The sequence below is a fragment of the Hemicordylus capensis genome, chromosome 1, assembly GCF_027244095.1.
Source record: "Hemicordylus capensis ecotype Gifberg chromosome 1, rHemCap1.1.pri, whole genome shotgun sequence".
In the NCBI taxonomy this organism is placed as follows: domain Eukaryota; kingdom Metazoa; phylum Chordata; class Lepidosauria; order Squamata; family Cordylidae; genus Hemicordylus; species Hemicordylus capensis.
In genome coordinates, this window is record NC_069657.1 from 17,172,980 (window position 1) to 17,237,502 (window position 64,523).

At 46.9% G+C, this 64,523-nt stretch overlaps 1 protein-coding gene across 4 annotated transcripts; it reads left to right on the plus strand.

The window, feature by feature from the left end:
- The first annotated feature begins 24,128 nt into the window (after window positions 1-24,128).
- Window positions 24,129-57,288, plus strand: GPR132 (G protein-coupled receptor 132). 4 transcript variants are annotated; one of them, XM_053283510.1, is made up of 4 exons: window positions 37,818-37,902; window positions 38,529-38,634; window positions 41,048-41,181; window positions 55,824-57,288. In XM_053283510.1, exon 4 carries the CDS (start codon window positions 55,871-55,873, stop codon window positions 56,888-56,890), a length of 1,020 nt encoding a protein of 339 aa, XP_053139485.1. In that variant the 5' UTR covers window positions 37,818-37,902; window positions 38,529-38,634; window positions 41,048-41,181; window positions 55,824-55,870; the 3' UTR covers window positions 56,891-57,288. The 4 variants fall into 4 exon arrangements, with proteins under 4 accessions (XP_053139486.1, XP_053139487.1, XP_053139485.1 ...); XM_053283511.1 differs by lacking the exons at window positions 37,818-37,902; window positions 38,529-38,634 and adding an exon at window positions 24,129-24,235; XM_053283512.1 differs by lacking the exons at window positions 37,818-37,902; window positions 38,529-38,634; window positions 41,048-41,181 and adding an exon at window positions 24,141-24,235.
- The last annotated feature ends 7,235 nt before the right edge of the window (window positions 57,289-64,523 follow it).

Below are 64,523 nucleotides of genomic sequence, written 5' to 3' on the forward strand. Positions count from 1 at the left end.
CAGAGAGATATGGAGTCCACCCATCAGCTTCTCGAGACCAACAGCTGTGGGCAGCGCCTGGCTCAAGGGAGTGGTGTCGCCACACAAGCCCTTCGTGGCAAGCTGGAAGGGCTCGAGTGCCGACACCGCCTCGGACATCTGCTTCCACTCTGCGTTCGAGAAGTCGCAGACATCCAAGGACTCGTCCCTCGCCAGGGCAACAAGGGCTCTCTCCTGCTCCAACAGGCGCTGGAACAGGAGGAAGGTGGAGTTCCACCGCGTCTCCACATCCGTAGGGATGAGATGGCGAGGAAGGCCAAGGTCATCCTGCTTCTGGCGAAGCAGTCTCCTGGACTTCTCGCTGCGGTGGAAGTGGGCGGCCAGCTTGCGGGACTTATCCACAAGCGTGGCCGTGGCAGCAACAGCACCTGCGATGGGGCGGGCCCCCTTCTCCTGGGACGCCCTCAGCTCCTTAAGGCCAAGGGCGTCCCTGACGGTCAGATGGAGCGTGTGTGCCATACACCGTATGTTCACACAGTCCATGACTGTCTCGACAGCGGCGGTAACGTTGGCTCCATTGTCGGTGACAATGAAGCCGCGGGAGAGGTGTGGACACCCGCCAATCCACTCCTCTATCTGGCGGTCGAGTACGGCCGCCACCTCCTCCGCGGTGTGCCTCGTGTCCATCGTCTCCACGTGCAGGACGGCCCACCTGTGCCGTAGTGCATCGGGAGCCGCGCCGGACCCGGAAGCATCGCCCGCGGAGGTCCCCTCACTCTCCGGTCCCCACCAGTGGGCAGTGAGGGCCAGGAAAGAAGCGTGCATCCCACTGACACTGGTCCAGAGGTCAGTCGTGAAATGCACGCTTGTCCCGGCCGGAGCTGCACGCAGCTCGGCCGACACGAGCTCCCTGCACCGGCGGTACAGGGAGGGGACCACGTTCCGGCTGAACGTCGTCCTTGAGGGGATGACGTATTCGGGAGCCAGGTATTGGAGAATACGGCGGAAGCCGTTGTTCTCGACCACCTGAAACGGCTGGTCATCGGTGGAAATCATCTCCACTATGAGGCGGGTGAGGTGATGATGGTCCACGCGAACAATACGCTGGCTGCCCGAGGACTGCGTCCACCGCTGGACGGGCAGTGTAGCCTGCCTGCTGGCTGGCACACTGCCGCTGCCCGCCCTAGTGGCAGATGCACAAGGCGCACTAGCGCTGCCAGCCTGTCCCCTGAGACCTGGGTGGTGACGCTCTAGGTGTCTCCACATAGGCGTCGTACCCAGGTGCGCAGGGTCCCTTCCACGGCTGACAAGCATCCTGCAGTGGACACAGCGGGCGTGGAATGGGGCATCTTGAGGGACCTCAAAATGCACCCATGCACCACTGCCCTTGGCCTCCTGCGCCCTGGGCGCCGTCCTAGGCCGTTTCTCGCAGGGTGGCTGCAGTCCTAGGGGGGGGGCGGCCGCCGCTGCCTGCCCACTGCTGCCACCCAACCCGCCCCTTCCGCCCTCCACAGCGGAGGAAGGGCCCGGCTCAACTGGCATCGGAGAGGCAGGCCTCTCCTCCACCACCTCGCCAGACCGCTCCCCACCAGAGTGTCGGGCTTCACGAGGGGGGGCCCCACTGAGCGGCGAAAGGATAGGGGGAAGGGGCCCCAGAGGGAGGGAGAACCTGGCTGCATCGCTGCCAGCCGCACGGTCCTCACCGCCCTCTACCTGCTCTTCCAACTCCACAGTCTCCTCCACCTCAACAACTGGCGGTAGCTCAGCAGCACCTGGTGCCGCCGGCGAGGAGGGACCCGCCACAGCCCTAACAGTGCCTCTGCCTCTGCCGCGATTGGCGGCAGCAGGCGTGGGGAACTGAATCCTGCGCACCAAAGATGGGGCCGGAGCAAAGAATTCTCCAATGGGGAGAACTGGGGTGTCCTCAGGCTCCCCGCGTCCTCTCCCTCCCCGTGCCGCAGGCGCACCCCGCACCTGGCCTCTCCCACCTCTGCCTGCCAGCCTTGAGCGAGCCCTGCCCGCCACACGGCGCTCAGACATGCTGCTAGGTCAGAAGGAGGGAGACTTTAGGAGGAAGGCCAGACAGGGTCAAAAAAATAATTTGGAGGGGCTTAGGGGCCAAAAAAAAGGCAGCTGATTTGGAGGCGGCGGGGGGGAAGTTTGTTTTCAAAAAAGGAAGCCAATTGGGGGGAAAGGAAGACTTTTTGATATGGGGGGGGGAAGCCAATCGAAGTGAGGGGGAGGGTGTCCTTTTTGAATTTGGGAGTCAACCACCAAGCCAATTGGGGAGATGGGTCTGGGAGGGTTTTTTTTTAGAAAAATAGGGGGTTAAAGGGTGGAACCCCGGTGTGGGAGGGTGGCACGGGCAGTTGGGTGGAGTAGTTGTGGTGTGGGTGGCAAGTTTTTAGCTTTTGGGGGGGGGGAGTGGATGGGGGGAGGGCACAGCACCTACCGGGGGTGGGGGAGGGATGCAGTCAACGCTTGGGAACCTGCAGATCAAAGGAGGAAACCCTTATTTAGTGAACTGGAACACAAAGTGTGGGTTCTGGGGGGTGGTTCTCAAGTAATGCTCCTGTGGGGGGAGCATCAAACTCAATGCAGCCTATTTAGTGACTCTAAATTGCACACAACCAAAACCAGAACCCAGTCACACCAACACAGAGGTTGAACCCACCCACTCTGTGACTCTGCCTGCCCAATGCCATGGCAAGCAAGCAGCAGCAAACACTTGATGGCAGCCTCATGGATTGAACATCATGATCATCATCATACGTGTGTATTGGCCCAGCATGTAGTGGCAGCATCAGAGCCCAGCCAGGACCCCACTCAGACTGCCCAAGAGGCAAGGAAGCACTCTGGCATGGCATGGGCCCAGCATGTAGTGGCAGCATCGCATCAGAACCCTGGACCCCACTCAGACTGCCCCAGAGGCAAGGAAGCACTCTGGAAGGCATCTGTTCAAAAACCACCTGCAAGACGCATGCAATGCAACGCAACACACAGCAGCAATTTCATTATTGGGCATGGGCATGAAGACACAAGTTTTACAACAGTACATCTCCTCTCCAAGGTTCCCTCCCTCCTCCCCACACCCAAATGCATTTCAGAATAGGGGTGTCCCTATTTAAAACCGCCAGCTAGGGAGAGAAAGGGGCAACAAAAGGTGCACAATCGCACACGCACTAACCCCTCTTCTTCCGGTCCTTCTCCTGCCGCTCACTGCTGGTCACGGATTCGCCGCCGCCAGCCAGCCACCCTGGGCTGAGACACAGCAGGGCGGCCGCACGAGGCACACAGGCAACCGGGGTAGTTCAACAACGATGGAGGGGCAGAAGTGAGGAGACAACACTATTTGTGTCGCTCAACTCACCCCCAAGCAGAGACAAAATCAACCAAAAACTATAAAAAGAAAAAAAAAACCGATGGCAGCCGCCAGGTGGGTAGGCTACTGTGTGTGGCTGCAGCTGTGGGAGAGGAGGTGGAAAGTGAAGGGGAGCAGAGAGAGAAAAGACTAAGAGAGAGAGAAAAGAGAGGGGGGGCAGGGACAAAGAGAAAGAGAGGAGAGAGAGAGAAAAGAAAGAGAGAGAGAGGAGAAAGAGAGATGATAGAGAGAAAGAGGAGAGAGGAGAAGCGCAGCGCAGCAGGGAGGGGGGATTCAGGTGTGGGGGGAGGACACAGCAGTAGCAGCGGTCCAAAGAGGTGGGGGGAGCAGAGAGGGTGTGTGTGGTTGGGGGCTAGTGTGTGGCAGGGGGCCTGGGGTAAGTGGAGAGAGTCGGGGGCAAGGAGAAAAAGAGGTGGGGTGGGGGGAGCAGAGAGGGTGTGTGTGGTTGGGGCTAGTGTGTGGCAGGGGGCCTGGGGTAAGTGGAGAGAGTCAGGGGCAAGGAGGAAAAGAGGTGGGGTGGGGGGAGCAGAGAGGGTGTGTGTGGTTGGGGGCTAGTGTGTGGCAGGGGGCCTGGGGTAAGTGGAGAGAGTCGGGGGCAAGGAGGAAAAGAGGTGGGGTGGGGGGAGCAGAGAGGGTGTGTGTGGTTGGGGGCTAGTGTGTGGCAGGGGGCCTGGGGTAAGTGGAGAGAGTCAGGGGCAAGGAGAAAAAGAGGTGGGGTGGGGGGAGCAGAGAGGGTGTGTGTGGTTGGGGGCTAGTGTGTGGCAGGGGGCCTGGGGTAAGTGGAGAGAGTCAGGGGCAAGGAGGAAAAGAGGTGGGGTGGGGGGAGCAGAGAGGGTGTGTGTGGTTGGGGGCTAGTGTGTGGCAGGGGGCCTGGGGTGAGTGGAGAGAGTCAGGGGCAAGGAGGAAAAGAGGTGGGGTGGGGGGAGCAGAGAGGGTGTGTGTGGTTGGGGGCTAGTGTGTGGCAGAGGGGTGTTGGGGGGAAGGGGAGGGGGCAACAACAAACAGCAAAGGAGAAACTGGAACAACTCGGGCAGCAGCAGCGATTAGGCTGGATGGGGTGGTTGGGGGAGGAGCTGGGCCTGGGCTAGGGTAGGGTCTGGGAGGAGGGAGGGGGGGGCAGGCAGGGGGGGAGGAGGAGGAGGAGGGTAGCAAAATATATAAAGCAATATATATCAAGAGAACACAAGCCAGAAGTTTAAAAAAAAAATTAAAAGAAAGACTATAACCAGCAGAAAAAACTTGGGGGTGGGGGTGTGGGGAGGGGGAACCAAACACAGACTCTGAGGGGGGCCACTAAGTGAACAGAGACAATGAAACCACAATTGCTGCAAATTAATAATAGCAAATGAATAAGTGGAACCAAGCAAAGAAAACTGGACTCGGTTTGGCAGCAGCAAACTTGGGAGAAGGCTGGATGGGGTGGGGTTGGGGTGGGGTGTGGTTGGACTTGGAGGGGCAAGTTTGGAGCAGGGAACCAAAACTGATTATATGGGACAACAAGAAACAACAACAGAATCCTCTGGGGGTGGGGGGGGAGGGATTCAGGGAACCAACTCGCAGGGCAGCAGCAGTCAGCAGAAACAAACAAAATGGTACAATTTAAGCAAAACCAGCAAGCAATATATAACTGAAACCAATGGAATGCAATGTGAAAATCAAAAAGTTGGACAACAACAAGGCAGGACAAAGAGCAATAATTAATGGAAGAAGATTTAAAGCAATGAGGATGCAGTGGGTGGGAGTGGGGGAGGGGGAGGGTAGGCCCAAAGGATGAGAAGGGAAAGGGGGGGGAGGGGGGGAGAAAAGCAGACAGACAAGGAACAGGGAAAATTGGGGGAAATTAAGAAGAAAGTAAAGTGAAGTAACACACAGTATACAGACAAGAGACAGACAGAGAGAGGAGACACACAGAGAGTCACAAAGGGCAGGTGGACAAAGGATTAGACAGAGCACACACAGAGAGACACAGGACACAGTCAGGACTCACAGAGACACCAGAGCAGCCAGCAAAGGGCAAGCAGGTCTCAGAGATGATCCCACAACTGCAGCCAAGAGAAGTTTCCAGAGAAGAGGCTTGGGTTTATATAGGTTTGAAATTCCCTCCTTTGGGAGCCCCCACCTTTGCACTCCCCCCACGGCCAACAGGGTGCCAGCTCTCAACAGTGCAACAGCCAAGCAGCCTACCAGACCAAAGGACTCATTCTGGCCAATCAAGGATCAATAGCGCAGCCAATACAATGCCTGGAAATAGCATCACAAAATGGATGCAAGGAGGAGCAAAAGTTTCGGGAAGGAGACACAAAATGGAGGACACACTTGGAACTTTAAAGAGACACTCCAGAGACTCAATTTCATTCCCGAACCGGTTCGGGAAACCCGAGCCGGTTCGGTACCGAACCGGCTCGAATTTTGTCCGGCTCGGTCCCCGGAAGGGCCCGATTCGGTCCGGGATCGAGCCGCCGGATCCGGACCGGTTCGGACGAACCGGTCCGGATCCGAACCGAACCGCACATCCCTACATTACATTAAGCCCAGATCTGGCCTCATGCTTGTTTTCTATTCCCTATACTAAGCTGCAGGGAGTCCAATCCAGATCAGGGCCATGGCATGAGGGGTGGGATCATTACAGTACATGAGCCGGATGCAGTGCTTGGTACCAGCTTGGGCGACAGATGCTCATTGTGCTTTTTTGACAAAGTCTACTACACCCCTAGGGATGGAAAACAGGTGATAGCATTGCAAGATTTTCCGTGTTCAGTGTGTGATTGTGCTTCTATTGTCCTGACCATCAGGCCTGCAGTGGCCAGATCTTCAATACTGTATTAAAAGCTTTTTAAATTTAAAAACAGAAAAACTACTATGAAATCTCATCATTGTTGTCATGGAAATGACCAATGGCAGGGATGTCCTCCAAACATTACTCCATGGAAAGAGTACAACCATTTGTTCATTGTTACCCTGACCAATGACCCTTTCCCTTTTCTCTGTGAGATAATAATTGCAATTTTACCCTAATCATTTGGGAATAAGGATAAAGAAGAGATAATCACACTAAGAAAGCTGTAAGTGCAAGAGGGCTTATCACCTCTAGGGGGGAAGTAAAGGTAAAGTGTGACATCAAGTCAATTTCGACTCCTGGCGCCCACAGACTCACAGAGCCCTGTGGTTTTCTTTGGTAGAAGAAACCTTTCTTTGAAGGGGTTTACCATTGCCTCCTCCCACGCAGTATGAGACACACAACACATAATCAACTTGTGGAATTCTCTGCCATGAAATGTGGTGACAGCCAACAACCTGGATGGCTTTAAGAGGGGTTTGGATCACTTCATGGAGGAGAGGTCTATCAAGGGCTACTAGTCGGAGGGCTAAAGGCCACCTCCAGCCTCAAAGGCAGGATGCCTCTGAGTACCAGTTGCAGGAGAGTAACAGCAGGAGAGAGGGCATGCCCTCAACTCCTGCCTGTGGCTTCCAGTGGCATCTGGTGGGCCACTGTGCAAAACTGGATGCTGGACTAGATGGACCTTGGGCCTGATCCAGCAGGGCTGTTCTTATGTTCTTATGATGCCTTTCAGCATCTTCCTATCTTCTATATCGCTGCTGCCTGATATAGGTGTACCCCATACTCTGGGAAACATACCAGTAGGGATTCGAACCAGGAACCTTCTGCTTGTTAGTCAAGCATTTCCCCGCTGCACCACTTAAGGTGAGTTGTTGCCAAAAATCACAATTAGCATTCATCCCATGAGATGGTACCGAGCGCCAAAATTTGTGGGCCTGCCTCATGAACTATTTACACAAACACAAATACAACAAATATTTATATACCGCTTTTCAACAAAAGATCCCCAAGAGAATTACAAATTAATTAATTACAAAGAGAATTAATTAATTAATTAATTAATTAATTAAGATGGCTCCCTGTCCCCAAAGGGCTCACAGTCTAAAAAGGAACATAAGAGAGACACCAGCAACAGCAACAGGAGGGAGGCTGTGCTGGGGATGGATAGGGCCAGTTGCTCTCCCCATGCTCAATAAAAAGAAACACCACTTTAAAAAAGATGCCTCTTTGCTCAGTTAGCAGGAGATGCTGGCTGACACAGAGCTCCAGGGAACATGGGCAGCTTGAGCACCGCACCTGCCCCTGTGTGCTCGAAAGCACCACAATGGGGCTGCACCCCAGAACAGCCTCACTCCCTCATAAGGGCTTCATGCACATACAGGTGAAACTCGAAAAATTAGAATATCATGCAAAAGTCCATTAATTTCAGTAATGCAAATTAAAAGGTGAAACTGATATATGAGATAGACGCATTACATGCAAAGCGAGATAAGTCAAGCCTTAATTTGTTATAATTGTGATGATCATGGCATACAGCTCATGAAAACCCCAAATCCACAATCCCAGAAAATTAGAATATTACATGAAACCAATAAAACAAGGATTGTAAATAGAACAATATCGGACCTCTGAAAAGTATAAGCATGCATATGTATTCAGTACTTGGTTTGGGCCCCTTTTGCAGCAATTACTGCCTCAATGCGGCGTGGCATGGATGCTATCAGCCTGTGGCACTGCTGAGGTGTTATGGAAGACCAGGATGCTTCAATAGCAGCCTTCAGCTCTTCTGCATTGTTTGGTCTCATGTCTCTCATCCTTCTCTTGGCAATGCCCCATAGATTCTCTATGGGGTTCAGGTCAGGCGAGTTTGCTGGCCAATCAAGCACAGTAATCCCATGGTCATTGAACCAGGTTTTGGTACTTTTGGCAGTATGGGCAGGTGCCAAGTCCTGCTGGAAAATGAAGTCAGCATCCCCATACAGCTCGTCTGCGGAAGGAAGCATGAAGTGCTCCAAAATCTCCTGATAGATGGCTGTACTTAATGAAGAACAGTGGACCAACACCAGCAGATGACATGGCTCCCCAAATCAACACAGACTGTGGAAACTTCACACTGGACTTCAAGCATCTTGCATTGTGTGCCTCTCCGTTCTTCCTCCAGACTCTGGGTCCTTGGTTTCCAAATGAGATGCAAAAGTTGCTCTCATCAGAAAAGAGGACTTTGGACCACTGAGCAACAGACCAGTTCTTTTTTTCTTGAGCCCAGGTAAGACGCTTCTGACGTTGTTTGTTGTTCAGGAGCGGCTTGACAAGAGGAATACAACATTTGAAGCCCATGTCCAGGATCCGTCTGTGTGTGGTGGCTCTTGATGCACTAACTCCAGCCTCAGTCCACTCCTTGTGAAAGTCCCCAAAACTTTTGAATGGCCTTTTCCTGACAATCCTCTCCAGGCTGCGGTCATCCCTGCTGCTTGTGCACCTTTATCTTCCACACTTTTCCCTTCCACATAACTTTCTATTAATATGCTTTGATACAGCACTTTGGGAACATCCAGCTTCTTTTGCAATTACCTTTTGAGGCCTTCCCTCCTTATGGAGGGTGTCAATGATGGTTTTCTGCACAACTGTCAAGTCAGCAGTCTTTCCCATGATTGTGATTCCTAATGAACCAGACTGAGAGACCATTTAAAGGCTCAGGAACCCTTTGCAGGTGTTATGGATTGATTAGCTGATTGGAGTGGGACACCTGGAGCCTAGACTGTCGAACCTTTTCACAATATTCTAATTTTCTGGGATTGTGGATTTGGGGTTCTCATGAGCTGTATGCCATGATAATCACAATTATAACAAATTAAGGCTTGACTTATCTCGCTTTGCATGTAATGCGTCTATCTCATATATCAGTTTCACCTTTTAATTTGCATTACTGAAATTAATGAACTTTTGCACGATATTCTAATTTTTCGAGTTTCACCTGTAGCTGCATGATGCAACACCCATTGGAAATAAAGGATATTGTGTCACACATCAGCTACATGCCAGAGCCCTTATGACAGGACAGTGCTGCTCTCCAGCATAGTCCCATCAGCGGTGATTATGAGTGCCCAGGGGCGTGGGTGGTGCTCAGGTTGCCCGCATTCCTTTATGCTGTGTTTTTAAATATATATATATATTACATTTATATTCCACTCTTCCTCCAAGGAGCTCAGAGCAGTGTACTACATGCTTAGGTTTCTCCTCCCAACAACCCTGTGAAGTAGGTTAGGCTGAGAGAGAAGTGACTGGCCCAGAGTCACCCAGCAAATATCATGGCTGAATGGGGATTTGAACTCGGGTCTCCCCAGTCCTAGTCCAGCACTCTAACCACTACACCACGCTGGTCGCCCGCATTCCTTTGTGCTGTGTGTGAGCCACTATTTGTAACTTTTCTCTAACTCATCTTCAGCCTACTTTGCAAGGGAAGAAAGCACATGGGAGTGCCATGTCTGCACAACTGCCCACCTTGTATCCTTCTATGCCCCTCTAACAACAGTAGCATTGACAGTCTGATACACGGAGTGGGGTCCTAGGGGATTGTGACTGGGGTAATTCTTTGCCAGCCCCATGTTGGTTCAAGAGAGCAGCCCCTGACTCAAAGTAGGGAAGAGAGCGGGTCTTGTGGTAGCAACCATGAATTGCCCCCTCTGCTAAGCAGAGTCTGCCCTGTTTGCATTTGAATGGGTGCCACATGTGAACGCTGAGAGATACTCCCCTTAGGGGATGAGGCCATAGTTCCGTGCTTGAGCAAGAAAGTCTCAGCATCACTCCTTGGAATCTCCAGGTAAGGCCAAGAAAGATTCCTGCCTGAGACCTTGGAGAATCACTGTCATTCAGTGTAGACAATACTGAGTTAGATAAGGACCCATGCTCTGATTCGGTATCATTATACTTAATTCTCTTAGCTAGCCACCAGCCATGCGTAGGGATGTGGCAAGGCTATGCGTGCCGGCGAGGGAGGCACCTGATTGGCTGGTTAGAGAAAAGTTACAAATAGTGGCTCACACACAGCACAAAGGAATGCGGGCGACCAGCGTGGTGTAGTGGTTAGAGTTGGCTGCTGTTGGCAGCTAGGAGAAGCAGGCGAGGCGGCGACGGGCCCGACCGCGTTGGGGAGGTGGCGGCAGCGGCGGGCCCGGCCTCAGGGACGGGGAGATGGCAACTGCGGCGGGGAGATGGCTGTGGCGGCAGCATGCCCGGCCATGGCAGCGGGGGGGGGCCAGCAGTGGCGGCGGGGAGATGGTGGGGGCGGGCCCTGCTGCGGGGGCAGGGAGATGGCGGCGGGGGGGCAGGGGCGGGCCTGGCTGTGGCAGGGAGGCAGCAGCAGTGAGAAGGCAGCAGTGGCCCTGCCACCAGGGTGAGGAGGAGGGGACGGGACGAGGGAGGAACGGGCTGGGCGGGCATCAGAGATGCCCGGGGGAAGAGGGCGCAGACGTTCTGTGCCGGGTCTGCTAGTAAGAACATAAGAACAGTCCTGCTGGATCAGGACCAAAGCCCATCTAGTCCAGCACAGTGGCCCACCAGATGCCACTGGAAGCCACAGGCAGGAGTTGAGGGCATGCTCTCTCTCCTCCTGTTACTCCCCTGCAACTGGTACTCAGAGGCATCCTGCCTTTGAGGCTGGAGGTGGCTTATAGCCCTCCGACTAGCAGCCCTTGGTAGACCTCTCCTCCATGAAGTGATCCAAACCCCTCTTAAAGCCATCCAGGTTGTTGGCTGTCACCACATCTCGTGGCAGAGAATTCCACAAGTTGATTATGCATTGTGTGAAAAAGTATAAGGCAGCTGCCTAGGTTCCTAAAGTATAGGCAACATCTTTTTGTAATCCATGTGCTGATAGTCAGATACAAACCAAATTCAGAGCACATGGGAGGGAAACATCAAGGCTACATTGGTTCTGCTTCAAACAATTTGGTATTATTTATTTTATTTTAGTGGTCAAGATTCAGTCCATATTCCCTCAATATAGAATCAAACGAAGATGTTTTGTTCATAGTATTGTTCACTTTTGTACATTTTTAAATCTCTGTTTTCAAAGGTTTGGTTTGGTTTCTAAACCTAATTCCTATCCATTCTCTTTGGGCTTCCTTTTTATCTCTCTTTGAATTTATGTTGGATTCTGTCTTCTATACTTTTTTAATTCTTTGGGACACATATTTCATGAATTCAGGAGCAGAGTACCGAAGCCATATTTCATGAATTCATATTTCACAATTCTTATTTCATTTTCTCTATCTCATCCTGCTCTTTATCTCATTCTTTATCTCATCCTGCTCTTTTGCACCAGTGGTTTTAGCCTCTTTTCAGCCCTATCACTCCAAAATACTGCAATGTTTTCCCCAGATCTCTGGGGGTTTCTGTGGGGGTTCCCCTATATGGTTATTTGACACAGTCTCAATGGAATAACTTGGGAACAGCTCATATCTATTTTCCTCTGACCTTTATCATCTGCATCAGCAGCCAGGGCTTCATTTTCCACAATGAAAAGAAGTTATGTGGCTCATGCCTAGACGTTGAGCTCTCTGGCCAGGAAACGTCTTGCCCGCCGCTAAACCAATAAAAGATCATTGTGGTTACTTTAGAACTGAGGATGGAACGAATACAGCATGTGGTTTCATGATCATAGTTCCACCTTAAATGGTGCAGCGGGGAGATGCCTGACTATCTAGCAGGTGGTTACTGGTTCAAATCCCCGCTGGTACTATATCAGGCAGCAGCAATACAGGAAGATGCTGAAAGGCATCATCTCACACTGCGTGGGAGGAGGCAATGGTAAACCCCTCCTGTATTCTACCAAAGAAAACCACAGGGCTCTGTGGGAGCCAGGAGTCGAAATCGACTTGACGGCACACTTCACTTTACCTTTCATGATCATGGGGGGAGTTTTTCCTCTTTACAGAATGCAGCCAGTGAAGATGCAGTCTGAAGTGGAATTTGAGGGGCAGAGAGAGAGGGGGGCTAACCTTTCCCCCTTCTCAGGACATTCTTCCACCCACTCAGCCACCTCGGTTTGCTTTTCATGACTCTGGAAAATAAAAGATTCCCAGCAGAACAGCAGCAGAAGGGAGAAGGAGTCAGAAACCGCTCAACCCCACCTCTGTGCTGCTGATCTTCCATTTGTAGCATGTTTCCTCCCCATTCCCCCAAGTGGGGAGAAGTTCCAGCAGTAGCACTACTCAAGTCTGGTGCCTTTTTGCTCAGAAAGCCCTGGAGACTTACAGAATTTTTCTAACGTTGCTCTATTTGCAAGCATTTGAGCAGAGTATGAGTGGAAGGAAACAGGATGCACTCTTACAAGGCAGCAGATCTGCTGCCCATATGAGATACCCAGAAAGGGCGGGTTCTCACAATCCCCACAATGCCAGCAAAACAGGAAGTTGGAGATTGGTGCAGCACACACCCTCTCAATTTTTGGTTGTAAGAACTCAGAAATGTTCATCAATGTCACCTCGGCACAGTGTGCCAACCCCACATTTAACGGGGATCAGCACCTGTAGATCAAATACTAGACTATCTCCTTTAAATGCTGGGCTGGCATGGTTCTAATTCGACATCAATGAAAACTTTCGGGTTCTTACAACCAGAAACCAAGAGCGCACAGACCACATTAATCTCCTATTTCCCATTTCGCCGGCATCACGAGGATAATGAGAACCTGCCCAAAGAGACCATAATTCCAGCTTTCTACTAACCTAGAGGGTATTCACACAACCATTCAGGAAGGAGGGAGGATGGGTGGAGAGAAGGCTGTGAAACCTTACCTTCACACACACACACACACACACACACAGTGGCGGACTGGGTCTAAAAATATTGGTTGCCAGGAGACAAAGGGGCCCCACCCACAACTGTAAGGCTATCATTTACTTTTTATAGGAAATAAATAAAATTTTCAAAAATACATAAGTGGGGAAAAGGTACAATTAAAATTTTTGCAAAATAAATGTATATTTTGTAGTAATTACAGTGTACATATATTGTACATATTAGTGGCAGTATACAGTACAGATTGTTATAATTGAATTTTTCATTTAAATTTTTTTTTTAATAAACGGTGGATATTTTTAAATAGTTTGCTTGTACTGAACATTTTACACATTAACAGGTAGTTCAACAGCATATTTCATGCAGTCCACTATATTAAGAGCAATCGTTTGAGTTCACTAGATGATTGTGCAAATCTGTCAATAATTGCTTCTGCATCCAATTCATCTAACAATGCCTTTTCATATTGTCTAATGTTTAAGGGGGCCCACTTCTTCAGGGGCCCACAGGGCCCACTTGCCATCGGGCAAGCTGACACCCTGGCCAGTCCGCCACTGCACACACACCAGGACAATCCCTCGAACGTTGCTGGGAGCGCGGACCGCAGTCCCAGACGAGCAGCGCTGCACCAGGTATTACAGAGGTCTGGAGGCCAGGACAGCGTACCCTGGCCGCCGAGTATCCCACAATGCACTGTGTGCCGTGTGCAATGCATTAAGGGATTCCCTCAGGGGACAGGTACTCTAGGTGCTCATCTCTGTACCTCCTCAAGCTGTGTGCAGCCCAAGGAGAAGCACAACGATGGAGCCTGGGTTAAGGGAACCCCCCCCTTGCCTTAACCCTGACTAGAAATTGGGCTAAATGGTGGGCTAGTGGCGCTGCCCTGCTGGGATCGGGCCTGATCCCGGCAGTTCTCACATGCAGCCTAACTCAGGCTGGGCTTCCCTATCCTGGGTTAGTCTGCACATGAGAACAGCATCTTAGAGTTCTCTCTCTCTCTCTCTCTCTCTCTCTCTCTCTCTTTTCCCAGCACTGCCATAATGGGGAAGTATCAAGGATCTATTATCTTTTTTTTAAAGCTCATTGCTAGTGAGAAACCCAGATGACTCACCAAATCTTGAAACAGTTGCAAACTGCATGCTCACCAGCATGCAACAATGACCTCAATTTGGTTCGAGGTTTGAGCTGTGAAGTCCCCAATTCATCCCTCACCTCACCACAAGCTCACTGGAGAACCGTAGTCAAGCTTTTGTTCTCTGAGCTCGGCTCTCCCCACACCACCACAGCGCCCTGCTGCAATATGAAGATACGGCTGCCCTACTCTACAGGGTTGTTGTAAAGATTACTAAAATGTTGTATGCAGAGTGCTTTGAACACGTGAACTTGACTAAAAGTTATCCTTAGAATTACCCTGTAAGGTTCACCAGTAGCATTTAAGACTGAGTCAAACATTCTCTGCTGAGAACATTTGGCTTGAAATTTCAGGGGCGGGGGGGGGACATTGCCCTGAAATTGTCCCCCAGCTCACTTTTTCACTACCACCACAAGCTTCAGCTTTCGTTTGTTTGTTTATTTATCTAACATAAGGAGGGCAACTTGAACTCTTTCACTGGAACTCTCTTCAATTCCCCAACTTGCACTAAAACTCTGCTGTAGGCTGCCTCCTTATTCAAGACAACCCCGTTATCTGTGGGGGTTCCATTCCATGGGGAAGGAGCTAGGATAATGAAATTATGGATAACGGGGCATTAGGGAAATGGGAATGGCGGGGTAGGTTCCTGAGGCAGTGGGGCAAAAAGGTGAAACCGGCACATGCAAACGGTGCAGAAGGGCTGGTGAAAATGGCCCGAAAGTGGGGGGAATTGGGAAGGGGGTGCCCTGTTGTTCTGTCTGTCTCCAGCTGTCCAGCAATGCACCCCAAATGCCGCCATTTTCATTTTTTTCTACCAAAAAAAAAATCACTTTTTTTTCTTTCTTAAAAAACAAAACCGAGCCAGAAAAGAGTTCCCTTACACAAAATGGCTGGCAGAAATGACCTGAGAGGTTATTTTTCCCCACCCCAACCCGCAAATACATAAAAATTAATTGGTTTTTTGCTGGGTTTTTCCACATATACTGATGTTGGGTGCCAATTGCCTGACCGCGGATATGCGAAACCACAGGTGTCAGGTCGCAAGATAACGGGATTCCCCTGTATTCTCTTTTGAACATAACATAAGAACAGCCCTGCTGGATCAGGCCCAAGGCCCATCTAGTCCAACATCCTGTTTCACACAGTGGCCCAGCAGATGCCCCTGGAAAGCCTACAGGCAAGAGGTGTGTGCATGGCCCCTCTTGTGCGGTTGATCTCCTGCAGCTGGTATTAAGAGGCATTCTGCCTCTGAAGCTGGAGGTGGCCTATAGCCACCAGACTAGTAGCCATTGATAGACCCACCTGTCCTCCATGAATCTGTCTAAGCCCCTCTTAAAACCATCCAAGCTGGTGGCCATCACTACATCCCATGACAAAGAATCCCACAGACAAATTATGCGCTGTGTGAAAAAGTATTTCCTCATGTCAGGCCTAAATTTCCCAACCTTCAGTTTCATGGGGTGACCTCTGGTTCTAGTGTTGTGTGTGAGAGAGAGAAATTTCTCTCTGTCTACCCTCTCCACTCCATGCATAATTTTATACACCTCGATCATGTCTTCCCTTAGTCGCCTCTTTTCAAAGGTAAAGAGCCCCAAAGGCTGTAGCCTCCCTCGCCTCTTAAGGAAGGCGCTCCAGGCCCTTGATCATTTTGGTTGCCCTACATTATTTTTTTAAAAAACATACCCAATCAAATCAAACCTCTCTTCCCTCCAAAATCAAACCAGTACAATTCTTCTCCCTCCAAAACCAAACTGCAAAACAGGTGCTGTGAACATCTGAGCCCTGCACAGCTTTTTACATAGGGTGTAAGCAAAGCAATTGCAATACAATGGTACATTTGCTGTGGTACAGTGGTACATTTGCTGGTAACCTCCAGACTGGATTACTGCAATGCGCTCTATGTGGGGCTGCCCTTGTATGTCGTCTGGAAACTACAGTTGGTCCAGAATGCGGCAGCCAGTCTCTGGGTCATCTCGGAGAGACCATATCACTCCTGTACTGAAGGAGCTACACTGGCTGCCGATATGTTTACGGGCAAATGACAAGGTTATAACCTATAAAGTTATAAAGTTGGTTATCCTCTATAATAAAGTGCTAAGTGTCTGTCCGTGCCTTTCGAACGCTGGGGTCTGCGTCCATGTCTCCCTGGGCTGTTCTGGGCATGCGCGAAGTGCATGCCCAGAACAGACCAAGGGAGACACGACCACCAGCACCAGGCGGCCATGTTGGCCGGTTCTCCTGCCGCCGCCTCTGCCCGCCCGGAGGAAGAAAGGACTGGGAAAGACGGCGAAAGGGAAAGACAGCGGGAAAGACGGTGGGGACAGGCAGGAAAAGGCGGCCATGTTGGCCGGTTCTCCTGCTGCCGCCTCTGCCCGCCCGGAGGAAGAAAGGACTGGGAAAGACGGCGAAAGGGAAAGACAGCGGGGACAGGAGGGAAAGATGGCGGGGACGGCGAAGGTCAAGCCATTGCTGTGTGACGGGATCGGGAACCCCCAGATAGACGGGACTGTAAACCGCAATCACATTTGGGAGCTGCTTATTCCAATCGCGCCACCGCCATCTTGAGAGCCCTCTGCCTTGGACGTGTGGGGCGGGCAGAGGCAGCCCCGCCTCTGCATTGAGCTCACACGCAGCAGCAGGTTCAGTCCCACGCGATATACTCCCAGCCAGGCGACCGTGTCACTGAGGGCCGGAGATGCCTGCCTTTCCTTTCCTCCCGTTGCTGCAACCCCCCTAGGATGAAGGCAGGTTAATAGGAGGCAGCCCGCCGGTCTTTCTTCTTGCCTCCCTCCAGATCAGCTGCAACGGTGAGGCAGCTCTCCTCTCCTCCATGCCGCCTGGCTCGCCCTTGGAAAACCGGCAGCAGCTGCAGCCCTTGCAGGGTAATGAAGGGCTGAGGGCGCACGGGGGTGGGCTGGCATGAGCATGTCCTCTGAGAGGACACCGGGGCAGCAATCTGGCCGGCGGGGACGGCACTCTGGGAGGCGGGGGGGGGGAAACCTAGCACCCGTTATTATAACGGGCTTAAAAACACTAGTAACCTATAAACCCCTAAACAGCTTGGGCCCTTGGTATTTAAGAGAATGTCTTCTTCGTTATGAACCCCACCACCCATTGAGATCACCTGGAGACGTCTGTCTTTTGCCACCGGCTTGTCTAGTGGCTACTCAGGGACGGGCTTTCTCCACTGCTGCCCGAGGCTTTGGAATGCGCTCCCTAGTAAAATAAGAGCCTCCCCATCTCTGACAGCTTTTAAAAAGTCTTTAAAGATGCATCTGTTCACCCAGGCTTTTAACTGATACTGTTTTAATGGTTTTAATGCTGTTTTAAAATATTCTTTTAAAAATTTTAAATTGTTGGAATGTTTTAAACTTTTTGTTTTTGTTTTAACTAATGCTTTACTTTCTGTTTTTATTTTGTTGTAAACCGCCCAGAGACGTAGGTTTTGGGTGGTATAAAAATATGTTAATAATAAATAAATAAATACAGAAATCTTATATATAAAAAGAGGAGGTTCAGGCCTCACTCCTTCACACAGTGTTCATTCAGAGCAGGATGCCTCTGAGTACCAGCTGCAGGGGAGTAGCAGCAGGAGAGAGGGCCTGCTCTCAGCTCCTGCCTGTGGGCTTCCTAGTGGCATCTGGTGGGCCACTGTGTGAAACAGGATGCTGGACTAGATGAGCCTTCTTGGGCCTGATCCAGCAGGGCTGTTCTTATGTTCTAGTGTTGCCAACAGTCCCATATAATACGGGAAGTCCCGTATCTGAAGCAAAAATCGCTTGTCCCTTTTGGGATGCTGTTTTTCCAGTATTATTGGCAGAGGGCTCTCCCTCATCTCTCAATGCATTTGCTGCACTGAGCCCTTTGAAGTCTAGGTGAAGTCTATACTATAATGTGAAAGAAACTACAAAGTTCACAAAAGAACCCCCAATGGCCATTGACTGGGTTTATTTATTTATTTATTTATCACATTTGTATACCGCCCCAAACTTTTGTCTCTGGGCGGTTTACAATAACATTTACATTTACATCTTGCCAATCATTAACTTGTCAAATGTAAATAGACCCACCTACTCCCGCTAACTGGCTCACCACTTCTGGCAGATAAAGCAGCCTTTCAATGAGGCTTTCAGTTACAGCCACGTCAAGATGGAGGGGGGATGTAGCATATGTGTGTGTATGGAAGCCTGGGGGATTCTCTTAATTTTTCACCTGACACTTGCTCCATGTGTCTAAGTGGGATGGTCTGTAATAAATAAACAAATTAATTAATTAAGTATGTATGTATGTATGCATGTATGTATGTATAAATAAATAAATGGTCTGCATGAACAAGGCACTTTGTGAAATTGTGAGGCTTGTGCTATTTTGTTGTTGTTACAAATGCATTGCTACTCAGGCTTCTGATTACTCATGGGATGACCTCAACCCCTGATGACCCTCCCAAAATCGCCGCCCCCCCCATTGTGTCCCTTATTCAGGCAATGGAATGTTGGCAACCCTACCTTCACAACATATCTTCCAGGTTACCACTATCCACATGCATGCTGGCACTCTCAAAGAACTGTAAAAGTTTAGTTAAACAGGACTTTTGCTCAGAAGCCGTGCTGATTCTCCATCAGCTTGTTTTTCCATATGCTTCATTGTTTTATCTTTAATAACAGTTTTCACCAATTTGCCTGGAACAGACTTGATGCTAACTGATTGTAATTTCCAGGATTCCCCCTTTTAAAAAATGGTATTACATTGTTCATTTTGCAATACTCTGGCACAGAACTTGATTTTAGGGTCACATTACATATTTTTGTTTGAAGAATTCCACATCTGAGTTCTTTAAGAAAACCTGAGTACATTTAGATCCAGTGATTTGTGGTTTGTTTGTTTGTTTTTAATTTGTTAATATGTTCTGGGGCTTCATCTCCTTCACCTTTGTTTGACTCAGTTCTTCGGACTCTTTCTCTGAGAAAATCAGTTCAGGCATGGATATCTGACCTACATCTTCTGTAGTGAAAACAAATGCAAATAAGTCATTCGGGTTTTCTGGAATCTCCATATTCTCCTTAAACATTCCTTTCACTCCTTTGTCATTTTATGGCTCAAATGCCTCCCTGACAGGTTTCCTGCTTGTGATGTATTTAAACAGGTTTTTACTGTTCACCTTAGTGTTTTTATCATACACTCCTCAATTTTTTAAAAAATCCCGAATTATCAATTTACCTTTTTTGTGTTGTTGTTTTTTGCTAGCTAGAATTTGTGTTTCTTCGGTGAGTACCCTTGGATATGTAAAAGGGTGATTGGTTAATCGCTCCTTTGTGGCCTGTGCAGCATGGGGAAAATGATTGCCATGAAACCAGCTTCAGGACTTCTCCAACCTTTGGGCTGCGCGGTCCGGGGTGGACGAATGCCTAGAAGTATCCAGATCCTCTCTTACAGAAGGGGGGGTTGGCTTTGAAGGAATTGAGTGGGGCGTACCTGCCCATTCCCGAGCCAGGGTGTGTCGCCCAGTAGGGTGATGGGTAGGACTTCAGAGTGCTGACCTGCTTCTATAGGCCCGCACTGTTCTCTAAGGGTGATTAATCACCTGGTGTTCCAGTCTGCCATGCCAGTTAATAAAGTTGTGGCCCTTTTCATCCATATTAAGTCTACGTGTCTTCTTGAGCTGGGGTCTGGGGACAATGTTTAATTCTTGTTTTAAAATGTTTTTAAATTGTTAATTGTTGTGTTATTGTTTTTAATTTGTTTTAGCTTTTCATTGTTTTACAAGTTTGTTTTAATTGTAAACCACCCTGAGCCATTTTTGGAAGGGCGGTATATAAATCAAATAAATAAATAAATAAACAATAAATAGATGGACCAGTCGCCCGATTCTATATAAGGCACCTTCATAGGTTCATATGACTCATTTCCCACAAACAGATGCTGAAATTTTGTGCAGCACTCTGAACATTCTGAGCTTCATTACGGGGAAAGTGTTGCAACTTTCCAGAGTCTGCTCATTGCAAATGATGAATCATGTCAAATCAGACAGGGCCTCTGCAGCCAGTCTCAGGGTTCAGGGAAGTTCATACGGGTTAAGATTAAACTGGGATGAAGCCAATGAATTGCGGTCGTCAGCATGAATTGTCCTCTTTGCTAAGCAGGGTTTCCCTTGGTTTGTATTTGGATGGGTGATTAAATAAGAACATAAGAATGACCCTGCTGGATCAGGCCCAAGGCCCATCTAGTCCAGCATCCTGTTTCGCACAGTGGCCCACCAGATGCCACTGGAAGCCACAGGCAGGAGTTGAGGGCATGCCCTCTCTCCTGCTGCTACACCCCTGCAACTGGTACTCAGAGGCATCCTGCCTTTGAGGCTGGAGGTGGCCTGTATAGCACTTCAACTAGTAGCCGATGATAGACCTCTTCTCCATGAAGTGATCCAAACCCCTCTTAAAGCCATCCAGGTTGTTGGCTGTCACCACATCTTGTGGCAGAGAATTCCACAAGTTGACATGTGAACACTGTCTGCTGCAAGATACCCCTCTTAGGGGTTGGGGCTGTAATTCAATGGTAGAACATTTGTTCTGTATGCAGAAGGTTCCTGGTTTTAATTCCTGGCATCTCCAAGTAGGGCTGGGAGAGACTCCTGTCTGAAATCTTGAAGAGCCACTGCCAGTCAGTGGGTCGCAACTCTGGCTGACCCACTGTTGTTGAACTAAACGTCCTTCATCCCCAGCCTGGGGAAGATGGGAGTTATAGTTCAACAACAGTCTGAACAAAACCGGTTTGCACAGTTCGGTTCGAGTCCAAACCGGACTCGAACTGAACCAGGCATGTTCGGTTTTGTGCCCCCCAAACAACACCCTCTGCCAGCCTGGCTTGAATTTGCACCAGTACAGGGGTTCTAAAGTTTTTTTGTTGTTTAATTTACTACGACGACGACGACTACTACTACTACAAATTTAAACACTCACTGCTAATCTAAACATTCACTTAATTTAAACACTCACTGGGTCATGACTTGGCCATGCAAATGACCAGGGTGCATGTCTGGAGGCCTCCAAAATGGCCGCCCTTGACCCAGGCCACGCAAATGGCCACGTGGGGGGGGGAACAGCTGAGACACACACACAGAGAGAGAGAGCACTTCCTGAGGCTGCCAGACCCGGCAGTGAGTGTTTTGTGTTTTTTTTAACTATTTTAAAAAACCTTTAGAATCCCTGATCAAGCTCCAAGCAATAAAACTGCTCAAGGGCAAGCCCCTGAGCCAGACCAGTTCTATGGCAAACCGGCTTGACCTCAAGCCACTCCGGACATTCCTACTAACAATGCAATCCTAAATACATTCACCAGGGAGTAAGCCACCTAATGGTGCAGTGAGGAAATGACTTGACTAGCAAGCCAGAGGATGCCAGTTCGAACCCCCGCTGATATGTTTCCCAGACTATGGGAAACACCTATATCGGGCAGCAGTGATCTAGGAAGATGCTGAAAGGCATCATCTCATACTGTGTGGGAGGAGGCAATGGTAAAGCCCTCCTGTATTCTACCAAAGACAACCACAGGACTCTGTGGATACCAAGAGTCGACACCAACTTGACGGCACAACTTTACCTTTAAACCCCATTGCCTTGCTTATCAGTATACACTCCTGGATGCACTGTAAAGCAGTGACCTTATGCACGCTTATTTCAAAGTAAGCCCTGTTGAACTCAGTGAGACTTACTTCTAAAAGTAAAGATCATAGGATCAGTCTATTTCTGGATTATTTTATTGTATTAATATATTTAGACTCACTCCACTTGCAAATAAAAAAAATTCACAAGTTGGCCTTTAGAAAAACCTTCAAGGCATTAAAAGCAGATATAATCTTAACAAAACAAACAGAACTTTACACAGCAGGTTAACAAGTCTTCTGGAAGGAACACAACATTCTTTGAGTTGTGTAGACAAGAAGACCAGGGCAAGGGATGGCATGATTGCACTCTTCAAATATCTGAAGGGCCCTCACACAGAAGTCATCTGTGAGCAAGGCCCACAAATTTTGACCTTCGGTACGCTCTCAAGAAACCAATGCTCATAGTGACTTTTGGCAATGTCTATCCCCCTAGAGATGGAAAATAGATGATGGATTGCACTTACAGCTTTCTCTGTGTTATCTATCTATCTATTTATTTTTATACTGCCCAAAAATTATGTCTCTGGGCGGTTTACAACAAAAAATAACAGAAAAGTTGAAACATTAGTGAAAACAAATAATGACAACCGAGAGATTAAAACATTGGTTAAAATAAATGACAGCAAAAAGTTAAAACATTACAACAATTGAAAACCTTAAAACAATATTAAAGCTATTAAAGCGGTATTTAATTAACAGTCTGGGTGAACAGATGTGTCTTTGAAGGTTTTTTAGACATTGTCAATGATGGGGAGGCTCTTATTTCAGCAGGGAGCGCATTCCAAAACTTCGGGGCAGCAGCAGAGAAGGCCCGTCCCTGAGTAGCGACCAGACAAGCCGGTGGCAACTGCAGGCAGAACTCTCCTGATGATCTCAATGGGCGGTGGGGTTCATGACAAAGAAGACATTCTCTTAAATACCCAGGGCCCAAGCTGCTATAGTTTATAAGCAGCACCTTGTATTTTGCCCCTTCTTTGTTATCAGTCATTTTTGCACAGAGGAAAGGGTTAGGGTCAGAGTTTAGATTACAACGAACAAATTGTCGCACTCTCTCCATGGAGTAATCTTTGGAGGACATCCCTGCTGATTTTCATTTACATTCCTCTGACAACTTTGATAGGTTTTATAGTAGTTTTTGTGTTTTGAAAACTTTTCAAACTTTTAAAGCGTCATTGCAAATTTGGTCACTGCATGCCCTATGGCCAGGACTATAAAAGCATGATAACTTACTGAAGGTATCGCAATGTGATCACCTATTTTCTGTCTCTAGGGGTGTTGACTTTGCCAGAAACCACAATGAGCATTCGTCCACCCACATGGTACCGAACACCCCAGCTGGCTCAGGGGAGGAGAGCTGGTCTTGTGGTAGCAAGCATGACTTGTCCCCTTAGCTAAGCAGGGTCCACCCTGGTTGCATATGGATGGGAGACTTGATGTGTGAGCACTGTAAGATATTCCCCTCAGGGGATGAAGCCGCTCTGGGAAGAGCAGAAGGTTTCAAGTTCCCTCTCTGGCATCTCCAAGATAGGACTGAAAGAGATTCCTGATTGCAACCTCGGAGCTAGATAGACCAATGTTCTGACTGGGAATAAGGCACTTCCTATGTTCCTAAATTATCACCCCCTCCTTGAACTCAGAGAGTGGTATTTGGGCTGTCAGTTGTAGTGCTTCACCAGGCCCAGGAAGGGGTGTAGCTATAATTGAGCGGATGGGATCAAAGAACCCGGGCCCCTGAGATCCTGAGGGGCCCCCAGCTCCACCCCTCCCTGTTTTCTTTTACAGTCTATCTATTTGCTATATAGATAGCAATGGCAGATAATATATGGCAGCTTCCTATGTTCCTGTGTATTAAAGAGAGCAAGTTTTCTACAGCTCCATGGGGCAAGACTAGACCTAGTAGCCTGAGTCATAAAGGAAGGTAGATTTTGGCTGAATTCTTAATAGTAAGAGCAGTTTGACAATGGAACTAATTGCAGGGAAGGGGGGAGTGAGTGAGCTCTCCCTTGCAAGAGGTCCTGAAGCAGAGGTTGGTGGTCTGTGGGTGATGCTCTTGCTGTGGATTGCCTGCATTGATTACAGGCTGGACGAGATGGCTCGTAGCCCCCTCCAGATCTCTGATTCTTTTTTTTCCCTTAAGTGGTTTTTTAAAAATAAAAAAAACCACCACTCTGCTAAGTGGGTAGTGGTTAAACAGTTGAGCCAGTTGTGCAGAGCGGAGGGTTTCTTTGTGTGTGGTGTTTTTTGTTTTTTGTTTTTGGTTGTTTTTCCCTTTTCTTTGTTTGAAGCGTGAGCCAATGACACAATGGACTGTTACTTCCTGGCTCCAGTTTCAGATGGGCTGAGAGAGACACAGTCAATGCCAGGGGATTCCACTACTCCTTCAACCCCTTCTGGAAAAGACATCTCCGAGGGGCTTTAGAAATCAGAGACTGCTTCCTCCCAAAGGTAGGCTGCTGCTTCTGTTTTAGCGTGTGTATTTTCTCCATTTATTATTGACATGCAAGCACATGCTATTGGCCATGCGGCAGGACATGCAGGTTGGTGACAGGGTCTGCTTATCTTGTCAGAGCTGAAGACGATGAGAGAAGCATCAATCCTGGTGATGATCAATAAATCCCCCTCTGTCGAGCAGGTTCTGCGCATGTTGTAATGCTTTAAAAACTTCAGCGGACGAGCACATGTTTTGTTGGAGAGGAGTTCTTTCATCTAGTTTTTGTTGCTGTTGTTTTAAATTAGGTTTATAAAAGTTGGTTAGTCGCATTGCGGGGAGTCAATACTGATAGAAAAGCAAGGTGTAAATTTGGTTTTGTTTTGTAATGCAAAACAAAAAACAAAAAACCCACCCTCTTCAATCTCTCTGGGCAGAAATGATAGTAGGATTTAAAAACCTGAGGTCTATCTGACAGGAAATGGTGTTTCTATCAGACAACTATGTACGCTCTTAAAAAACAATTGCCTGCCCACAGCCAGTGCTTCTTCACGGCAAGATGTGCTGCACAATCCAGACCCAGACAGTAGGACTGTAGACAGGGGTGGGGGTAGATTCACACATGCTGACATTTTCAAGCTCAAGTTTTACGACCCATCCATATCTCTGTAATAATGTGTAGGTGCTTTATGTGTATAAATTGCTCTTCTATTGACTTGTGAAGTCAGGTGGTCAGATCAAACCAGGGCTTCTCAAGTTTGGGTCCCCAGGTGTTGTTGGACTGCAACTCTCATCCCCAGCCTTTGGTCACTGTGGCTGGGGCTGATGAGCATTGTAGTCCAACAACATCTGAGGACCCAAGTTTGAAAAGCCCTGTGCTTTACAATTGTGTGACAGGTTTCTCCCTGCTTTGGCATGGGATCATTTCCTGAAGGTGGAGAGCATGGCTGGCCCTAGATCCGATAGCACGCCAGGCAAGGAATATCTTTGGCACGCCCTCCATTTGTCCAACAAACAGCTTTCAATTGCCTTTGTAGCCCCTTCTGCAACTCTGATGCGCCATCTGCATGCAGATCTGCGACAGGCATGAATCTGTGCATTTTAATTTATTTGTCTCACAGATCAATAAAAACACATTTGCTCCCTCTAATCTTATAGAAGTGTTCTCATTTTCATGATGCTCAGTGACCGCCCTTGCACCTGATGCCCTAAACAGTTGACTGGGTCACCCATATCAGGCCCTGGTGCGGAAGTTTGGCAAATAGACAATCCTGCCTTGTATCCTTCGATTAGATGAGGTGTCTTCCTGCTCTTTCAGGGTCTATGGTCTTTCATCACCTGCTCTCTATGTCATACCTGAAGGGTCAATCGTTTGATTTTGTCCACTCACTCCTTGTTGTGGTGGGGGAGAAAATCCATTTGCTTTCGTCCACCCTCTTCAGAGGCAAGAGTTGACACACCTTTGTTCACTGCCACTCAGCTAAGGACTCCTGCAGGCAGCACCGCAATGTCAGCATGGTGTTAAGGGTTTCTAGATTTCTCTTCTTTACTATGGAGGGGTCCCACTTCAGCAGCAGAGCACATGCTTTGCATGAACCTTCTTCCTTGTTGACTGATTGCTCATTTCTCTGTTTTGTAAGTTAACGCCCCACTATTCCCTTTCCAAGTCACAGCTGCTTTATATATTTTCTGTGTTGTTTAATTTGGGTGTTAGCTACTTGGCACTTCCTGTCAAGAATTTATTACTATGAAGATTTAGGTCTAGAGACGTCCTACTTCATTTTCTGGGTAGCTTTTCCTACTAGCTTGCTTCCCAGGTTTCTACCCAGGTTGTCCTCTTAACTTGCTTCCACACAACTGAAAATTAGGAGCACACACAGCTCCCAAACCCAGGTAGAACACAGTTTTAGATTGTGTGAATGAGCTCAATTAGTCAGGGAGCTGCAACTTAAGTTTTGATAGGGGGCCACCACTGGGCCACAGGCCTTACAATGAAGAATACTGTCCTACTTGCTATCTTCTGGAGGCACTGAACAACTTTTGCTCCCTGCTGATCTATGATGAGGAAGAATGGCCAGTCTAGCTGGCCAAGTGGGCTCTTTGTTTTTTATAGGCCACAAATAACTGGGGCAGAAGAGCAGATTATTTAGGAATGCTTCCATTTTTCAAATGTAGAAAGTGGAAAGAACTCACCATGTGCTCTGAGGCACTGGAAACCAGCATTTTCTAAGCCAGCAACCTACAGGCACCAGGCAAAGAGAATGAACATGGCTACTTGGGCCATTGCAGTCAGGCCACTGAGGGAAATAAAACAGAAAGTAAAAATGCCAGTAAGCCCAGAAGGAAAAAAATATATAATTTGCTCCATTGGCTCTAGACCTAGTCAATCAGCAGTGGTAGGCAGGCACAGAACTCCCAGAGCTACAGTCATTGGCCTATTGGAGGGCAGGATCTGAGTAGAGACCACTACCTCCCATGAAAACCCTTAGTGCCTCTATAGAGAGACCCTGGCCTCATCACACAGTTGAGAATCTGGCTGTACTGGTCTTAGAGAGCTGCTAAGAATACTCATCCCTTCCACAACCTATCCAGTTGTACTTACTGAAACTGTGCTCACTGAACAGGTACTGTACCTGCTTTTCTTAACATATGTCTGCCAGTTGGGTTGCTTCAACTCTAGGGCCCATAGTACTGCTGAGGTATTGCTTTTCTGCAATCAACAAGCAACAAAATTAACATCATCATCATCATCATTATAATATAATATAATATTCTGCTTTTCGACAAAAATGTTCTCAAAGAAATTTACATTTAACCATCCGAAGTCATCAATTTTTTTACATACCAGTAGAACTTCCTACTCCCAAGTAGTCCCATTGGTTACATTGGATGCCTCCCAACTTTTTCAGGCCATAGAGCCCACAATAATTTAACATTTCACTCCAGGTCAGTACAGCAGTGACCCCATTATCCCAAGGATGGCACCCTGTGCCATGCACAACTCACTGAGAACATGAGTTCTCTGCTAAGAAAAATGAGCACTTCAAATCCACACTAAAGAGGATCCATAGTTCAACAGCTCCATTCTCAGCATTTCAGTAAAAGGGTCATGCTGTGATTGACCTAAAGACAATCTGGGACTTATCAAAAGCATTCTACAAGCCAGTTACCCACAATGATCAGATTTTTGGCTTGGTTTCTTGTCAGCTGTCCTGGACAGCTGACAGGTCTATCAATGGCTAGATGCCGCTAAATACCAGTTGCATGGGAGCAACAGCAGGAGACAGAGCATGCCCTCAGCTCTTGCCTGTGGACTTTCCAGAGGCATCTGGTGGGCCACTGTGTAAAACAGGATACTGGACTACTGTAGACAGGCCTTCAGCCTGATCCAGCAGGGCTGTTCTTAGGACACAAATTTCCTGGGTACACACAATGCGGACATTTTCTGTCCATCCAAGTCAAACACACTTGTCAGGGCTTTCCTTTGTGAATGTAGTTGCATCTCGGACTTCTTGTGTTTCATAGTGCCTACACAGATCAACCCCTTGCTCAGGAGAGCATCTGCCAGCTATATTACTGCTTGGGAAAGTTATCCCACCCCACAATTCTATGAGGGCAGGTTCAGATGAATATTGCCCTGCACACGTGAGAACATCAGGTCTGTAGCAAGAATGCACTTGCCCTGATGTCACTGGTGGATGCGCCAATGTGTTCTTGGCACATCCTTTAACCACATGAGAGGGATGCTCATCTGAATCACCCTGTACATGCATTTCAGCAAGTGGCCCCAAGTGTTGTTCCATGGCTGTACACATTGCTGCATGACTTGCAGGCCTACTTGTCTTTGTTGCAGATGTTTCCCAAGGTAAACATCTCCTATCAGTGGGTAGGATGTTTCTGCATCACAGCACCACCATAATTTCAAACTGTACTTCTTTGGCTTTCTTGGATTGGGTTGCCAGAAGGGACAGCATCTCAGAAACCTAACAGCTTCTCATCAACTGCTGCTCAGACCCAGGAATGTCGCTGTGCTGCTGCTTCTGCACAAAAAAGGGTCCAGATACGTTTAATGGTAGCCAGCTTGGCAATCACTCTTCTCTCCTGTCATGCAGCTTTGTCATTGTACCTTAAATTACTTGTAATGTCCTTCAATCATTTCAGCTGCATCGTGGCACAGAAATAGGAAGGCCCCAAATATACTGCCCACAGTCCCTGCAGTGCTGCCTGATTGGCATGAAACATACCAGCCAGGACTAGCAGGCTAAGATACACTTTCAGTTCTGTTAGGTCAAGGTACTTCCATCAGAACATAGGAAGCTGCTCTTACTGAGCCGGACCATTGGTCCATCTAGAGCAGCATTGACTACTCTGACTGGCAGGACTTCAGGCTGTAGTTGGCGTCCTCCCTCTGGGTTCACAATAGTCTCTCCCTCTTTCTCTCTCTCTCTCTCTCTCTCTCTCTCTCTCTCTCTCTCATTGCAGGGGAGGGAGTTGCTTCATTCACTGCCTCCTCCTGCTGGACTAAACTTCTCTTGTTCTGGCCTCTCCTCGCAGACCCCACCTCAGCACTGTGCAGTGGACGAATAATAGACCACGTCTTGCCATTTCTGCTTCTCATGTAACCCATTTTCTTGGTACCTTCACTGGCAGGTGAGTGAGGTACAGCAGACTGTTCAGTGTCCCACATCCCACCTCTACATCTTCTTGCTCTCCTCACCTGGAACCAAGCTCCAACCCCACCACTTCTGGGCTGTGTCCCAGCAAGATAAATGGGGAAATACCAGAGATGTTCTGCAGATGACCAGAGATGTTCTGCAGAATCACTGATGCCAGGCTTACTGAAGCTGACATGTGGTGGCGGTGGCGGTTGCTGCTGCTGTGATTCTTCTGGCTTAGTTCTGCGGCCTAAAATCCCTGCTTCTGTGAAGTCAGATGTTTCTGAATGCCTTACTTGTTCCAAACACTAGGTCTGACGTTGTGGGAGGGGCTGGTTTCATTTGCCCTAATTTGAGAGCACAGACTAGTTTTGAGAAACTATCATCATCTGGGGAAACCAAACTGAAGTTTCCAAAGCGAAACAGGGTGTCCACTCCCATTCCAAAAAGCTTAAGATGGGCATGGGATAGATACCACACCATCATAGAAAGCCCATTTGTTTCTGGGGCAATTTTTTGAGCCAGGTCTCTCGATCAGTGAGACCCGGTTTTGGAGGGTGCGCGAGGAGAGCGGGCTAAGCTCACTCTCCCCACATACGAGCAGGGAGGGAGCCCTGGGCAGCCGGATCAGCCGCCCACACGATTGCCAGCTCCGTGACGGAGCCGGCAGGGGCTGGGGAGCTCGGGGGTCACACGGCCCCTGAAAGCTCCAGTATGCCCTGCACAAGCGCTTTTCGCCTCCCCTCCTGGGGGTCTACTCGTGAGTAACCACAGCGTGGAGCTGAGCCACGGCTACTCGCGATCTTTAAAACCAGGTTTGCAGAGCGCTCGCACCGCAAACCTGGTTTTAGGGCAGGGGTACTTCGGCGGGTTACCCGCCTAGGAACTACCGGGCTCACAGCCGAGCCTGGTGGTCCACACGATGGGGCGAAATCGGGCTAGCGGACGCGTGTGTGAATAGCCTCATTGATTTATTGATTTATTTAATTTATATACCACCTGACTCCAAAGGCTCTAGGCAGTTTACCTAAACAAAAACAAAAAATCACACCATAGAAAAAGAATAAAACCAACTATTAAATAACAATTAAAATTACAGCAATTAAAAAATTTAAACAGCAATTAAAAATTTAAAACATTCAGAGATTACTAAAACATTCAACTTATAAAGGGAATGGGATGGAAACTTCCCCACAATAGAGCATTTCTAGAGAGTGGGCTTAAAATGTTAGTTTAAAAACGGGAGAGGGGTATCCTAGGGCGAATCTACACAACATACACAAAAAGATGCAAAAAGAGGATTTTTTTTTTTAACCCTAGACACAAATCAGGCTAAGCTCCAATGCACACTGAAAAATCTGAATCATATATAGAGTGCTCCCTGATAACTCACAGCGACTTTGATGTAAATCTGGATGAAATGTGAATGCACACCTGCCCTTCCATGGGGAAGGAAAGTAAAATCGCCATCTGTGAATGCTCATATCAATTCCATTCATTTCTGGGGGGTTTTTTCCCCTCCCAAGTGACTTATGATGGGAATGGGACAAAAACCACCCCACCATAGAAAGCCCATTCATTTTGGAGTATTTTTCTACCCTGGATCATATTTTTATTAATAACATAAATATCAAAACTGGTGAGGGGCCATTCTTGTGGCTATCTCGTGTGCCAGGTAAGAGTTTGACAACAAGGGCCTAGCTGGGGGGTGCCGTAGTTTGCCTGTTAAGGCACCTTTATGCAGCTGGGGGTGGGAATCCACCCCAAAATCAGGATGAGGGTTTTAAAAAGATACGATTATTCCCTGTCTCCAAACAGCTCATAACCTAAAAAGAAACAAGCAACAGCCACTAAAGGGGTGCTGTACTGGAGCTGGATGGGAATAATTGTTCTCCCCCTGCTAAATATAAGAGTAGCGCTACTTTAAAAGGCACCCCTTTGCACAGTCTACACTGAATATAATACTTTACTAGCTGGGCCGGGCACAGAGTATCTGCACCTTTGCCAGCCCACCCGACTTGCTCCTCCCCCCACCCTCCCGGCCTGGCCGTGGTTTCTGACGAGCTTTCAAGCTGTCCCGTCCCCTCCTCCCGGCAGCTGGGCCAGCCCACCGCCACCTCCTCATCCTTCTGGCTGGGCTGCCTCCTCATCCTGGAGGCCAGGCCAGCCTGCCGCCGCCACCACCTCTTCATCCCAGAGGCTGTTTTCTCCCTCTCCCCGTTGCTAGTCCCACAGCTGCTCGTGAACTCTCGCGAGAGCTGCCACACATGGGATTAGCGACAGGTACGCCTAGGAGAAATAAATATATAGATTCTCCAACAATGCCTGTTCCCATGGCCAAGATCTTTCCATACCAGCGTAGGCAATCTTGGTTCTCCAGCTGTTGTTGACCTACAACCACCATCACCCCCAGCCACAACTTATTGTGGCTAGGTATGGTGAGAGTTGTAGTTCAAAATAGCAGGAGAACCAAGGTTGCCTACCCCTGTTCTATACATTCAGCCATGGTCCAGATCCTCCCTAAAATAAGAAAGCAATTGATGCCAATTCTAGACTAAGCTTCTAGTATGGAAGATATCTAGCTTTTATTCAACAAATTTATAACTTAATACTGCTAACAGCTGCCTGTAGCATCCATCTGGCTAACACCAGACTGCCCACCTCAGGTGGGAATGAGGTCTTTCTGTTTTGCTGATTTGGTGGATTGGTTTTGCTGATTTGCTGATTTGGTAGGCAGGCAGAGAACCCCGGGAGCTACAGTGATTAGCCTACTGGAGGGCAGGATCTGAATGGTGACCACCATTTGGGGGGGTTCTAAATGCTGACATTCTGAACATAGCAGCCTTTGGAGAGTTAGACCCTTATGACCATAAGAAAGACATGGAAATGACCTCTAAATGGGGCAAATATGATGAATATGACAAATATTTATATGCCGCTTTTCAACCAAAGTTCCCTAAGTGGTTTACCTATATATTAATAAATTTAAAAATTGGCTCCTTGTGCCAAAGGGCTCACGATCTAAAAAAGAAACATAAGACAGACACCAGAAGCAGCCACTGGAGGGATGCTGTGCTGGGGATAGATAGGGCCAGTTGCTCTCCCCATGATAAAAAAAGAGGATCACCACTTCTAAAAAGCGCCCCTTTTCTCAGTTAGCAGGACCAAATGCACTTTAGGGTTTTCCCCACTAAAAATCACAACTCGTATTTGGAAGGTAATAGGGCAATTCACATGAAGGTTGAAGATGTCTCCTACCCTAATTCTGAAGCTGTGCCCACTCCCGTATGCCGATCATCTGTCAGTTAAAAACAAGGTCTGAGGCTGGGAGCTTGATCGTGAACTAAGCCCCAGCTGGGTCGGATGATTTTTCTTCCTTCCTCGTTTTGAAGCTGGGGACAGAATCTGGGTAGGGTACGCTCATCCTACCCAGATGGGGCTTAGCTCACAAGCATATGAACATAGGAAGCTGCCTTATACCAAGTCAGACCCTTGGTCCATCTAGCTCAGTATTGTCTCTACACTTTAAGTGGCGCAGTGGGGAAATGCTTGACTAACAAGCACAAGGTTGCTGGTTTGAATCCCCACTGGAACTATATCAGGCAGCAGTGATACAGGAAGATGCTGAAAGGCATCATCTCATACTGCGCAGAAGGAGGCAATTGTAAACCCCTCCTGTATTCTACCAAAGAAAACCACAGGGCTCTGAGCCAGAAGTCGAAATCGACTTGACAGTACACTTTACCTTTATTATAAGAGCCAGCGTGGTGTAGTGATTAGAGTGCTGGACTAGGATCGAGGAGACTCGAGTTCAAATCCCCATTCAGCCATGATACTTGCTGTGTGACTCTGGGCCAGTCACTTCTCTCTCAGCCTAACCTACTTCACAGGGTTGTTGTGAGGAGAAACTTAAGTATGTAGTACACCGCTCTGGGCTCCTTGGAGGAAGAGCAGGATATAAAATGTAAAATAAATAAATAAATAAATACACAGACTGGCAGCTGCTTCTCCAAGGCTGCAGGCAGGAGTCTCTCTCAGTCTTATTGGAGATCCCAGGGAGGGAACCTGGAACCTTCTGCATTCAAGCCTGTAGATGCTCTTCCCAGAGCGACCCCATCCCCTAATGGGAATATAGTGCTCACACATGTCTCCCATTCGTATGCAACCAGGGCAGACCCTGCTTAGCAAAGGGGGCAACTCATGCTTGCTACCGCAAGACCAGCTCTCCTCCCAGATCAGGAAGCTCCCAGCCTCCGACCTTGTTTTTAACTCACACATGATCAGCAAATGGGAGCACCCACAGCTCCCAAGTCAGGTTAGGAGGCTTCTCCAGCCCAAATGCCCATCATGTGAACTTCCCCGATACTTCAAGGATTGTTTGGCAACATCTGCTGCTACCTTCTCTCTTTACACACACACACACACACACACACACACCGTTGCTTACTGTGATTCCATGAACCTCCTTTTAAAAAAAAAAAAGTATTTATTTTCCTTGTCAAATAACGGTAGGAGATGCATTTCTAGGCTTATAAAAAGCCACCCATCTGGTGTTGTAATTTGTGATTGCTTAGCAAAGCAGCAAGAGGAAGCTGCTCACTCCAGTTACGAAGTAGTGCAGAGCCTTATTGTTGCAGTTAGTCAAGAACATGCATGGAGATTGTAGTGCAGTATAAAGTAAATAGGATCCATTAGGTTAAGTACATTTGAGATGGGAAAGGCCTATCCTAACTATGAGCTACATGGTGAAGAGGAGAGGAGAGAGAGAGAGAGATGCTCCCATCTGCTCTCCAAGGAGAAAGGAAGAAGGACTGACTCGCTGCAGGAAATACCCGAGGAGTCAAGGCAGGGGTCATAGAGTAGAGGCAAAGCAGGGACAGGTAAGGGGACCCTCACTAACTACCTCTACTCCCAATGCCACTAGTGGTCATTAGAATAGTTGGTACAAATGGTCAATGCACTGGAACTCCATCTCCAACATCTGGTGACTGCAGTGATTCGGAATTGTCTCCGCAAGCCTTCCATGTAAGAAGGTGGAGCACCTTGAAGGAGGAAACCATATTCTGATTGTATTTTAAAAAGTAAACGTGGTGATTTCTTTTCTCTTTGTTTTAACCTCGTTTCCTGAGTGGGGACAGGAAACACAGCTTGGACCGCATAGTGGGAAGTGAGAGCACAGCCAGGGTGACATGCAGAAATCTGGAAAAAACAGAAGAAGGGACAGGGTAGAATCCAGCAGATCAGGAGTGGAGCCAAGGCAGAATCTCTGTTGTTGACGGAGGAACTGGTTTGGAATCTGGTGGGTTATCTGAGGCTGTGGTCTGGGGTGCTTTCCATCCCAAACTCGTGCACATGCAGTCAATAGTGTCTATGAAGTATCTATTGCTGGACTATGCTATTTCACAGTAGAGGTGGAGGATTGAAAATTTCAGTGTTTCCCCATTGGTTGGCCTTTGGCCATTGGGAATTGCAGACCAACAACATCTGCAGACCCAAGATTGAAAACCCCTGCATTAGAAGGAGAAGAGCTAATCTTGTGCTAGCGAGCATGAATTGCCCCCTTTGTTAAGCAGGGGCTGCCTTGGTTTGCCTTTGGATAGGTGACTTCATGTGAGCACTGTCTGCTATAAGTGCAAACAAGTGTGTGGATCAAGGTGATCCAGTTGACATAGTATACCTGGACTTCCAAAAAGCTTTCGACAAAGTTCCTCATCAAAGACTCTTGAGGAAACTTAGCAGTCATGGGAAAGGGGACAAGTACATGTGTGGATTGCTAACTGGTTGGACAGGAAACAGAGGGTGGGGATAAATGGAGAGTTTTCACAATGGAGGGAAGTAAGAAGTGGGGTCCCCCAGGGATCTGTACTGGGACCGGTGCTTTTTAATTTATTCATAAATGATCTAGAAGTAGGGGTAAGCAGCAAGGTGGCCATATTTGCAAATGATACCAAACTCTTTTAGGTAGTGAAATCCAAAACGGATTGTGAGGAGCTCAAAAAGGATCTCTCCAAACTGGGGGAGTGGGCAACAAAAGGCAAATGTGGTTCAGTGTTGGCAAGTGTAAAGTGATGCATTAGGACGAAAAACCCCAACTTCAAGTATACGCTGACGGGATCTGAGCTGTCAGTGACTGACCAGGAGAGGGATCTTGGGGTCATGGTGGACAGCTCGTTGGAAGTATCGACTCAATATGCGACAGCTGTGAAAAAGGCCAATTCCATGCTAGAGATCATTAGGAAGGGGATTGAAAATAAAACTGCTAATATTATAATGCCCTTATACAAAACTATGGTGCAGCCACACCTGGAGTACTCTGTACAATTCTGGTCACCACATCTAAAAAAGGACATTCTAGAACTGGAAAAGGTGCAGAAGAGGGCAACCAAGATGATCAGGTGCCTAGAGAACCTTTCTTATGAGGCAAGGTTGGAACACCTGGGGGTATTTAGTTTAGAAAAAAGACCACTGCAGGGAGACATGATAGAGGTCTATAAAATCATGCATGGTGTGGAGAAAGTGGATAGAGAGAAATTCTTCTCCCTCTCACATAACACTAGAACCAGGGGTCATCCCCTGAAATTGATTGCCAGGACCAGCAAACGGAAGTACTTTTTCACACAACGCATAATCAACTTGTGGAATTCTCTGCTACAAGAAGTGGTGACAGCCAACAACCTTGATGGCTTTAAGAGGGGTTTGGATCACTTCATGGAGGAGAGGTCTTTCAGCAGCTACTAGTCAGAGGGCTATAGGCCACCTCCAGCCACAAAGGCAGGATGCCTCAGAGTACCAGGTGCAGGGGAGTAACAGCAGGAGAGAGGGCATCCGCTCAACTCCTGCCTGTAGGTTTCCAGTGGCATCTGGTGGGTCACTGTATGAAACAGGATGCTGGACTAGATGGGCCTTCTTGGGCCTGATCCAGAAGGGCTGTTCTTATGTTCTTAAGATATTCACCTTAGGGAGTGGGGCCATAACTCAGTGGAAGAGCATCTGCTTTGTACTCAGAAAGTCCCGGGTTCAATCCCTGCCATCTCCAGGTAGGGCTGGGGAAACTCCTCCCTGGAAGCTTGGAGAAGCTGCTGCCAGTCAGTGTAGACAGTACTAAGCTAGATGGACCAAGGGCCTAAGTCAGTATAAGGCATCTTCCTTTGTTCCTATGTTCTTCTAGAGCAAGGAGTCAAGGAGGACGCCTTGGCTGTTGTGCCTGGGGATTATGGGAGTTGTAGCCCAACAGCACCTGGGCAGCCAAGGCTGATAACTCCTGCTCTATCCATTAAGCAATTATGCATTACCTTTCTTCATTCTTCAGAGAGATCTTCCTCTGGCTGAACCCCTGTTTTACTGTACTTTGTTTTGCCACCTGCTTCCTGGCATGGCTGCAGATTTCCTCGGCCTGCCTTATCTCACAATATCACTAGATTGTGTGGTTTCCTTCTTGGTTCAGTATCTTATGGTCCCTCGTGGGGCAGAAGTGTAGCTATAATTGAGCAGATGGGTTCAAAGACCTCGGGGGGGGCCCAGCTCCAACCCACCCTATTTTCTTCATTATCTCCCTCACTCTGAAGGACCACCGGGGAGAGAGGAGAACAGGAGGGGCCCTCCCCTACCTATATTGCTTCTGTGAAGTATGGGAGTGGGTGGGTCGTCTGCAACTTTTAGTCATTGAATTGGTTTGATAGAATGATGGGAAACATTTTGATCAGCCCTCTCCACAACCGGATAAATCTGATAGATAGATAGATAGATAGATAGATAGATAGATAGATAGATAAATTTATGTATATATGGCACCTTCCGATATTCCTAAAGAGCTGCTGGTGGTGAGCAGGGGATGCGTGCTACCGGAGGAGTACCCATTTTCACCCATTGAACACCGTCCCCCTCCGCTCTTGCTATGCCATCATGTGTTAGTAAACTGAGGGTTATGAGTTTTCTTTTTTTTGGGGGGGGGAACCTTCAGGATATTTAACAGAATGTTTTGTCTCAGAATGTGTCTTGTAGTGCTTATCACGGAATATCTACAAATGAAATGCATGCAGGAACAATTGCTATCTGGATAGGCAAAGATATTATGGCTGGCAAGGCAGGTGAAAGGGAGGTGTGGGCAACAGAGTAGGGACATCTTATGCCTTTGTGTGTTCAGGGTGAAGGTGCATCCGCCATCCCACCCAAAGCCTAACTACATGTTGCACACAAAAACCCAATGATTACATTTCAGGTATGGAATTCTGTGAGAGGAAATATGCGGTGGGGGTTGGGGGAGGAAGGACAATTAGAAGCAGATTAGTGATGAGCTGGGAAATGGTTCCATATCCACTCCATCCCACTGTTCCACCCACACCCCCAATCGATTTGCTTTTCTCTGGGAACAGCAACCATAGTGCGTCAATCCACTCAGCCATGGCAAAAACTTGAAAAATGGTGAATCTAGCACCTTCTCAGCAACAATCAGCCTGAATGCTTCCCCAAAAGGTCAAATAGAAATAGCAATTGACCAGGGGAAGTCACAAGAAAATCCAGATTGTCCCTGGTATGACCTAGCAACACTACAGCCTGAAAACTGGCTGCATAGGCATCCCTTCTGACCAGGATGGGAACTGTAGTTCTGTGAGGGTAGGTGGAGGTTTTTAACAGAATGCTCAGTCTCCTTGCCAGACTACAACTCCCAAGATAATGGGCCCATTCGGACATTGTCATGAACCATGGGTTCAGTGAACCCACGGCTCTCTTCCCCATTCCCCAATACACTCCCAGACAAGCCGCAGCTGCACTCACCGAGCCTGGAAGGTGGTGGGAACTGGCTGTGTGGGCTTTCCAGGAACCAAGTCGGAAAGCCGCACCAGCCAATGAAGTCCAAGCAGCTGGAGGAGTTGCCCAGATGACACAACCCAGCCCCCGGACCCTCCGTTTGGTAAGTTAACCTTACTTACATCCAAGGGGTCATCAGGAAGCTAGGGGTGTGAATCGGAGCTGCAGTTGAGTCCCAGAACCGTGGCTCTGACTATTCAGATGACACGGGCCAACCTGAGGTGAGTTTGCCTCAGGTTTCCCATGATATCCGAACACGGCCACAGAGGTGGAAGCCATCTAAGTGATTGATGCTGTGATTGGTTATCATTTTATCCTGCTTTTCAGAGAAAATTTATCTCCAATAGCAGTTCAGTTCATCAAAAAAATGAGACACAGGCCCTGCCCAACTAGAAAGGCCACACACATGAAAGAAGGAGAGTGGAGGGGCAAGATAGAGGAGGTAGAGCCATTTGACAATGCCAGGACAAAAGTCCTTATTCAGGCATTATTGAAAAAGCAGGGCCGGAGGTCTCGGCCTAGCCCTGTCACTCAGCCCTGGTAGCACGCTGCTCACTGTTATAGCGGCATTCGTCTGAAGAGGCAAATGCGTATCCATGATGTCCAGCATTTCAGTGACTGGGAAGCTGGGATACCCCAGCCTCACCATCACGGATACGGGCATTCGCCTCCTCAGATGATCGCCACTTCGTACTGCAGGGGGTGAATCACAGGGCTGGGGCAGGACTCCCAACCCCGCTGTAGACACTGTACACAATTACAGCCTTACAATGATATCCCAACCAGGCTTCTCTCTTTGAATGCTCAGGGTTGTTCTCGCTTCCTCTCTCATTTAACTTCTGTCCAGTATCCTTGCATGGATGGAAGTGATGCCAGGGTTGGCGCAAAGGTAGAGTGGCCAGCCCTTCAGGACTGGCCTGGAGCCTCCAGAAACCATCATCATGAATCTCCAGGTGACTCTTGAAAGCAATTTTGTCGAGTTTAATGGCTTCATACTGTGAAAAATATTGGTGGGTGGGAGTGGAATATTGGGGAAGAAAAGTCCCCAAGAACAGCTGTCAGAGTTGGCTGCCTTACGCAAGAGGTCAGCATCATTGGGCAGCTGCTGAAGGCCCGAACCACTGCTGTTTGCTACGTCCTTCTGTGCCCACAGCCTTTGGGTGGTGGTGGTGGGTAGCAAGCATGACTTGTCCCTTTAGCTAAGCAGGGTCCTCCCTGATTGCATATGAAAGGGAGACTAGAAGTGTGAGCACTGGAAGATATTCCCCTCAGGGGATGGAGCCACTCTGGGAAGAGCACAAGGTTTCAAGTTCCCTTCCTGGCTCCAAGTTCCTTCCCTGGCATCTCCAAGATAGGGCTGAGAGAGATTCCTGCCTGCAACCTTGGAGAAGCCACTGCCAGTCTGTGAAGACAATACTGAGCTAGATAGGCCAATGGTCTGATTCAGTATATGGCAGCTTCCTATGTTCCTATGTGGTGGTAGAGCAGCTGTCTTGGCACTCTGTGGAGGACAGTTTGCCAAGGACCCTGGAAACCTGGGCCTGTGTGGTGCAGCTATCCACGTCCTTAGCAGGGGTGTGCAGGATCCCCATGAGACATGTCATTACTTTCAAAGGAAAGTGCTTGGCTTCCCTTGAAAGTTCTTAGATTGTCTGTCATGGGAGGAACTCTGAATTTCACTTTCAATTCCCTTTTCTGAAATGTCGTTGCCAGTCCTAGCCCTTAGTACCCCTCGCTTCTGCAGACACAGGGCAACTTGCAGGGGGAGCAGAATTCTTTCTGCCTGGGGGGCGCTGGGGATGGGCAGGAACAGGCACGGAGCCAGACCACCAGTGACCTGTGTCCGGCCGTGGTGGCAGCCCTGTTCACCCCACCCCCTACTTCTGACGTCAGACGCAGGGGGCATAGTCTGTCTCCATTCGGGAGTTAGAGTCTGGTTGATTAACAAGCCTGATCATAGCCAAAAGGCCGAGAAGCGATGTAGACACATTTAGCAAGCCATCGCTATGGTGCCATTTCTGAAGTACAGTGATGACGCTGTTGAAGGTTCGGTTGTAGCCCAACAGAGACTGTGACAACCTGCCTCCTAATTGGGATGGAATTCAGTCTGTAATCTGAACTCATTACAATTCAGTGCAATTGTCTCCACACTTATACAGCCTCAAAAGATATAAGACGTATAATTCAGACAGCCTCTACCTCCTCCTCCTTCCACATATAATACCACAGTCTGTAATCAACCAAAAGCACACCACTGATCACTTTGGGGTTTGAATGAAAGATCAACAATAAACAAGCAGACAAACACCACACTCAAATATTGCGTACTCTACTGTAGATCTGAGCGATAAGCATGCACGCTGCTGCAGTCTACTCAAAAGAAGGCCCACGCGTGGTTGTGGAAGCAAGGCTTCTCCTAGCCACCAAGCTCAGCATCGTAGCTGTTCTGATGTCGCTCTCATTAGGAACCAGTGCAGGGGTGCTTTTGTTAAGGTCACAGCAGGGTGCATGTATATTGCTTTAATCTATGGATTGTGCCATATGTAAGCCGTTATCTATTCTGAATCTTAATTGAGTCATGGAGGCATTTTTGTGGTTATCCTCAACGTATAGTAACTCAGACGCGCTTGTATAGCTGCACCCGTTTCTTGAGATCAATGACCTCAAAACAGTGGTACATTTGTTGGTAACCTCCAGACTGGACTTCTGTAATGCGCTCTATGCGGGGCTGCCTTTGTACGTAGTCTGGAAACTTCAGTTGGTTCAGAATGCGGCAGCCAGTTTGGTCTCTGGGTCTTCTCGGAGAGACCACATTACTCCTTTGTTGATGGAGTTACACTGGCTGCCAATAGGTTTCTGGGCAAAATACAAAGTGCTAGTAATAATTTATAAAGCCCTAAACGGCTTAGGCCCCAGGTATTTAAGAGAGCGTCTTCTTCGCTATGAGCCCCACCAGCCGTTGAGGTCACTTGAGGAGGTCCGTCTCCAGTTGCCACCAACTCGTTTGGTGGCTACACAGAGACGGGCCTTCTCGGCTGCTGCCCCGAGATTGTGGAATGTGCTCCCTGCTGAGATACGATCCTCCCCATCTCTTGCAATTTTCAGAAAACACCTGAAAACACACCTCTTCAACCAGGCTTTTTCAGCTTTTTAAAACTTGTTTTTAAATAGTTCTGAATATTTAATTGTTGTTTTATGATGTTTTTAATTGTTAATTATTATTATGATTAATTGATTTTAATGGTTTTTTAATGTAAACCGCCCGGAGCCTTTTGGAAGGGCGGTATAAAAGTTTTAATAATAAATAAATAAATAATAAATACATATTTCATGGAACTAAACAGTCCCCTTTTGTTCGTTGCCTAGTGGGGGTCCAATTAATCCAGGCAAAGGTCGCAAGATAAGGAAGTTTTATTCTTGATCAAGAAGGCGTGACCTCAGAACCAGGGTTCCGAGGAAAGACCCAGAACACAAAACTTAGTTAAAACTTACAGTAGCAGGTAAGCAAGCTCATTTACGCCATCATTACTGTGGTTGTACAGGAATGTTAATTGGTTAAGTGCCATCAGCTTCAAACTATCTTTCCAATGTCTCAGGCCTCCTTTAGCCACCTGGGCCTATCCTTATTTATTCATTCATTCATTCATTCATTCATTCATTCGATTTTTATACCGCCCTTCCGAAATGGCTCAGGGCGGTTTACAATTAAAACCAATAACAATTAAAACAGAAATATAAATATGAACACCAATTTAAAAACATCTTAAAAACAATTAAACTATCAGAACAATTAAAACCTTGAAAACCAGGTTAGCATTAAAACAATTAAAACTAATTAAAAACCCTAAAAGGCCAGGCCAAACAGATGGGTTTTAAGGGCTCTCTTGAAGGTCAGTCAATCATGCCCACATTCTCTTTAGTTGCTTGTTTCAGCCTTTCTCGCATGTTAAGCATCTGGCAAACAATCACATTTGTATTTTCTATCCGTCTCCGTCCGACTTGCTTAGCCTTCAAATTGACGCGTGCGCAGTCCAGTATTTTACACAGATGGCTGCTTGGCATAAGTGCAGCCATTTTACTTTTCTTTCACAATATTGAACTCATTCCACTGCATAGGGTGCAGTAGATAATTGGCTCCGCCCCTTTTTGAATCTGGCTCCACCCTCGAGCTGCTGTTTTGTACTTCACTCAGTTGGTGGGCCTTGGAGATTGATTGAAAACCAAAGCAGATTTTGCAAGCCTTCGATTTCCCTGAACCTGGAGGTTTTTCACACATGGCTCTATGACTCTCATATCTGAAGAGCGAATCTGCTTCGCAGCAGATTCGAGGCATTTTAATTTGAGGGATTAGATGGACCATTCACATAGCCATCAGCACTTCCTTTGCATAACCATCAGCACCTCCATCAACACCTTCAGAGAAAGTAGAAGCCCAAAGGCTGCTGGAAACAGAGGATTTTTAACATGGGCTAAGCCAGAATTCACAGCCTCCCTTGGGAGAAAAACAAAACCCTGTCTGTCCTGGTCCCTGATAGCCCACAGGGAGGTCAGGTTAAATCCCGTGAAAATGTGGACTGGAACACTCCAATCAGGAGTGGATCAGGGGGAAAGCCCTGTCTGTAAAACCTCCAGGTAATGCTTTTTATTCATGTAAGGTGAATAAAAAGACGAACCGAGTTATTGTGGCATCAGCTTTTGTGGACTAGAGCCAGGATTCTGAAACTTGGGTCCCCAGATGTTGTGAGACTACAACTCCCATCATCCCCTTTGGCCATTGTGGCTGGAGATGATGCAAATTGCAGCCCAGCAATATCTGAAGACCTAGCTTTGAGGATCCCTGGACTAGGGCCCACTTAGTCAAATGCCACAAAGTGGGAGCTCTACCAGCTTCACACGCATTTGTGGAAGCCGGCCACTTTGGCCCATGAAAGCTGATGGCACAATTAACCCGTTTGCCCTTAAGAAGCTTCAAAGATTCCCTTGTTTTGAGCTGGTACTATGCTTTCTTACTCATACAAGGACAGGAAGTACAAAAGACAGGAGGAAATGAGAATGGGCGGCAGCAAGGTATGACAGGGATGTCTGTTTCCATGAACTGGGGCCCTGAGCAGTTAAAAATATCTCTCCAGCTTAGCTGCAAGTGACAAAGACTGCAGTTTGTTTCTGGGTGCGCAACAGGCAGTGTGGCAAGGATTCTTGCACCATATAAACCGTCCTGCTAGAGAGTTCTTCTGGGCTTCAAGAAGTGACACCAGAAGCAAAAAAAATGCTAATGGAGCAGGAGAAGTGTCAGAGAGGGTCGAAGGGATACCCTTGACAACCCAAAGCAGTGCTGAGTTAGTGTGAAGCCCCATTCAGACATTAAGGCAGTCTGTGATCATTAACTGAGTAGGGCGAGTGCTCTAGCAGTTTCGGGAGCTGCGTGCACTCACGTTTCCTGGCTGCGTGTGAGTAAAAAACAAAGTTGGAGGCACTGGCAAAGATTGCCAAAGGGCAGCTGGATATATGCAGCATAAGAACATCGGAAGCTGCCATATACTGAGTCAGACCATTGGTCCATCTAGCTCAGTATTGTCTGCGCAGACTGGCAGCGGCTTCTCCAAGGTTGCAGGCAGGAGTTTCTCTCAGCCCTTGGAGATGCCAAAGAGGGAACAGTTAGTTAACCCCTGCTAACTGGGCAAAGAGGCACCTTTTAACGTGGCGATTCTCTTTATTTAGCAGGGGGAGAGTAACTGGCCCTCTCCACCCCCAGCACAGGACCTCCAGTGACTGTTGCTGATAGGGATGTGCATGGAACCGCGGAACTACAGTCCAGCACTGGGGTGGGGGGGTTCCTTTAAGAGCGGGGGGAGGGTTTACTTACCGCTTTCCCCCTCTGGCGCCCGTAGTTCTGTTAATAATTGGGGCGGCAGGATACCTCCCTGCCGCCCCTTCTTCCGTTTTGCTGCTGCTGCTGGCTATGATGCAAAAGGCTTCAATAAGCCTGTTGTGCGCGCATTTCACGTCTCCGTGACGTGCGTGTGCACGCACACACGCCGCGGAGACGTGAAGCGCGCACAATGTGCGCGCGCGCAAAAGGCTTATTGAAGCATTTGCAGCATAGCCAGCAGCAGCAGCAAAACAATTATTAACAGAATTATTATTATTATTATTATTATTATTATTATTATTAACAATTATTAACAGAACTATGGGCGCCGGAAGGGGAAAGCGGCGGTAGGGGTAAGTACACCTTCCCCCCGCTCTTAAAGGAACCCCCCACCGCGAATCACCCGAACCCCGAACCGCCCATGTCCAGACCGGTCCAGAGGCCTGTAGAATGACCTCCGGAACAGTCCAGGCTCATCACTAGTTGCTGGTGTCTATCTTATGTTTCTTTTTAGAATGTGAGCCCTTTGGGGACAGGGAGCCATCTTATTTGTTTGTTATTTCTCTGTATAAACCACCCTGAGCCATTTTTGGAAGGGTGGTATAGAAATCAAATAAATAAATGAATGAATAAATGAATGAATGACTAGTCCTACTAGTCTAGTCCAACTAGAAGAGGTTATTTAAAAAGAACGTAGCAAATTTGGAAAGAGAAGCATCCAGATACAGAAGTAACAGAACAAAGGCTAGCAGTCCAGAGAAGATTCATAATAAGAAATAAAGTATTCACAAGAGTTGAGCTGGAAGAACTGCAAAGAGCAACACAGGCTCAAGATATGGAAGAAGAATTACCACCAACTGAAGAAGTTGCTCAGGCGCAGGTGGAGGAGGTGATGGAAATCGAGGATGCCACTGTTGCTGAACTGTTTCAAAATCAAGACCAGGCAACCTCCCCTTTGCCTTCACCTCAAAAACCTGAATGCCGTTTAACAGAAAAGCAACAAGAACTAAAGCAAAAAATAACTGAGCACATGGACCAAACAACCACTAGGGTTCAACTTCCAGCTCTCAAAACAGTTGCCAAAAAACAACTTGCTCAGGCATTAAAAGATGTCAATGCTGCACTTGCAGAAATAACAACCAAGAATTTGCAAGAAACAAACCAACTAATGTACAGTGCAGCAACAATAACAACACAAGAGCTCGGATATAAGATCAGTGGACCTGTCAAAAAAGAAAGCAGTACATCACCTAAATGGAAGATTAGATCAGAAAATAAAATCTCCAGGCTTAGATCAGATGCTAGTAAATTGAAAGATATGAAAGACAAGAAGCTGAAGAATGAAAACACCAAACAGCATCTGATCCAAAAATACCACCTAGATTCAAGGAAAATTAGAGAAGTCCTGGAAATAATAAAGCAGCAAATAACAGCAGTGTCAAAGAAGATTAACAGATATGAAGCCAGAATTACACAACACAGGCAGAATCTCCAATTCAAGTCGAATCAGAGACGTTTCTACCAAAGCATAGAAGGAGGAACGGCAAGAAACGTAGAAACACCAAATAAAGAAGAAACAGTGCAATTCTGGGGGAAATTATGGGACAATCCAATAGATTATAATAAAAAAGCAGGCTGGATGAAAGAGGTCAAAAAATGTAACCAACAAATGCAAGATCTAATAATAACACCAGAATTAATAAGTGAAAGAGCAAAGAAAATTAAAAATTGCACTGCGCCAGGCGACGATGAACTGCATGGCTTTTAGCTTAAACACCTAACAAGCCTCCATAAACAACTATCAAAACAGTTCAATCACATTTTGCAAGGAGGTGATATTGAACAATGGCTAACAATTGGGAAAACACAACTCATAATGAAAGACCCAGCAAAAGGTGCACTTCCAAGTATTATAGACCGATAACCTGCCTGCCAACCATGTTCAAATTATTAACTGGAATAATAGCAGATGAAGTGATGCAACACTTATTAACTAACAAACAGCTTCCAGTTGAACAGAAAGGAAATTGCCCAAACACCAGAGGCACAAAAGACCAGCTGCTGATTGACAAAATGATTTTAGAAAATTGCAAGAGAAGAAAAACGAATCTAAGCGTTGCATGGATTGACTACAAGAAAGCCTTCGATTCATTGCCTCACACATGGATACTAAAATGTTTAGAAACAACTGGTGTCAGCCAAAACATTCAAATATTTATTTAAAAAAGCAATGAGCATGTGGAGTACACAGTTAACAATCAATGGCAAGACACTTGGACAGGTTAGCATTAGAAGAGGGATTTTCCAAGGGGACTCACTATCCCCTCTGTTGTTTGTAATCGCCATGACCCCACTTTCATAAATACTCAACAAAACAGGCCTCGGATACCAAACATCTAAAACATCAAGTAAAATAAACCATCTGCTGTACATGGACGATATGAAGTTTTATGGAAAGTCCCAGCTAGAAATTAAATCACTGCTCAACACTGTTTGTATATTCAGTAGCGATATAGCAATGGAGTTTGGAGTAGACAAGTGTGCTGCATTAATAATGAACAGAGGAAAAATAACAAAAACAGAAGGAATAGAACTGCCCAATGGAAGCAAGATCAAGAACCTGGAAGAGAAAGAACATTACAAATACTTGGGTATTCTCCAGGCTGATAACATTTCACACACTGAAGTTAAAAGAAAAAATGGAAGTGAATACATCAGGAGAGTTAGAAAAATCCTCAAGTCCAAACTCAATGGCGGGAACACCATAAAAGCCATAAACACCTGGGCTATACCTGTTATCAGATACACTGCAGGAATAATAGACTGGACCCAGGCAGAGCTAGAGACGCTAGATCATAAGACCAGGAAAATCATGACCATCAATCATGCTCTGCACCCCCGCAGTGATGTCGATAGGCTATACATCCCTCGCAGCTCAGGTGGAAGAGGAATGCTGCAAGTCCATCAAACAGTGGAGGAGGAGAAAAGAGGCCTTGAAGAATATATCAAGGACGGTGAAGAAGATGCACTTCAAATGGTCAATAATGAGAAACTTAGATAATAATGAGAAACTGGACCACCTAAAAAGATCACACAGACTGACTACAAATAAAGGCATGACAAGGTAGCAGGGATGATACACTGGGACATCTGAAAAAAAATACAAGCTACCTGTAGCCAAATATTGGTGGGACCATACAATTGAAAAAGTTGAAGAAAATGAAGATGTAAAAATATTATGGGACTTCCAACTACAAACAGACAAACATCTGCCACACAATATACCAGATATAAGTGTAGTCTAGAAGAAAGAAAAACAAGTTAAAATAATTGACATAGCAATACCAGGGGATAGCAGATTAGAAGAAAAAGAAATAGAAAAAATCACCAAATACAAAGATCTACAAATTGAAATTGAAAGGCTGTGGCAGAAAAAAACCAAAATAATCCCAGTGGTAATTGGCGCCCTGGGTGCAGTTCCAAAAGACCTTGAAGAGCACCTCAACACCATAGGGGTCACAGAAATCACCATCAGCCAATTGCAAAAAGCAACTTTACTAGGAACAGCCTATATTCTGCGATGATATCTATAACAACAGCAACAACATTGACAATAAAATTCAGCCACCCAGGTCCTTGGGAAGGACTCGATGTCTGGATAAAACAAACCAGTCAATAACACTTCTCTGACTGTGTAAATTAATTTATTATTATTATTAATAATAATAATAATGGAACCTTCTGCATGCTCTTCCCAGAGTGGCCCCAACCCTTAAGGGAAATACCTTACAGTGCTCACACATATATTCATTCATTCATTCATTCATTCATTCATTCAGTTTTTATACCACCCTTCCAAAATGGCTCAGGACCATTTACAATTAAAACATTACCATTAAAATCAGTTAACAATTAAAACAGAAATTATAAAGCAGCATAAAACAACAATTAAAACATGATAAAACAGCAATTAAACAATCAGAACAATTTTAAAACCCTGAAAACCAAGTTACAACATTAAGACCAATTACAACTATTTAAAAACCCTGGAAGGCCATTCCAAACAGATAGGTTTTAAGGGCTCTCCTGAAGGTCAATAAAGAATTCAAATTGCAGATTTCTGCAGGGAATACATTCCACAGTCCAGGAGTGGCTATGGAAAAGGCCCGCCTGAGTCGCTACACCCCAGTGGTAGCTGGAGAAGGACCTCTTCAGATGACCTTAATGTGTGATGGGGATCACACAGAAGAAGGTGCTCTCTGAGATAATCTGGACCTAAGCCATTCAGGGCTTTAAAGGTAATAACCAGCACTTTGTATTTTGCCCAAAAACATATCAGCAGCCAGTGCAACTGTTTCAAAACAGGCATAATATGGTCTCCCCGGGTTGCCCCAGAGACCAATCTGGCTGCCGCATTTTGAACTGACTGAAGTTTCTGAACTATGTACAAAGGCAGCCCCACATAGAGAGCATTGCAGTAGTCAAGCCTGGAGGTTACCAGCTGGTGCACAACTGTTTTGAGGTTGTCATCCTCAAGGAATGGATGCAACTATCGAATCAGCCAAAGCTGATAGAAAGCACTCCTGGCCATAGCTACCAGGTACCATGAGATACCAGCGTGAGGCCTGGGTCCAGGAGTACACTCAAGCTGCATACCTGCTCCTTCCGGGGGGGAGTGTAACCCCATCCAGCACAGGGAGATCTAACTCATTCCTCAGATTCTGAGCCCCTACAATGAGGAGCACCTCCGTCTTGCTTGGATTCATTCTCAATTTGTTATCCCTCATCCAGCCCATTACTGTCTATAGGCAGGCATTTATTTATTTAGGAAATGAACACCATTTCCTGATGATGCAGATGAAAAGGAGATGTAGATTTGGGTGTCATCTGCATACTGATAACATCCAGCACCAAATCTCCTGATGACTTCATCCAGCGGTTTCATGTAGATATTAAAAAGCATTGGTGACAGAATGGAGCCCTGAGGGATTCCATATAACAGCTCCCATTTAGAGGAGCAACTGTCACCAAGCTCCACCATCTGGAATCTACCCAAGAGATATGAGCAGAACCACTGCAAAGCAGTGCCCCCTATCCCCAACTCCCCCAGGTGATCCAGAAGTATAACATGGTCGATGATATCGAACGCTGCTGAGAGATCTAAAAGAACCAGCAGAGTCACACTCCCTCTGTCAATTCCCTAGCGAAGGCAGACTCAGCTGCATAGCCAGCTCTGAAGCCAGTTTGAAATGGGTCTAGATAATCAGTTTCCTCCAAAACCGCCTGGAGCTGGTCAACCACCACCCTCTCGATCACCTTGCCCAACCAAAGGAGATTGGAGATTGGCCTATAACTATCCACTGCTAAGGGATCCAGTGAAGGCTTCCTAAGGAGAGGTCTAACTATTGCCTCCTTCAAACATGGAGGCATCCTACCCTCTCTCAGTGATGCATTTATGATATTAACTAGGCCACCTCCAACAATCTCCCTGCTAGATAGAAGCAGCCAAGTTGGGCAAGGATCCAGAGAACAACTGGTAGGCCACACCGCCCCAAGCAGCTTGTCCACATCCTCAGGAGTCACAGATTGAAACTGATCCAACCTAACACTGCAAGAGGGATCGCTGGACACCTCCTTCATAGACCCTGCAGAAATAGTGGAGTCCAAGTTGGCCCAAATACAGGAGATTTTATCTACAAAGAACCCATTAAAAGCGTCACAGCAGAACACCTCCAGGAACTGTTTTAAAGCAGAAGGAGCAACTCCTCACGACCCAGGATAGCTCTGCTGAACGCAAACCTGCAGCTGCAATGCAGGCTGACCAAAATCCCCTTTTTGCCACATGCACCGCTACTGCATAAGCCTTCAAATGGGCCCTATGCTGCATCCTGTCAAATTTGAGCTGAGTTCTCCTCCACTTGTGTTCCAGTCGCCTACCCAACTGCTTCAGCCCTCACGGCTCCTCGGTATATCCTGGGGCCATTTTTGAAGCAGGTCGGGAGGGACGCTTAGGAGCAATCATGTGTACTGCCCTGGCGAGTTCCTTTTTCCAGGTTCCCACCAGGGCATCAACAGAATCACTGGCCGCACCAACTTCAAAACCCTCAAAGGCCTTTTGAAAACCTGCAGGATCCAGCAGCGTTTTTGGGCGGACCATCCTAATAGGTCCATCACCCCTGCAGGGATGAGTTGTGGCTGTGAAACCAACATTAACCAGGTAGCGGTCTGTCCATGACAATGAGGAAACCACCGGATCCCCCACCCACGGAACACCCCCCTGAACTGAACAAAAGACCAAATTGAGTGTGTGGCCAGCAATATGAGTGGGTTTAGAAACTAGTTGGGATATGCCCATAGTTGTCATGGCCACTATGAACTCCTGAGCCTCACCAGACAAGCCAGCCCCAAAGTGGATATTGAAGTCCCCCAGCACTAGAAGCCTGAGAGACACCAACCAACACCATGTAGTCTCCCATCCAAATGCAAATCAGAACAGACCCTGCTTAGCAAAGGGGACAATTCATACTTGCTACCACAAGACCAGCTCTCCTCTCATAAAGTTGTACCCAGCTCTTTAGTGAAGAAGAGGGAAAAGCCCTCGAACTTAGCTGCTGTTTTGACAATCTCTGACCTTGTTTTTTACTCACGCACAATCAGGATATGCAACCGCACACAGCTCCCGAAACTGGTAGGGCACTTGGTCCTACCCAGTGAATGATTGTTGGAGAGTGTGAGATCGTAGGTGTGCATGAGCAATGACGTATGTTGTAGGCACCATGTATCCTAATTGTTGGATATAAAGCCTTGAGATGCTTTATGAAAGGCGGTATAAAAACATAACAGTAAATAAATAAATTGTGTGAACTGCCTTAATACACTATAAGTGTGTACAGGGATCTGTACAAAAGTACTTGGTTTTGTGTGAATGACAGTACATGCATTCATTGACCCTGGAGAATTATAATTATGGTTACAGTGAATTCAGTGAAGGTGCTTCCGGGATCCCTTTGAACTTTGTGGTTTACATTGGGGATTCCCTGTTGAGCTGTTATTTGCACAGAAATATTGGGGATTGATTGATGATTGATTGATTAAGTGCCATCAAGTCAGCATCGACTCTTAGCAACCACATAGATAGATTCTGTACAGAATGATCTGTCTTCAACTTGGCCTTTAAGGTATCTCAGTGGTGCATTCATTGCTGACCACCTTGCTGCTGGTCGTCCTCTTCTTCTCTTTCCTTCAACTTTTCACACCATTATGGACTTCTCAGGGGAGCTGGGTCTTTGCATAATGTGTCCAAAGTAGGATAGTTTGAGCCTGGTCATTTGTGCCTCGAGTGAAAATTCTGGATTGATTTGTTCCATGATCCATTTGTTTGTTTTCCTGGCTGTCCCCAAAAGTCTTCTCCAGCACCAAAGTTCAAAAGCGTCAATACTTTTTCTATCTTGCTTCTTCAAAGTCAAGCTTTCGTATCCATAGGGTGTCACAGGGAAAACAATGGTCCAAACTATTCTAATCTTTGGAGGTATAGGTCCAAATGTATGGTCCAAATAGGAAGTGAAGAATTGTATGTGCATTAGATACAGTGTGTAAATAACACTGTGTGTATATACAGATCTGCACATGGGTACAGTGTATGCAGATCATATGCGTTTTGAATATAACATGTAAGGTCTACAGATAATAAAAAAGAGAGCTATTAATGCATCCGTCAGTCATGGTGTGAGACAGCTTCACAACTGAAATGGTGCATGCCCATTAATAAATTGAATCCTGGCTTACCTGGACTTGCCTTAGGTGGGTTCTCTGTCCTTCTTCTTCTTCTTCTTCTTCTTCTTCTTCTTCTTCTTCTTCTTCTTCTTCAATATTCATGAGTTTATATGTTCATTCTCTGTCATATTCTTTGGAAAGAATTTTGTTTATAAGTGCAAAACTGCTCTGGGAATTGCAGAGGAGGTTTCTTGGTGACAACATAGGGACTGAGCAATCAATACTATGCACAGTCTGCTTCTGCTGCAGATTTGCAGAAGTGGGCTCTTCCCTCCAGAGATTGACCCTGGAGAATTATAATTATGGTTACAGTGCATTCAGTGAAGGTGCTTCCGGGATCCCTTTGAACTTTGTGGGTTACATTGGGGATTCCCTGTTGAGCTGTTATTTGCACAGAAATGTACAGGTCTGACTAACCTTGCCCTCTGGGGTGATTTCCAAAACTAGAAGATGCAAAGTCATGAACAATTACAGACAGACCACCTTTTTTCTTTCTTTCTTTCTTTCTTTTTTCCCCTTTCTTTCTTTTTTTCTTTTTTCTTTTTCTTTTTCTTTTTCTTCTTCTTTTTTTTTTTTTTTGCTATTAGCGTGGAGGCATTTACTAGCAGAATGCACACATGTCTAGTGTCAGGAGTCCCATGGAGGTGGTGAAAGCAGTTGTAATGTCATGTGCACATTTGAGTATCAGGAAAACGAGCCCTTTTGGTTGTGTTCTCACAAAATATCCCACTTGAGCAAACATACATTGTGGGAGCACTTAGGCACATTCAGCTTAATTATGTCCACGTGTACTACTGGAGGCTCATACAGCTCTCTCCCTCTTCAGTAACAAGATTACTAAAGTCTGTTTTTGTAAACCTCCCTAATAACCTTGGTTGAAAAAGTGGCCCAGAAATGCCTTCAGTAAATAATGCATCAAGGATGTGAATTGGCTCGGTTGGTATGATGTGTAGAAGTTGCAGAATCTTGCTTTTCTTGATGCAGAATTTGGATTGCCTGGAAGTAGGGTTTTAATTTGTGCCGAGAAAAACAGTCCCGATTATATTACTCATTGTTGATATTGTTGTTTAACACCATCAGTGTGGATGGAGCCTACAATCTCAATTTGACATGGGGGAATAACAGAGGGAGGCAGAGATATTTGGAGGGAAGACCACCTGCGGCAGAAGTACACAAGTAAGGAGAGCACTGCTAATTGATATCATCTGGAGACAGAGAGTTAAAATTCTAAGCAAAATAGTTTATTTAGGGAATATATCAGAGAGAGAGGAAAGGCCTGCATGCCTAGCTGCTTGCTACATTAGGAAGGGAGAGCTGGTCATGTGGTAGCAAGCATGATTTGTCCCCTTAGCTAAGCAGGGTCCACCCTGGTTACAAATGAATGGGAGACTAGAAGTGTTAGCACTATAAGATATTCCCCTCAGGGGATGGAGCCGCTCTGGGAAGAGCATCTAGGTTCCAAGTTCCCTCCCTGGCATCTCCAAGATGGGGCTGAGAGAGATTCCTGCCTGCTACCTTGGAGAAGCTGCTGCCAGTCTGTGTAGATGATACTGAGCTAGATGGACCAATGGTCTGAATCGGTAGAAGGCAGCTTCCTATGTTCCTAAGGGGTCGGAGGAAGAGGAAGTCTGTCTCTCAAGTGAGAGAATGAAACGTGATGTGAGACCATCAGTCTAACAAAGGGGAAGCAGAGCAGAAAAAGCGTAGTCAGAGAGGGGATTCCCTTGCTCATTATCTCCACCCCTAATGCTCCTAGTGGTCAATGGGGTTGCTGGTGCTGAGAATAGATGCCATCAGGAGCTGCATCTCCAACACAAAGAAGGTGGAGGCAAGGATAAATTGGGGGACAATACAGGCAGGTTCACAATAACACAGAACCAACTTTCAAAGTTGGTAACCAACTTGTGGTTGGAGGAGAGGAACTTGACTAACCCCATTTGAGCCAGCGTGAGCAGTAAATGTCGAGCCCATTAAAAAGTAGCTTGTTTAAGATCCAAAAGCAACTAAGTTTTATTGGGGAAGTTACATAATTGGACAGAAAAGCCTGCGTCCCTGAGCTTTCTGTCTTCATAGTATAAGAACGTAAGAACACAAGGACAGCCCTGCTGGATCAGGCCTAAGGAGGCCCATCTAGTCCAGCATCCTGTTTTGCACAGTGGCCCACCAGATGCCACTGGAAGTCACAGGCAGGAGTTGAGGGCGTGCCCTCTCTCCTGCTGTTACTCCCCTGCAACTGGTACTCAGAGGCATCCTGCCTTTGAGGCTGTAGGTGGCCTTTAGCCCTCCGACTAGTAGCCATTGATAGACCTCTCCTCCATGAAGTTGTCCAAACCCCTCTTAAAGCCATCCAGGTTGTTGGCTGTCACCACATCTCGTGGCAAGAGCAGAGAGAGGGAGGGATAGAGCAGAGAGAGGGAAGGAGAGTCACTGCATGGCTAATGGCATCCACAGCAGAGCAGAGTCAAGAGCAGTCTGGGCACAAGACAGGTGGAGCACTAGACACTGAGAATATCAGTCGACCAATCAGAGAAAGCCAGATCAGAGAGAGAGAGAGAAGAATACCAATATGAATACGACAAATATTTATATACCGCGTTTCAACAAAAGTTCCCAAAGCAGTTTACATAGATATAAACAAATACATAAAATGGCTCCTGTGTCCCCAAAGGGCTCACAGTCTAAAAAAGAAATGTAAGACAGTCACCAGCAACAGCCACTGGAGGGATACTGTGCTGGGGATGTATTGAAGGAGCTACACTGGCTGCTGATATGTTTCTGGGCAAAATACAAGGTGCTGGTTATAACCTATAAAGCCCTAAACAGTTTGGGCCCTGGATATTTAAGGGAACGCCTTCTTCGGCATGAAGCCCACTGCCCACTGAGATCTGCTGGAGAGGTCCGTCTGCAGCTGCCACCGGCTCGTCTGGTGGCCACTCAGGGACGGGCCTTCTCCGCTGCTGCCCCGAGGCTTTGGAATGCGCTCCCTAGTGAAATAAGAGCCTCCCCATCTCTGACAGCTTTACAGAAGTCTTTGAAAACACATTTCTTCACCCAGGCTTTTAATTAATGTTGTTTTAATGGTTTTAATGCTGTTCTAAAATATTATTTTTAAAAAATTAAATTGTTGTAATGTGTGTGTCCCCCCGCCATTTTTGTCTTAACAAATGTTTTACTTTGTTTTTATTCTGTTGTAAACCGCCCAGAGACGTAAGTTTGGGGTGGTATAAAAATGTTATAACAAATAAAAAATATAAATAAATAGGGCCAGTTGCTCTCCCCCTGCTCAATAAAGAGAATCAGCACTCTAGAAAGGTGTCTCTGCTCAGTTTGCAGGCGACAAGAAGAGGGGAACTAAAGAGGAAGACCCTTCATCACTGACACCACTCCTGATGCTCCTAGCAATAGCAATAGCAATAGCAATAGCACTTACATTTATATACCGCTCTATAGCCGGAGCTCTCTAAGCGGTTTACAATGATTTAGCATATTGCCCCCAACATTCTGGGTACTCATTTTACCGACCTCGGAAGGATGGAAGGCTGAGTCAACCTTGAGCCCCTGGTCAGGATCGAACTTGTAACCTTCTGGTTACAGGGTGGCAGTTTTACCACTGCGCCACCAGGGGCTCCTAGTGGTCCCTCGGATCAAAGGTGCCCAGAGCCGGTGCTTCTGGAGTTCCATCTCCAACACTTGTCTGTGAATTGTTTCAACCCACGTCACGGCAGGAACCTGCAGTTCACTCAGGGCTGCAAACCGAAATGTATACCCAGGATTTGAAGTTGCCAAAACAAGGGCTGCTCCCACTGAGGTGTGCGTTATATCTGGACCCACTCCTTGAATGAACCTCTGGTTTGTTCCCTGTGAGCCGGCCCCCTTTGCCATTCTGACCAATGGCTGCAATGCAGCGCCACAAGGCAGGCTGGGACTGGGAGAGCATCCAGGGTCTCTCTGGGAGGCCTGGCTAGGGGGTGTACCTCTGGCTCAACTTGGCCACTTCCGGCAATGTGACATCTCTGATGGTGAGCAGTGCCAGCTTCACTTCCCTCCATATCTTATGCTGTGGGGAACCACAGTTCCTTGTGTGTGATCCCGGCCTATGTGTTCAATTCCATCACATGTATGTTAGGCTCAATTACAGTGAAAGACAAGGGGCAGAGGGGAAGTTGTTGCAAAGGCATTACAGAAAAGGTGGGTTTTGAGGAGGTTACATAGCAAGCGGCTGTATACTGAGTTGATTGGTCATTGGTCTTTGAGTTGATTGGTCATTGGTCATTGAATTGATTGGTCATTGGTCCATCTACTCTCTGTTCCACCTGGCAGCAGCTCTCCAAGGTTTCATACTCAGGCGTCTTTCCCAAGCCTACCTGAAATTGAACCTGGGACCCTCTGTATACAAAGCAGAGCTACGGTCCCTCCCCGCAATTTGAAGGAAGATTACCATCAAATGTGTTCGACTTCTTAACCCATCTAACTGTCTCCATTTTGTTTACCGATCCACAGGGAGCCCAGCTGGGCATTCGTTGGGTGGTTCTGCATGTGTCGGGAGCATGACCCCAGGTAACAATTCTACACACTGCAATCCCAAAGACATGCCGTTTGAAGACAGCAGGCAACTTCTGGTTGTCGTGTACAGCATCGTTTTTGCCGTGGGCATCCCAACCAACTGCTTAACGGCCGCCTTGACGCTCATCCAAATTGGCAGGGACAATATCCCTGCTATCTACCTGTTTGCCCTGTCCGTGTGTGAACTGCTGTACGTGAGTACCATCCCCCTCTGGATCAAGTATGTCCAGAATGGCCATGTTTGGACAATGGGGCTGCTCCCGTGCAAGGTGACAGGATACATCTTTTTCTGCAACATCTACATCAGTATCCTGTTGCTGTGCTGCATTTCGATCGACCGCTACGTGGCGGTGGTGTATGCCCTGGAAAGCAGAGGCATGCGGAGCCAGCGGATTGCCGTGGTCGTCACCATCGTCCTCTTCGGTGTGATTGCAGTGATCCATTCCCCTGTGTTTTTCACAGACATCCAAGACAAAAACATCACGACCTGCTTTGAAACGCCATACACACGCAGAGTTGCCATTTACAGTGTGGTCCGGTTCTTTGTTGGCTTCTTCGTCCCTTTCCTTATCCTCATATTCATGAACTACAAAATCTTCCAGAGCATTAAGACCAGCTGCAGCCTCACCCCGCCCCAGAAAACGAAAGTGAAACTCCTGACGATTTCTATCATTGCCATCTTTGTCATCTGTTTCGCCCCCTACCATTTTGTGCTGCTGATCCGATCTGTTCACACTCTTCTGCACCCAGGAGCTTCCTGCAGCTTTGAAAGAAGCATCTACACCGTGAATGTGGTATTCCTGTGCTTATCCACTGCCAACAGCATGGCGGACCCGTTTATCTATGTCCTGGCTAGCGAAAATGCGAGGCGTGAAATCAGCCGGGCTTTCAGAGCGTTACGGATGCAGTGGCCCAACAGTTCCCAGACGGACAGTGGCAAGGTCAAGAACTCCCCAAGGTCCCTGGAGGAGAACCGTACATTAGGAAATACAGGGGATAGGTAGCATCTCCTCTTTCAGAAAAAAACTCTGTGTTGGTAAAAGGATGGGGAGGTGAGGCATGTCTTCAGAAGAGAGGGCTGCCTTCCCTTACATCCTGGGGGCTGAACAAAAGCCTGCCCGCTTTGGAGAGAAGCACTGCCAATTGCATAGCCTGGCCTCTATGAATGGACCTTTCAGATCCTGGCCATTATGCATACAAGGGATGATGTCACAATGTTGTGCTTTGCAGCTGGACTCATGCACTGGGCAGGACGTAGTGATGCATGCACTGAGGACCAAGCAGCATCCAGAGCTCCAGGTGGCAAGGCAACTGTTGTGGCTTGTGGATCTAAGATTTGTTTGTCACCCTCTGCATTAAGCAGGGAGGAGTGAAATGTAACAGATCCAAATTAAAAAGGAAATAGGAGGTGTGGCCTCCTGCAAAATCTTCCTGGTTTTTGTCCAAATGCTCTCATGCTATTTTCCATAGCTACCCACTACTTCATTGTACCCTCTGGTCACACAGTGTGCAGTGTTGCAAGCACAGATGATGGGTGTTTCCACATTTGCAGTTAATCAGGAGGCTGGCTATACTGCGGGTTGCCAACATTTCATTGCCAGAATGAGGGACACAAGTTGGGGGGCGGCTGGCTGGGGGGGGCTGGGTGGTTTATGCAGTGGTAATCAAGAGCCTGAGTATCATTGACGTCTACATAACTGGATTCTATGCTTGAGAGACAGACTATCTCACTTGAGAGACAGACTTCCTCTTCCTCCGACCCCTTAGGAACATAGGAACATAGGAAGCTGCCTTCTACCGATTCAGACCATTGGTCCACCTAGCTCAGTATCATCTACACAGACTGGCAGCAGCTTCTCCAAGGTAGCAGGCAGGAATCTCTCTCAGCCCCATCTTGGAGATGCCAGGGAGGGAACTTGGAACCTAGATGCTCTTCCCAGAGCGGCTCCATCCCCTGAGGGGAATATCTTATAGTGCTAACACTTCTAGTCTCCCATTCATTTGTAACCAGGGTAGACCCTGCTTAGCTAAGGGGACAAACTGAATAATGCCAGCATTGTTATTATTTAGAACATATTCAAGTTATACCACTTTCCAACCAAAAACTTCTCAAAATAAGAAGCTGCTTGCCCCACCACCAAAATGAGGGACAAATGCTGTCCCTATAGGGGCCAACATTTCATCCCTGAAATGAGGGACATCCAACGTAATGAGGGACAGTTGGCAACCTTACTAATAATCCTCCCATAATCCCTGAGTATTGGCCACTGTGGCTGGGGACTAGGGGAGTTGTTATATAAAAAACAGCAGGATGGCCAAAGCTGTGCAGCCCTATGCTAGATGTTCCCAACCCTGGCTCCCCAGATATGGTTGGACTACAACTCCTATCATCCATTGTAGCTGGGCACGATGAGAGTTGTAGTCCAGCGACATCTGGGAACCCAAGGTTGGGAATCCATGGACTAGAGTAACAAAGGCAATAGTCATTTCTGTGCACATAGCCATCAAAAACCTGTATCCATGAGTAGAAGGTCTGCAGATTGAGGTAGTGATCCTTGAGATGGCAGAGTGAGTGACCATACCTGCACATTGTGTATATGCCTGCCTGAATAAAGAAAGTCTCCCACTGAAAGTATTCCAGAAAATATCCAGGGTCAACCTACACGTAGTGTTAAGTGTGGCTGACATCCGGACTAAAGTTGCGCTTGTGCAAGGATGTTGTGCTAGCTGGCTCTACTAGGTCAGGAGCTTGAGTTCCAGCCTAGTGTTGTGCTGGTACAACAGGGTGTGGTTGCTCAACCTGTGGCATGTCTTCTGCTGTGAAGCCTCTTCCTGGTCCATATATGTTGCAGGGAACAACACAAAGCTATCTGCTATCTTTGTTGCACAAGCAAACCAGGCGCAGAAGAGATTGAGCAACTCTGAGCATCGCCTTTACTACTACTACCACCACTACAACAACACGTAAATAAATAAATAAATAAATAAATAAATAAATAAGTGTACCACTCCTCAGCCAAAGTTCTCAAAGCGGTCTACATAGAAAAATAAACCATACATAAATAAGATGGTCCCCTGTCCCCAAAGGGCTCACAATCTAAAAAAGAAACATAAGGCAGAGGCCAGCAACAGCCACTGGACGGATACTGTGCTGGGGTTGGATAGGGCCAGTTGCTCTCCCCCTGCTAAATATAAGAGAATTGCCACTTTAAAAGGTGTCTCTGTGCTCAGTTCGCAGGAGTGAAATCTCGGTGATCTTTAAAATGAATGAATGAAAACACCTGTGACTGGGCCCAATCCTGATCAAGAGCATGACGTGGGGAAAACGTGTTAACCTTTTGCTGTGCACCATGGTCCAGATGAAAACCCACCCTGCCCCATCTGCCCACACCCGCCACCACTAACTGAGCAAAGGACCACACTGAGATCTGAGGAACACACCGGATCTTTATATTCCTTTGTATTATTACAGCAATTATTATTATTACTGTATTATCACTCCCTGCCAGGCAACCCAGGTTAGCATATATGCTACCTTAGGTCCAGGGTATCCTCACAACATTCCTGTGAGTTAGGTAAGGCCTAAGGATGTCATTAGGGGGTGGCCCCTGGGGCCCGGGGCCCCCATATATAGCTCAGAGCCCCAAATTTTATCAGCCACCTCCTTCTCGAATGGGAGGTGCACAGTCACCACTGCTGCTGCTGCTCCAGCATCAATGATCCCTTCTCGTCTTTGTCTCCTCCCCAAACTTTGCTGGGGACAAAATTGGAGGAAATCAAGTGCAGCAATGGAGGCTAACAGGTGACACTTACGCTTCCAATACAGCACGTTTCTCCTCCAGTTTCCCTTTAGGGAAGAGTCAGACATGTTCTTGGGGGAACATGATGGAGTTTAATTATCAAAAGGAGGGCCGTGGGCCCAGACCAGGATCTTTTAAGTACCTAGCAACGTCCCTGGGTGACACTGCCAGAATGGTGTAGTGGTTAGAGTGCTGGACTAGGACCGGGGAGACCCGAGTTCAAATCCCCATTCAGCCATGATACTTGCTGGGTGATTCTGGGCCAGTCATTTCTCTCTCAGCCTAACCTACTTCACAGGCTTGTTGGGAGGAGAAACCTAAGTATGCAGTACACCACTCTGGGCTCCTTGGAGGAAGAGCGGGATATTAAATGTGAATAACAATAAATGTGAATAATAATTGCTAGGTACTAAGAGATGGTGACTAGCCCAGGATCACCCAGCATCCAACTTAGTGGCTGAGGAGCAATGTAGACTTAGACCTCCCCTTCCATATCCAACACCATATCCACTACACCAGGGCTTCTCAACCAGCGGTACTCCAGAGGTTGCTGAACTACAACTCCCATCATCCCCAGCTACAGCTGGGGATGATGGGAGTTGTAGTTCAGCCAGTAGCGGAGCCAAGGAAACAGCGGCTCATGTTCCGCCCTGCAGCCCCACCACGTGCGCCAGTGACGCCCTGTACATGTGATGTCACGCACAAAAGGGGCATGACCCCATCGCCAAAGGGCCCGCCCAAGCCTTCCAGAGCACATTTCCAGCCAGCGTTTGGTGCTTGGCTGCAGTTATTTGGTGTCCTCTCCCTCCAGCAAGGGAGAGAAAGAGAGATAAATGCAGCCAGCCAGCAAACGCTGACGGAAATGTGCTGCAGAGGGCTCAGGTCTGCGTGGCCCTTTGTGATTGGCGGCCTGGATTCTTTGAACCCTACTACTCAATGGTAGCTCCGCCCCTGAGTTCAGCAACATTTGGCGTACCACTAGTTGAGAAACCTTGCACTACACCACACTGTCTCTTGATATAGGTCCTCAGAGTTACCCCCTGACTCTTCAGATTTTTTCATCAGTGAGTTGCTTCCCTGCTGAAAGCCTTTATTTATTTGTTTTTTTATTTATGTATCTATCTATTGTTGTTATTATTGTTATTATTTATTATTATCAGTTACTTTGTTAACACCCTTTGCCTTGCCACTGCGATCAGCAGCTTTCAAGAGATTCTTCCCAGTTACCTGGCTGACAGTTCTGGACTTAATTATAAGTTTTATCTGGGTACCCTGCCAGAGGGAAAGATGGAACTTTGCACCACATGCTTGTGTCTCAGCTGCAATGCATGGTTGTGGTCACCAGAGGGCACCAGAAGCCAGCCTATTTCAGCAACAGTAGGTTTTGGAGGAAAGAAAGAAACTTCCCAAAACAGCCATTCACCTTAAGGCAAATAACCAAAATAATCATGACCATATCTAGTGTCATCATTTTGCATATTTTCATTACTGGATTCAACAGAGAAACTGATAACTAATGCTTAATGGTCATGTATAGCCTCTTATTTATCCTGCATAGAAATTTTCTTTCTTTTTTAAATGGGTGCAATATTCAAAACACCTCAAGAAAAGCATTCTATATCTAGATAAAAACCTCACTTTTAAATAAGTATATTACTATTACTCTTTCTCACCACCAGAAACACTATTTTTCAGAGAAGATGGCTTGAAATTTACTACACCACATGTTAGCCTTTATCAGGGTCCCTCCCTGACGCCCCTCTCAATTCCAGGGAGGTGATTTGTTTTTATTGTTCTTTGACAGCTTAGGATAGCCACCTAATGGCGCAGCAGGGAAATGCTTGACTAACAAGCAGAAGGTTGCCTGTTCAAATCCCCACTGCTAGTATATTGGGCAGCAGTGATCTAGGAAGATGCTGAAAGGCATCATCTCATACTGAGCGGGAGGAGGCAATGGTCAACCCCTCCTGTATTCTACCAAAGAAAACCACAGGGCTCTGTGGGCGCCAGGAGTCAAAATCGACTTGATGGCACACTTTACCTTTATGACAGTTTAATCTCCAGGTCAGGGGTGTAGCTATATTTGAGCAGATGGGTTCAAAGAACGTGGGTCTCCCAGCTCATGAGGGCACCTCAGCTCCACCCCTCCCTATTTTCTTCATTCTCACTCTGAGGGGCTGCTGGGGAGAGGGGTGGAAATACCCCCCCTCCCCTAGCTACTCCCTTGCTCCAAGTTCTGGGAATTCGTTTAGTTTTTACTTTCCCTCGCTGCCACCATATAAATTCTTGTTACCCTGCTCTCGGTACTCAACACCTTTGGCTGCGTAGCCTCGCCAGCTCAGGAGAGCCAGCGTGGTGTAGTGGTTAGAGTGCTGGACTAGGACCGGGGAGACCAGGGTTCAAATCCCCATTCAGCCATGAAACTAGCTGGGTGACTCTGGGCCAGTCACTTCTCTCTCAGCCTAGCCTACTTCACAGGGTTGTTGTGAAAGAGAAACTTAAGTATCTAGTACACCGCTTTGGGCTCCTTGGAGGAAGAGCAGGATATAATTGTAATAATAATAATAATATATCAATTATTTTAACGTTTTTCTTTCTTCTTCACTACAGTTATATCTGGTGTATTGTGTGGCAGATGTTTGTTTGTTTGTAATCCCAGTGGTCATTGGCGCCCTGGGTGCAGTTCCAAAAGACCTTGAAGAGCACCTCAACACCATAGGGGCCACAGAAATCACCATCAGCCAATTACAAAAAGCAACTTTACTGAGAACAGCCTATATTCTACGACGATATCTATAACAGCAGCAACAACACTGACAATAAAATTCTGGCATCCCAGGTCCTTGGGAAGGACTCGATGTCTGGATAAAACAAACCAGTCAATAACACCTGTCTGACTGTGTAAACAAGAAATAATAATAATATAAAAAGAAACAAAACTGGAGGTATAAAATGAAAACAGGAATAAGTTTATTATTTACTGATTAGAATAAAGATCTCGGCAAGGCAGGGCACACAAGCTTCTCTACCAGGTTACAAGGCGCTGTTCAACTTCCTGAAGGTTTCTTTTCATCTGGATAAAATGTAACATATAGGGAGGTGAGATAACTGGGACAGAGGTAATTCAAACTGGGTTTGTAAACTTAGTGAATTTCTGTTACTAGGAGATGCCCAGAACACCCTAACCTTAACCCTCCACACATTCACCCTTCAGGTTCCACACAATTCCCCCCTGAACGATCTTTCCTGTTCAGAACACAACAACCAACACACTCCTACTCCCACGCAACTCCGATCCAACTCTTCCTCTGTCTCAACAGCCTTTATTTTAAATCCCTCCCCCTCTGAACTTTCTGTGCCTGGTTACTAGGGAAACCCACACACACGCATGCACTCACTCACCAGCTCCTATATACACCCCATCACAGCTCTCATCAAGGGAGGAAAATGGACTCAATCCATCCATAGGGCAATTCGAAGGGTGATGGAATCAGGCATGTAACTACTTTTTCATGACTATAGCCATGAGCAAAGTTCCAAGTTAATATTATTTATACTCACAAGCAAGCAAACATCTCCTACAATAAGGTCCTATTTTTACAAAAAAACTTAAATATTATAGATAATATCTGAAATGCGCAAATACGTTGGTAACGGAATCAGAGTTTTTGGACATCCCTTTCTGCACTTAATGCAATTATATGCAAATTCAGCCCAATGAACAACCTTGGGCAGATTACTAATTTTTCCTGTAAACTACACTCAGTGTTCAAAATTTTGCACTCATTCATTTTTGTCTGCAGGTTTTAATTTAATGAGAAGAAAAGCAAACACATCAGTAACGGGATCAGGATCTGCGGTAACGGAATCAGGTTGCAGAGTTGCTTGCTAGACAACAAGGTAATTCATTAAACTGAAGGGAAATTCATTAAACAGAAGGGATAGCAAACAAGGTAATTCATTAAACAGAAATGGGAAAGGTGCTGTAAAATACAAAATGTCAAAAAACATTAAATTTTTAAAAAACAGAAGGGAAACAAAGCACATGAGTACTGAAAAATATTTATCTATTTATTAACATTAATTCAACACTTAATAACATTAAAACATTTATGGAGATATTGCACAGGAACAATTGGTGTGCTGCACTAGTTCACACTTTCATGATTGCTGTCAAAAATGGTAGCTGGATTTGTTCTAGATAATTCTTTATACACTCTTACCGCTACACCACCCTGGTTCTCTGCATAAAATATATATCTATATCACACAGAGATATGTGCTTCTTTTGGGTGGTTTGTTCACTTCTGACACTTGTCAGATCTTCTCTTGTCAGATCATTTCCTGCTTCCAAATGGTTTCTAGGCTCATAAATTTTAGGACTCAATATTTAGTCACAATGTGTAGGAAGTTTATTTTATTTTATTTATTTCTCAAATTTGTAGACCGGCTCAAACTTCCATCTCTGAGCGGTTTACAACAACATAAAACAACTTAAAAATTAAAAACCTTAAAACCATGTCATGTTAAAAAACTTGGGTGAACAAATGAGTCTTTAGGGACTTTTTAAAAGTTGTCAGAGATGGGGAGGCTCTTATTTCAGCAGGGAGTGCATTCCAGAGTCTCGGGGCAGCAACAGAGAAGGCCTGTCCCTGAGTAGCCCCCAGATAGCTCTGGTGTTCTGATACATACTAAAACAAAAAACCACATGCCACAAGGAGGCAGGGCACTCCTGGCCTGACCAGTACCAGGCATAGGAACATAGGAAGCTGCCATATACAGAGCCAGCCTAGCTCAGTATTGTCTACACAGACTGGCAGCAGAAGGTTCCAAGTTC

What these genes read in the sequence shown, in the direction of transcription:
- GPR132 (XM_053283511.1), top strand. Translation starts at nt 55,871, where the DNA reads ATGACCCCAGGTAACAATTCTACACACTGCAATCCCAAAGACATGCCG.